A 72,089-nucleotide genomic window follows, 5' to 3' on the forward strand; every position below is an offset into this window, starting at 1 on the left:
CGCTATCATTGTTTACTCTAACTCCTTTGGTCTCAATGTTATGTATATGCGTATCGCTATCGAGATTCAATATGAACAATCCTCTCACATTCGGTGCATGACCATAAAAGATGTTACTCATAGAAATAGAACAACCATTATTCTCAGACTTAAAAGAGTAACCGTCTCGCAATAAACAAGATCCAGATATAATGTTCATGCTCAACGCAGGCACTAAATAACAATGATTTAAGTTCATCACTAATCCCGATGGTAGTTGAAGTGACACGGTGCCGACGGCGATTGCATCAACCTTGGAACCGTTTCCTACGCGCATCGTCACTTCGTCTTTCGCCAGCCTTCGTCTATTCCGCAGTTCCTGCTTCGAGTTGCGAATGTGAGCAATAGAACCGGTATCGAATACCCAGGCACTACTACGAGAGACGGTCAAGTACACATCAATAACATGTATATCAAATATACCTGATTTTTCTTTGTCCGCCTTCTTATCTGCCAGATACTTGGGGCAATTGCGCTTCCAGTGACCCATACCCTTGCAATAGAAGCACTATGTTTCAGGCTTAGGTCCAGCCTTGGGTTTCTTCGGCGGATTGGCAACAGGCTTGCCGCTCTTCTTCGAATTGCCCTTCTTGCCTTTGCCGTTTCTCTTGAAACTAGTGGTCTTGCTCACCATCAACACTTGATGCTGTTTTCGGAGTTCAGACTCTGCGACTTTCAGCATCGCAAACAACTCGCCGGGAGACTTGTTCATCCCTTGCATGTTGTAGTTCAACACAAAGCCTTTGTAGCTTGGCGGCAGTGATTGGAGGATTCTGTCAGTGATAGCTTCTTGCGGGAGTTCAATCCCGAGTTCAGCTAGACGGTTTGAGTACCCAGACATTTTGAGCACATGTTCACTGACAGACGAGTTTTCCTCCATCTTGCAAGCATAGAATTTATCGGAGGTCTCATACCTCTCGATCCGGGCGTTCTTCTGAAAGACAAACTTCAACTCCTGGAACATCTCGAATGCTCCATGACGCTCAAAGCGACGTTGAAGTCCCGGCTCTAAGCCATACAAGACTGCACATTGAACTATTGAGTAGTCCTCCTTACGTGCTAACCAAGCGTTCTTAACATCCTGATCAGCCGTAGCGGGTGGTTCATCTCCTAGCTCAGCATTAAGGACATAATCCTTCTTTCCAGCTTGTAAGATTAGCTTCAGATTACGAGCCCAGTCTACAAAGTTGCTTCCATCATCTTTCAACTTAGCTTTCTCTAGGAACGTATTAAAATTCAGGATGACACTTGCGTGAGCCATGATCTACAACACAAATATATTCAAAGTGGACTTAGACTATGTTCAAGATAATTAGAGTTCAACTTAATCAAATTATATGCTAAACTCCCACTCAAAAAGTACATCTCTCTAGTCATTTGAGTGGTTCATGATCCACTTACACTATCCCAAGTCCGATCATTACGTGAGTCGAGAGTAGTTTCAGTGGTAAGCATCCCTATGCTAATCATATCAGCTATATGATTCATGATCGACCTTTCGGTCTCATGTGTTCCGAGGCCATGTCTGCACATGCTAGGCTCGTCAAGCTTAACCCGAGTGTTCCGCGTGCGCAACTGTTTTGCACCCGTTGTATGTGAACGTTGAGTCTATCACACCCGATCATCACGTGGTGTCTCGAAACGACGAACTGTAGCAACGGTGCACAGTCGGGGAGAACACAATTTCGTCTTGAAATTTTAGTGAGAGATCACCTCATAATGCTACCGTCGTTCTAAGCAAAATAAGGTGCATAAAAGGATTAACATCACATGCAATTCATAAGTGACATGATATGGCCATCATCTCGTGCTTCTTGATCTCCATCGCCAAAGCACCGGCACGATCTACTTGTCACCGGCGCCACACCATGATCATCCATCAACGTGTTGCCATCGGGGCTGTCGTGCTACTTATGCTATTACTACTAAAGCTACATCCTAGCAAAATAGTAAACGCATCTGCAAGCACAAATATGTTAGTATAAAGACAACCATATGGCTCCTGCCGGTTGCCGTACCATCGACGTGCAAGTCGATATTTCTATTACAACATGATCATCTCATACATCCAATATATCACATCACATCATTGGCCATATCACATCACAGTCATACCCTGCAAAAACAAGTTAGACGTCCTCTAATTTTGTTGTTGCAAGTTTTACGTGGTGACCATGGGTATCTAGTAGGACCGCATCTTACTTACGCAAACACCGCAACGGAGATATATGAATTGCTATTTAACCTCATCCAAGGACCTCCTCGGTCAAATCCGATTCAACTAAAGTTGGAGAAACCGTCACTTGCCAGTCATCTTTGAGCAAAGGGGGTTACTCGTAACGATGAAACCAGTCTCTCGTAAGCGTACGAGTAATGTCGGTCCAAGCCGCTTCAATCCAACAATACCGCGGAATCAAGAAAAAACTAAGGAGGGAAGCAAAACGCACATCACCGCCCACAAAACCTTTTGTGTTCTACTCGAGAAGACATCTACGCATGAACCTAGCTCATGATGCCACTGTTGGGGAACGTCGCATGGCAAACAAAAATTTTCCTACGCGCACGAAGACCTATCATGGTGATGTCCATCTACGAGAGGGGATGAGTGATCTACGTACCCTTGTAGATCGTACAGCAGAAGCGTTAGAGAACGCGGTTGATGTAGTGGAACGTCCTCACGTCCCTCGATCCGCCCCGCGAACAATCCCGCGATCAGTCCCACGATCTAGTACCGAACGGACGGCACCTCCGCGTTCAGCACACGTATAGCTCGACGATGATCTCGGCCTTCTTGATCCAACAAGAGAGACGGAGAGGTAGAAGAGTTCTCCGGCAGCGTGACGGCGCTCCGGAGGTTGGTGATGATCTTGTCTCAGCAGGGCTCCGCCGGAGCTCCGCAGAAACACGATCTAGAGGAAAAACTATGGAGGTATGTGGTCGGGCAGCCGTGAGAAAGTCGTCCCAAATCTGCCCTAAAAGCCCCATATATATAGGAGGAGGGAGGGGGACCTTGCCTTGGGGTCCAAGGGATCCCCAAGGGGTCGGCCGAGCCAGGGGGGAGGACTCTCCCCCCCCAAACCGAGTTGGACTTGGTTTGGTGGGAGGAGTCCCCCTCCCTTCCCACTTCTTCCCTCTTTTTTTTTCTTTTCCTTTGATTTTCTTATCTTGGCGCATAGGCTCCCTTGGGGCTGTCCCACCAGCCCACTAAGGGCTGGTGTGTCCCCCAAAAGCCTATGGGCTTCCCCGGAGTGGGTTGCCCCCCTCCGGTGAACTCCCGGAACCCATTCGTCATTCCCGGTACATTCCCGGTAACTCCGAAAACCTTCCGGTAATCAAATGAGGTCATCCTATATATCAATCTTCGTTTCCGGACCATTCCGGAAACCCTCGTGACGTCCGTGATCTCATCCGGGACTCCGAACAACATTCGGTAACCAACCATATAACTCAAATACGCATAAAACAACGTCGAACCTTAAGTGTGCAGACCCTGCGGGTTCGAGAACTATGTAGACATGACCCGAGAGACTGTTGGAATTATGCCCTAGAGGCAATAATAAATGTATAGTTATTATTATAATTCCTGTATCAAGATAATAGTTTATTATCCATGCTATAATTGTATTGAATGAAGACTCATTTACATGTGTGGATACATAGACAAAACACCGTCCCTAGCATGCCTCTAGTTGGCTAGCCAGTTGATCGATGATAGTCAGTGTCTTCTGATTATGAACAAAGTGTTGTTGCTTGATAACTGGATCACGTCATTAGGAGAATCACGTGATGGACTAGACCCAAACTAATAGACGTAGCATGTTGATCGTGTCATTTTGTTGCTACTCTTTTCTACGTGTCAAGTATTTATTCCTATGACCATGAGATCATATAACTCACTGACACCGGAGGAATGCTTTTTGTGTATCAAACGTCGCAACGTAACTGGGTGACTATAAAGGTGCTCTACAGGTATCTCCGAAGGTGTTAGTTGAGTTAGTATGGATCAAGACTGGGATTTGTCACTCCGTGTGACGGAGAGGTATCTCGGGGCCCACTCGGTAATACAACATCACACATAAGCCTTGCAAGCAATGTAACTTAGTGTAAGTTGCGGGATCTTGTATTACGGAACGAGTAAAGAGACTTGCCGGTAAACGAGATTGAAATAGGTATGCGGATACTGACGATCGAATCTCGGGCAAGTAACATACCGAAGGACAAAGGGAATGACATACGGGATTATACGAATCCTTGGCACTGAGGTTCAAACGATAAGATCTTCGTAGAATATGTAGGATCCAATATGGGCATCCAGGTCCCGCTGTTGGATATTGACCGAGGAGTCTCTCGGGTCATGTCTACATAGTTCTCGAACCCGCAGGGTCTGCACACTTAAGGTTCGACGTTGTTTTATGCGTATTTGAGTTATATGGTTGGTTACCGAATGTTGTTCGGAGTCCCGGATGAGATCACGGACGTCACGAGGGTTTCCGGAATAGTCCGGAAACGAAGATTGATATATAGGATGACCTCATTTGATTACCGGAAGGTTTTCGGAGTTACCGGGAATGTACCGGGAATGACGAATGAGTTCCGGGAGTTCACCGGAGGGGGGCAACCCACTCCGGGGAAGCCCATAGGTATTTGGGGGGGTCACACCAGCCCTTAGTGGGCTGGTGGGACAGCCCACCAATCCCCTATGCGCCAAGGGAGAAAAAATCAAAGGAAAGAAAAAAAAGGAAAAAGTGGGAAAGGGGAAGGACTCCCTCCCACCAAACCAAGTAGGACTCGGTTTGGGGGGGGAGAGTCCTCCCCCCTGGCTCGGCCGACCCCTTGGGGATCCCTTGGACCCCAAGGCAAGGTTCCCCTCCCTCCTCCTATATATATGGGGCTTTTAGGGCAGATTTGGGACGACTTTCTCACGGCTGCCCGACCACATACCTCCATAGTTTTTCCTCTAGATCGTGTTTCTGCGGAGCTCGGGCGGAGCCCTGCTGAGACAAGATCATCACCAACCTCCGGAGCACCGTCACGCTGCCGGATAACTCTTCTACCTCTCCGTCTCTCTTGCTGGATCAAGAAGGCCGAGATCATCGTCGAGCTGTACGTGTGCTGAACGCGGAGGTGCCGTCCGTTCGGTACTAGATCGTGGGACTGATCGCGAGATTGTTCGCGGGGCGGATCGAGGGACGTGAGGACGTTCCACTACATCAACCGCGTTCTCTAACGCTTCTGCTGTACGATCTACAAGGGTACGTAGATCACTCATCCCCTCTCGTAGATGGACATCACCATGATAGGTCTTCGTGCGCGTAGGAAATTTTTTGTTTCCCATGCGACGTTCCCCAACAGTGGCATCATGAGCTAGGTTCATGCGTAGATGTCTTCTCGAGTAGAACACAAAAGGTTTTGTGGGCGGTGATGTGCGTTTTGCTGCCCTCCTTAGTCTTTTCTTGATTCCGCGGTATTGTTGGATTGAAGCGGCTTGGACCGACATTACTCGTACGCTTACGAGAGACTGGTTTCATCGTCACGAGTAACCCCCTTTGCTCAAATATGACTGGCAAGTGACGGTTTCTCCAACTTTAGTTGAATCGGATTTGACCGAGGAGGTCCTTGGATGAGGTTAAATAGCAACTCATATATCTCCGTTGTGGTGTTTGCGTAAGTAAGATGCGATCCTACTAGATACCCTTGGTCACCACGTAAAACATGCAACAACAAAATTAGAGGACGTCTAACTTGTTTTTGCAGGGTATGATTGTGATGTGATATGGCCAACGATGTGATGTGATATATTGGATGTATGAGATGATCATGTTGTAATAGAAATATCGACTTGCACGTCGATGGTACGGCAACCGGCAGGAGCCATAGGGTTGTCTTTATACTAACATATGTGCTTGCAGATGCGTTTACTATTTTGCTAGGATGTAGCTCTAGTAGTAATAGCATAAGTAGCACGACAGCCCCGATGGCAACACGTTGATGGATGATCATGGTGTGGCGCCGGTGACAAGTAGATCGTGCCGGTGCTTTGGCGATGGAGATCAAGAAGCACGAGATGATGGCCATATCATGTCACTTATGAATTGCATGTGATGTTAATCCTTTTATGCACCTTATTTTGCTTAGAACGACGGTAGCATTATGAGGTGATCTCTCACTAAAATTTCAAGACGAAATTGTGTTCTCCCCGACTGTGCACCGTTGCTACAGTTCGTCGTTTCGAGACACCACGTGATGATCGGGTGTGATAGACTCAACGTTCACATACAACGGGTGCAAAACAGTTGCGCACGCGGAACACTCGGGTTAAGCTTGACGAGCCTAGCATGTGCAGACATGGCCTCGGAACACATGAGACCGAAAGGTCGATCATGAATCATATAGTTGATATGATTAGCATAGGGATGCTTACCACTGAAACTACTCTCGACTCACATGATGATCGGACTTGGGATAGTGTAAGTGGATCATGAACCACTCAAATGACTAGAGAGATGTACTTTTTGAGTGGGAGTTTAGCATATAATTTGATTAAGTTGAACTCTAATTATCTTGAACATAGTCTAAGTCCACTTTGAATATATTTGTGTTGTAGATCATGGCTCACGCAAGTGTCATCCTGAATTTTAATACGTTCCTAGAGAAAGCTAAATTAAAAGATGATGGAAGCAACTTTGTAGACTGGGCTCGTAATCTTAAGCTAATCTTACAAGCTGGAAAAAAGGATTATGTCCTTAATGCTGCGCTAGGAGATGAACCACCCGCTACGGCTGATCAGGATGTTAAGAACGCTTGGTTAGCGCGTAAGGAGGACTACTCAATAGTTCAATGTGCAGTCTTGTATGGCTTGGAACCGGGACTTCAACGTCGCTTTGAGCGTCATGGAGCATTTGAGATGTTCCAGGAGTTGAAGTTTATCTTTCAGAAGAACGCCCGGATCGAGAGGTATGAGACCTCCGATAAATTCTATGCTTGCAAGATGGAGGAAAACTCATCTGTCAGTGAACATGTGCTCAAAATGTCTGGGTACTCAAACCGTCTAGCTGAACTGGGGATTGAACTCCCGCAAGAAGCTATCACTGACAGAATCCTTCAATCACTGCCGCCAAGCTATAAAGGCTTTGTGTTGAACTACAACATGCAAGGGATGAACAAGTCTCCCGGCGAGTTGTTTGCGATGCTGAAAGTCGCAGAGTCTGAACTCCATAAAGAGCATCAAGTGTTGATGGTGAGCAAGACCACTAGTTTCAAGAGAAACGGCAAAGGCAAGAAGGGCAATTCGCAGAAGAGCGGCAAGCCTGTTGCCAATCCGCCGAAGAAACCCAAGGCTGGACCTAAGCCTGAAACAGAGTGCTTCTATTGCAAGGGTATGGGTCACTGGAAGCGCAATTGCCCCAAGTATCTGGCAGATAAGAAGGCGGGTAAAGAAAAATCAGGTATATTTGATATACATGTTATTGATGTGTACTTAACCGGCTCTCGTAGTAGTGCCTGGGTATTTGATACCGGTTCTGTTGCTCACATTTGCAACTCGAAGCAGGAACTGCGGAATAGACGAAGGCTGGCGAAAGACGAAGTGACGATGCGCGTAGGAAACGGTTCCAAGGTTGATGCAATCGCCGTCGGCACAGTGTCACTTCAGCTACCATCGGGATTAGTGATGAACTTAAATCATTGTTATTTAGTGCCTGCGTTGAGCATGAACATTATATCTGGATCTTGTTTATTGCGAAACGGTTACTCTTTTAAGTCTGAGAATAATGGTTGTTCTATTTCTATGAGTAACATCTTTTATGGTCATGCACCGAATGTGAGAGGATTGTTCATATTGAATCTTGATAGCGATACGCATATACATAACATTCAGACCAAAAGAGTTAGAGTTAACAATGATAGCGCCATATTTTTATGGCACTGCCGTTTAGGTCATATTGGTGTAAAACGCATGAAGAAACTCCATGCTGATGGACTTTTGGAGTCACTTGACTTTGATTCACTTGACACGTGCGAACCATGCCTCATGGGCAAGATGACTAAGACTCCGTTCTCCGGAACAATGGAGCGTGCAAGTGACTTGTTGGAAATCATACATACCGATGTGTGTGGCCCAAAGAGCGTGGAGGCACGCGGCGGATATCGTTATTTCCTCACCTTCACTGACGATTTAAGTAGATATGGTTATGTCTACTTGATGAAGCACAAGTCTGAAACATTTGAAAAGTTCAAGCAATTTCAGAGTGAAGTGGAAAATCATCGTAACAAGAAGATCAAGTTCCTACGGTCTGATCGTGGGGGTGAATATCTGAGTTTCGAGTTTGGTGCTCACTTAAGACAATGTGGAATTGTTTCATAGTTAACACCGCCTGGAACACCACAGCGTAATGGTGTGTCCGAACGTCGTAATCGTACTTTATTAGAAATGGTGCGATCTATGATGTCTCTTGCTGATTTGCCTTTATTGTTTTGGGGTTATGCATTGGAAACAACTGCATTCACTTTAAATAGGGCACCATCGAAATCCGTTGAGACGACACCATACGAACTGTGGTATGGCAAAAGGCCAAAGTTGTCGTTTCTTAAAGTTTGGGGATGTGATGCTTATGTCAAAAAGCTTCAGCCTGAAAGGCTGGAACCCAAAGCGGAAAAATGCGTCTTCATAGGTTACCCAAAAGAGACAGTTGGGTACACCTTCTATCTCAAATCCGAGGGCAAAGTGTTTGTTGCTAAGAACGGAACTTTTCTCGAGAAGGAGTTTCTCTCGAGAGAATTGAGTGGGAGGAAGATAGAACTTGACGAGGTTGTCGAACCTCTCATCCCTCTGCATGGTGGTGCAGGGCAAGGGGAAACCTCTGTCGTTGCAACACCGGTTGAGGAGAAAGTTAATGATGATGATCATGAAACTCCAGTTCAAGTTTCTGTTGAACCACGCAGGTCAACGAGATCACGCGCTGCTCCAGAGTGGTACGGTAATCCCGTCTTATCAATCATGTTGTTAGACAACAATGAACCTGCAAATTATGAAGAAGCAATGGTGGGCCCAGATTCCAACAAATGGCTAGAAGCCATGAAATCCGAGATAGGATCCATGTATGAGAACAAAGTGTGGACTTTGGAGATACTGCCTGAGGGCCGCAAGGCTATTCAGAACAAATGGATCTTTAAGAAGAAGACGGACGCTGACGGTAATGTGACCGTCTATAAAGCTCGACTTGTGGCAAAGGGTTTTTTCACAAGTTCCAGGAATTGACTACGATGAGACTTTCTCTCCCGTAGCGATGCTTAAGTCCGTCAGAATCATGTTAGTAATAGCTGCATTTTTCGATTATGAAATCTGGCAGATGGATGTCAAAACGGCGTTCCTTAACGGTTTCCTTAAGGAAGAGTTGTATATGATGCAACCCGAAGGTTTTGTCGATCCTAAAAATGCTGACAAGGTGTGCAAGCTCCAGCGATCCATTTATGGACTGGTGCAAGCATCTCGGAGTTGGAACAAACGCTTTGATGAGGTGATCAAAGCATTTGGGTTTATACAAGTGGTTGGAGAATCTTGTATTTACAAGAAAGTGGGTGGGAGCTCTGTGGCGTTTCTAATATTATATGTGGATGACATATTACTGATTGGAAACAACGTAGAGCTTTTGGAGAGCATAAAAGGTTACTTGAATAAAAGTTTCTCTATGAAGGACCTAGGAGAAGCTGCTTACATTCTAGGCATTAAGATCTATAGGGATAGATCAAAACGCCTGATAGGACTTTCACAAAGCACATACCTTGATAAAGTTTTGAAGAGGTTCAAAATGGAACAGTCCAAGAAAGGGTTCTTGCCAGTGTTACAAGGTACGAGATTGAGTAAGACTCAGTGCCCAGCAACTGATGAAGATAGAGAGCATATGCGCTCCGTCCCCTATGCTTCAGCCATAGGTTCTATCATGTATGCGATGCTGTGCACTAGACCGGATGTTAGCCTGGCCATAAGTATGGCAGGCAGGTTCCAGAGTAATCCAGGAGTGGATCACTGGACGGCGGTCAAGAATATCCTGAAGTACCTGAAAAGGACTAAGGAGATGTTTCTCGTGTATGGAGGTGACGAAGAGCTCGCCGTAAAAGGTTACGTCGATGCAAGCTTTGACACAGATCCGGACGACTCTAAGTCGCAAACCGGATACGTATTTATTCTTAATGGGGGTGCAGTAAGCTAGGTGCAGTTCCAAGCAAAGCGTCGTAGCAGATTCTACATGTGAAGCGGAGTACATGGCTGCCTCGGAGGCGGCTAAGGAGGGTGTCTGGATGAAGCAGTTCATGACGGATCTTGGAGTGGTGCCAAGTGCACTGGATCCAATAACCTTGTTCTGTGACAACACTGGTGCCATTGCCTTAGCAAAGGAACCAAGGTTTCACAAGAAGACCAGACACATCAAACGACGCTTCAACCTCATCCGCGACTACGTCGAGGAGGAGGACGTAAATATATGCAAGGTGCACACGGATCTGAATGTAGCAGACCCGCTGACTAAACCTCTTCCACGGCCAAAACATGATCGACACCAAAACTGTATGGGTGTTAGATTTATTACAATGTAATTCAATGGTGATGTGAGGGCTAGATTATTGACTCTAGTGCAAGTGGGAGACTGTTGGAATTATGCCCTAGAGGCAATAATAAATGTATAGTTATTATTATAATTCCTGTATCAAGATAATAGTTTATTATCCATGCTATAATTGTATTGAATGAAGACTCATTTACATGTGTGGATACATAGACAAAACACCGTCCCTAGCATGCCTCTAGTTGGCTAGCCAGTTGATCGATGATAGTCAGTGTCTTCTGATTATGAACAAAGTGTTGTTGCTTGATAACTGGATCACGTCATTAGGAGAATCACGTGATGGACTAGACCCAAACTAATAGACGTAGCATGTTGATCGTGTCATTTTGTTGCTACTCTTTTCTGCGTGTCAAGTATTTATTCCTATGACCATGAGATCATATAACTCACTGACACCGGAGGAATGCTTTGTGTGTATCAAACGTCACAACGTAACTGGGTGACTATAAAGGTGCTCTACAGGTATCTCCGAAGGTGTTAGTTGAGTTAGTATGGATCAAGACTGGGATTTGTCACTCCGTGTGACGGAGAGGTATCTCGGGGCCCACTCGGTAATACAACATCACACATAAGCCTTGCAAGCAATGTAACTTAGTGTAAGTTGCGGGATCTTGTATTACGGAACGAGTAAAGAGACATGCCGGTAAACGAGATTGAAATAGGTATGCGGATACTGACGATCGAATCTCGGGCAAGTAACATACCGAAGGACAAAGGGAATGACATACGGGATTATACGAATCCTTGGCACTGAGGTTCAAACGATAAGATCTTCGTAGAATATGTAGGATCCAATATGGGCATCCAGGTCCCGCTGTTGGATATTGACCGAGGAGTCTCTCGGGTCATGTCTACATAGTTCTCGAACCCGCAGGGTCTGCACACTTAAGGTTCGACGTTGTTTTATGCGTATTTGAGTTATATGGTTGGTTACCGAATGTTGTTCGGAGTCCCGGATGAGATCACGGACGTCACGAGGGTTTCCGGAATAGTCCGGAAACGAAGATTGATATATAGGATGACCTCATTTGATTACCGGAAGGTTTTCGGAGTTACCGGGAATGTACCGGGAATGACGAATGGGTTCCGGGAGTTCACCGGAGGGGGGCAACCCACTCCGGGGAAGCCCATAGGTATTTGGGGGGGGGTCACACCAGCCCTTAGTGGGCTGGTGGGACAGCCCACCAATCCCCTATGCGCCAAGGGAGAAAAAATCAAAGGAAAGAAAAAAAAGGAAGAAGTGGGAAAGGGGAAGGACTCCCTCCCACCAAACCAAGTAGGACTCGGTTTGGGGGGGGAGAGTCCTCCCCCTGGCTCGGCCGACCCCTTGGGGATCCCTTGGACCCCAAGGCAAGGTTCCCCTCCCTCCTCCTATATATATGGGGCTTTTAGGGCAGATTTGGGACGACTTTCTCACGGCTGCCCGACCACATACCTCCATAGTTTTTCCTCTAGATCGTGTTTCTGCGGAGCTCGGGCGGAGCCCTGCTGAGACAAGATCATCACCAACCTCCGGAGCACCGTCACGCTGCCGGATAACTCTTCTACCTCTCCGTCTCTCTTGCTGGATCAAGAAGGCCGAGATCATCGTCGAGTTGTACGTGTGCTGAACGCGGAGGTGCCGTCCGTTCGGTACTAGATCGTGGGACTGATCGCGGGATTGTTCGCGGGGCGGATCGAGGGACGTGAGGACGTTCCACTACATCAACCGCGTTCTCTAACGCTTCTGCTGTACGATCTACAAGGGTACGTAGATCACTCATCCCCTCTCGTAGATGGAAATCACCATGATAGGTCTTCGTGCGTGTAGGAAATTTTTTGTTTCCCATGCGACGTTCCCCAACAGAGACTCCTCCGGTGTCAGTGAGTTATATGATCTCATGGTCATAGGAATAAATACTTGACACGCAGAAAACAGTAGCAACAAAATGACACGATCAACGTGCTACGTCTATTAGTTTGGGTCTAGTCCATCACGTGATTCTCCCAATGACGTGATCCAGTTATCAAGCAACAACACCTTGTTCATAATCAGAAGACACTGACTATCATTGATCAACTGGCTAGCCAACTAGAGGCATGCTAGGGACGGTGTTTTGTCTATGTATCCACACATGTAAATGAGTCTTCATTCAATACAATTATAGCATGGATAATAAACTATTATCTTGATACAGGAATTATAATAATAACTATACATTTATTATTGCCTCTAGGGCATAATTCCAACAGTTTCATCAGGAGCGGTCTCGGTGATGATTTCTTCAATAGCGGGCTCATCAGCACGGCGCTCTTGGTGTTGTTTCTCAGCTTGAGGAATTTCCTCCTCATCAGGAGATGCATCTTCTGGCTGTTCAACCAGGGGCTGAGGAGTTGGTGCTGGTGGGGGGTGACGTCTGTTGTAGTCATCAACAGCACTGGTGGCTAGCTTGATGAAATTGCGTTTGATGCTTGTGCGGTCTGACAGTTTCTCACACTTGTCAGTCAAGACTTGCAGCTCTGCCTGGGTGGACACCAATGCTTCAGGCGTCAGCTTGAGAACATTTTGCCTGAGGAATTTCTCCTTTCTGGCCTTTGCAATCTTTGCCTGCTTGGCTTCGTTTATGAAGGTAGCCACCATGTGGCTGACACCAGGAGGAAGTTTCAAATCATCAATGGGTGTGTTTGGGTCTTCATACCACACATTGATGAAGTCGAGGAGGACCTTGGGGTCCATCGACAGAGGAATAGCACTGCCTGATGCTTGTGCTACCCTTTCTTGCTTGTTCCTGATGATGGCTTCCAGAGTTTCATCATCATATTCTTCACTTCCCTCTGATGCAGACGGGACTGTGATGATTTTGCTGGGGCTGGGCAGAGGTGCAGGTTCAGTAGTTGCCAAAGTCTTCACATGGGGTGTTGAAGACTTTGTCTCCGAGCTAGTTGCAGCTGGGAGTGAGGAGCTGGAGCTGGCAGTCGTAGTCTTCACGACTTTCTTCTGTACTGGCTTTGGAGGTGGAGCTGAGGACTTTGGTGTAGATGCGATTGGTGCTGAGGGTTTTGGCGCTGATGGTTTTGGTACCGAGGGTTTTGGAGCTGAGGGTTTGGTGAGCTAAGGACACACAGTCCTCGCCCAACACTCGTGGTAAGTCTTTAGGGCAGACTTCCAAACCCTCACAAACTCGGTCACCCGGCGATCCACAATTGACTGCTGGATTGCTCTAGACCATGACGCCTAACCGTCTGGAGGATGCACAGTCCTCAAAGGTAAAAGGCTTCAGTCCCACACAGGAACAACTTCTTCAGTGATGCTTAATCACTAGGTTTGGTTTGTGGTTTCGGTGGGTGGTGTATTTCCTCACTGATGATTTACTCTCGAAAGCTCTGAGGAGTTTGGGTTGCTCTTATGACAAGTGTCAGTTTCTAACGGAGCAGCCAACCAGCTAGTGGTTGTGGGGGGCGGCTATTTATAGCCTGGGAGCATCCCGACATGATTTGACATTAATGCCCTTAAATAATATGACCGTTGGAGTGGATAAGATCAGTGACTTGGCGTGGCTTATCGAAATGGTCGGGACTCTCAACTGTGAGAGTCCTCATGTCACTCATATTCCTCACTTGAGGCTTTTGGTAGGATTTGGCTTGGGTTGAGCATCATGAGGAAATTCATTCCATAGCGTTACTTTGACCCCCTTTAACAGTACGGTGTTCCTATTCATCAAATGCGAAGAAAGTAAAACAGAAAACGTAAATCTTCACGCTTCAATTTCTTTAGAATGATTTTCTTCAGGAACCACCGATCTTCTCAATATCAATATCTTCATGAGGAATATCAATTTCATCGCAAATTCTTCGCGATTCATTTCTTCAGCTTTAGACCAATTTCTTCAACTAAAGACATATATTTTTAGGGATCGATATTCATCAAATATCTCAAACTCCTCAATGACTTATAGATCATGTGTACACTTATAAACACAATAGATACTTAACCTATAAGTCTTCAAACCGCCAAAATCACTAAGGGGCACTAGATGCACTTACAATCTCCCCCTTTTTGGTGGTTGATGACAATTAGGTTAAGTCTTCAACAGGGATCAAAAATATGAAGTATAAATACTCATTTGAGGAATTTGAAAACAAGATTCACAGAGACTCCCCCTGAAGATGTGCATACCTTGAGGATTTTGCTTTTATAGCATATGCACATTGATGATTTATATCATGGAGATCTCCCCCTGAATCTTGTAAATCATGCATATATATAACATATCATATGAAGAAAATGAAGATGCATGATGGCAAATGGTATCTGACGAATTCCAGCATGCGTGCATTAAAACTTGAGGAATAAGCATGCGAAGACAAACGTTCAAAAAGCGTCAGAGTACCATCGGGCTTAAGTTACAACTCATTACATAAAAACTTCAGAAGAGCCAAGAGTTTGTAACTTAAATATAGTTCATAAGCCCCAAAAATAAATCCCGTTTGAAGACTAACTCTCAAGTTTCTCCCCCTTTGTCATCAAGTGACAAAAAGGGACAAACTGAGGACTAACGCCCGTGAAGACTTCATTTCTTGGCGGTGGATGAAGATCCTTGGTGCTTCTTGGGTGTAGTCTTCTTCCTTGGGCCTGTTGCGGTGTCGAGCTGTTCCTCATCAGATTCGGCGGTGCGGAAGGACGAGAAGGAGCTGTCTTCAAGATATGGCACAGGAATGGGCCTGAACTTCTTCTTGGGAGGCCACGACCAGTCAAAGTCCTGCTCAAAGTTCAATTCTTCAAGCTCAGTCTGGGTCTTCAGATGTGCAAGGGTAGCCCAGGTGCGATCAAAACCTCATGCAGATAGTGATGATTAAGCTTCACACTGTTCTGTGTCTCAGTGAGGGTTTTCACAATGGCACCAAACTGGCGTTTGACCCATTTGTGGTTGTGATCCACCTTCTGATGAAGACTGAGAAGAAGCTCTCTGGTGTTTAGCACGCGAGGAGGAACTGGGCTTGGCGGACGAGTCTCAGTATCGTCCCATGAGGAATATGCATCTGGCTCTTTAAATTGACCATCAAGAGGCCTGCTTCCTTCATCAATTACAGACTTTCCTTTTCCCTCAATGGGCTCGAAAGTCTTCTTGTTGACCCGGATAGGAGGCATATAACCAACATGGTTCTGGAAATCTGCGTGAAAGTTGATGCATGTCCTTGTCCTGAGGAATCTCATGATCCATGGTGCATAAATTTTGTGATCATATGGGCACATTGCATTGTCAGCTAAAGTCCTCAAGAAGAAATCATGGATATTCATGGGGATACCGTGAATGATGTTGAAGAGGATATTCTTCATGAGGCCGACGACATCTTCGTCATCATCATGGCCTTTGATTGGCGCTAGCACACTGCAGAGAATGCGGTAGACAGACCGGGGTGTGTACTTGAGCTCATGGACGAGGAATGTGGTTCTTGAGGGTTTTCCTGCAGCTAAAGGCTTCATGAGGACTTCCATCATTCCATTTGGCAGCTCACGCTCACCATAAAGCTTCACTGCCCCTTCTGAAGGAATTGGTACGGGCAGTTCTCTGGGGAGTTCAGACGCTGGAGCCTTGTAGTGAGTATTTTGGGTCATCCAGTCGAACACCCAAGTGTTGATGTCATCAGCATTGCCCGAGATGTGCAGAGTTGAATAGAACTGAAGAATTAGCTCACTATTCCAATCTGATATGTCGGAGCACATAGGGAGCAAACCTGCATCATGTAGTACACTGAGGACTGGTTCCATGCAGGGAATCTCTTCAAGTTCATCATGAGAAATGTGCCTGTGCTGGAATATCTTGTTGCGGCCACAGAGCACAGAAGCATAGTAGTTCATCTGAGTCCTTGTCCAAAACTTCAGATGCCTCATTTGAGGCTTGTCATAAGGATTCTCTCCGATGAAATACATGCGTTCCTCAAAGAAATTCTCTTTCTGAAACTTTGGCCGCTTTGAGAATGGCAGGCGCCGAACTGGATTGAGATTGTACTGAGGAATGGGAGGGGAAACAACCATGGCAGTCGCTGGGTTGAGCACAATGAATTCATTGTCAGGGGCGGGAACATTTTCTTCAGCAGTTTCCTCAGTTTGAGGAATTTCTTGCTCTGGCTGAGCATCAGGCTGAGGAATTTCTTCTTCCTTCTCAGCTTGAGGAGTTTGGTCAGCCTGTTCAGTGAGAGGAGCCTGCTCAGACTGGACATTTTCTTCAACTTGATTTTCATCAGCTGACTTTGTGGCAGAAGCAGATTCATCAGCTGCTGCAGCTGAAGCTTCAGTAGTCTCTTTCTGAGGAATATGAGGTTGAGGACTATCATCAATTTGTATTTCCTCATCAGTATGCTCCTCAGAGGCAGCATCCTTCATTTCCTCATCTGCCCTTGTAGTGTGGTCACCAATGACGACCATTTCATATGAGGGTGCAACATTAAGAGGCACCGGGTCCAGAGGGGTAGATTCTTCAGTTTCCTTGAGGCGTTTTGCCTCAATCTTTTCTTCTGCTGAGGAAGCTTTTCTCTTCTTTGCTTCCTTCTCAGCAGCTCTTGTCTTTTTCGCGTCTGATGCAGACGGGATTAATTTCTTCACCTTTGAAGCTTTTGGTGAAGGTGTTTTCTCAACAGATTCTTCAGCTGGCTGTGAGGAACCAGCTGGAACAGAGTCATCAGCCTGCTTTGATGAAGCAGCTGGATCAGGAGCAGTTTCATCAGGAGCGGTCTCGGTGATAATTTCTTCAATAGCGGGCTCATCAGCACGGCGCTCTTGGTGTTGTTCCTCAGCTTGAGGAATTTCCTCCTCATCAGGAGATGCATCTTCTGGCTTTTCAACCAGGGGCTGAGGAGTTGGTGCTGGTGGGGGGTGACGTCTGTTGTAGTCATCAACAGCACTGGTGGCTAGCTTGATGAAATTGCGTTTGATGCTTGTGCGGTCTGACAGTTTCTCACACTTGTCAGTCAAGACTTGCAGCTCTGCCTGGGTGGACACCAATGCTTCAGGCGTCAGCTTGAGAACATTTTGCCTGAGGAATTTCTCCTTTCTGGCCTTTGCAATCTTTGCCTGCTTGGCTTCGTTTATGAAGGTAGCCACCATGTGGCTGACACCAGGAGGAAGTTTCAAATCATCAATGGGTGTGTTTGGGTCTTCATACCACACATTGATGAAGTCGAGGAGGACCTTGGGGTCCATCGACAGAGAAATAGCACTGCCTGATGCTTGTGCTACCCTTTCTTGCTTGTTCCTGATGATGGCTTCCAGAGTTTCATCATCATATTCTTCACTTCCCTCTGATGCAGACGGGACTGTGATGATTTTGCTGGGGCTGGGCAGAGGTGCAGGTTCAGTAGTTGCCAAAGTCTTCACATGGGGTGTTGAAGACTTTGTCTCCGAGCTAGTTGCAGCTGGGAGTGAGGAGCTGGAGCTGGCAGTCGTAGTCTTCACGACTTTCTTCTGTACTGGCTTTGGAGGTGGAGCTGAGGACTTTGGTGTAGATGCGATTGGTGCTGAGGGTTTTGGCGCTGATGGTTTTGGTACCGAGGGTTTTGGAGCTGAGGGTTTGGTGACAGAAGTCTGTGCAAACTTCTCTTGAGGCTTTGGAGCCTTTGGCTTTGATGGCGCAGACTTTGGTTGAGGAATCTCGGAGCCTGAGGTTTCTGCTGCTGAGGAATGAGCAGCACCGGAGGCAGCAGCTGAGGATTCATGAAATTTCTTCACTGCTGTTTCTGCTTGCTTCTTGAGCTTGGCCAGATGCCTTTCTTTTTCATCTGGGTAGCCATCAAGTGTCATAAGACTTGAGGAATGAGCTACTTGATGATCCTCAAGTGGGGCCCTTCTGCCAGGAGGCTTCAAAGCGAATTTCTTCGCATATTTGGGAGTCGCAAACCTGTACTCCTTCCATTCCTTCGCCCATCTGCGTTCAATTTTCTGCAGCCTAATCTTTCTTTTAGGCATAGTCTCAGGTTCATCATCAGGCGTGCAATAGTCCAGGTATATGTCATCAGGAATATCAACAGATGTGTTCTGCTCCAGTTTCTTTCCTCCCTTCTGTTTCCTTTCTTCCTCCATTTTCTTCAGACGAGGAACTTTCTGAGGATTTTGAACTCTTGAGGATTCTGATGAGCCTTGAAGAGTTTCTTCCAGAAACGCTGCAAATGAGTTAATGTGATGAGAACCAAGAGATTCATCAGCTGACATGTGTGTACCTGTGAACAGAGTATAGTTGCGAGGAATTTGGAGAGGTCATATGCGTTCTCAGATTTGAAGAAAATGGAAAAGTTTGACAGTTTGAGGAATATAACCAGTGGTTGAGGAATTTGCTTAAGCATTCTGTTCTTGGGTTCCAGAGTTGTACAGATCCGAAAATTCGCACAATTGAGGAATCTCGTGAAAATCTTAGATGCTTAGCTAGTTCATCAATGATTGTGGAGATGGATAGTGTTTGAGGAATCATGTGCGCATCGTATCTTGAGGAAAAACAGATTTCACATGGGAGAGGTAAAATTTCAGATCTAATCTGTTGTAAAAATGGGATATAATTACCCTGGAAGGTGCGAACGAAGAACACAGAAAGGTGGTGTTGGAGAGGTTCTTCGGTCAAGTGTCCAATGCACCCTAACTTGGCAGCAGAGGACGTCTACGGCGGCGGCGGACGTAGATGTTCCGACTCCGGCGTGATCCTGGCGGCGAGAAGGTTGAGGCAGTGAAGCTCTTCCTTGCCGGCGACAAGACTACCAGCGGTGGCCCTAGGGTTCGGTGTGCTGTGGCAGGAGAGCGATGAGGCGAAGAAGATGATACCGAGGGGGATAAGGACATATTTATAGCCCGAAAGTTACTGTTTGGCGCGAAAGTTTCGGACCGAATAGCCCTTGCCTCTACGTCTCCGCAGGACACGTGTAGCTCCCGTACGATGCGGTGGAGATAGTGGAGATCATGGCTATCCAATCGTGGGAAGTGGGTGTTCAGTTACTGTTCCTTTGAAGAAAACAATTTTTCGAAGATTTGAGGATTTTTGTTACAAAATCATCAGCTGACAAGGATGCAGTGAGGATTTTGAACAAGGTTTCAAGTAGAACGCATATGAAGAATTGAATAGACTGGATAAGTATAGCATAGAGGGAAAATAGGGTCCGATCACATTCACTTAGCAGAAACATCAACTTGAAGAAATAGCAATAAGTGAATGTTGTTGAGGACTAGAAATCACAGTCTACCTAGGCAAATGAAAGTCATCAAGTGTTTTTGAAGATTTTGCAATAGATCATCACAATGAAGAACGACTGTTTTGAAGAAAAATGCATTGTGAGGAATTTGATCATTTGAAGAAAATCAACTTGAGGAATTTCACATTGGGAGGTGGCGTTGCCCACCATATAAGAATGTTGATTACAGACGTCGCGTACAATTGTCGTAGGACCCTGAGAATCAATTTCTTCGTTAATTTCTTCACATTCAGAGTGACTTTCTTCATCGATTGAAGAAAATCGTTTCATCATGTGTTGCACATCTAAGTCATCAACTTTGCATAAGTGTTAGGATGTGTGCATGTTTTTACAAAACATTTGAAGACTCCAAGATATTTAGCTCGCACCGCAACTTGCAAAACCTTTTCTCATCCAAGGGCTTAGTGAAGATATCAGCCAGTTGATCATCAGTCTTCACATGGTCGATGAGGATATTGCCCTTGAGGACATGGTCCCGAAGAAAATGATGACGAATCTGGATGTGCTTGGTCTTCGAGTGTTGTACTGGGTTATAGGCAATCTTGATAGCACTCTCATTGTCACAGTAGAGAGGCACATTCTTCATGTTGATGCCGTAGTCCTTGAGGGTTTGCTTCATCCATAGCAATTGAGCACAGCAAGAACCAGCTGCAATGTACTCAGCTTCGGCAGTGGAGAGTGATACGCAGTTCTGCTTCTTTGAGGACCAGCAAACTAGTGATCTTTCGAGGAAATGGCATGTGCCAGATGTTGACTTATGATCCACACGGTCACCAGCATAGTCTGAATCAGAATACCCTACCAGATGAAGATTGGAGCCCTTGGGATACCATAATCCTAGTGTTGGTGTGTGAGCTAAGTATCGAAGAATGTGTTTCATAGCCTTATGGTGTGATTCCTTCGGTTTTGCTTGAAAACGTGCACACATGCAAACGCTAAGCATTATGTCTGGCCTAGATGCACATAGATACAATAAAGAGCCAATCATAGAACGGTATACCTGCTGATCGAAATCTTTACCATTTTCATCAGTGCCGAGGTGACCGTTGGTAGGCATTGGAGTCTTGGCACCTTTGCATTCATGCATGTCGAATTTCCTCAGAACATCCTTGAGGTATTTCTCTTGTGATATGAAGATTCCATTGTTTTGTTGACGAATTTGAAGACCTAAGAAGAATTTCAGCTCCCCCATCATAGACATCTGATATTCTTCACTCATCATATAGGCAAATTCATCACTGTATCTTTTGTCAGTACAGCCAAATATGATATCATCAACATATATTTGACATACAAACAGTTCATTATCATAAGATTTTGTGAAAAGAGTTGGATCGAGTGAACCAGGTTTGAAGCCTTTCTTCATGAGGAATTCCTTCAATGTATCATACCATGTCCGAGGGGCTTGCTTGAGGCCATACAGAGCCTTTTTGAGTCTGAAGACTTTGTTTGGATTCTTTGGATCCTCAAAACCTGGGGGCTGAGCAACATATACTTCTTCCTCAAGCTTACCATTGAGGAATGCACTTTTCACATCCATTTGATATAAGATGATGTTATGATGATTAGCATAAGCAAGTAGGATTCGAATAGCTTCAAGTCTAGCAACAGGTGCAAAAGTTTCATCGAAATCTATTCCTTCAACCTGGGTGTAGCCTTGGGCTACAAGTCGTGCCTTGTTCCTCACCACTTGACCGTCCTCATCTTGCTTGTTTCGGAAAATCCACTTGGTGCCGATGATGTTATGCTTGCGAGGATCTGGTCGTTTGACGAGCTCCCATACGTCATTCAGCTTGAATTGAAGAAGTTCGTCTTGCATGGCTTGGATCCACTCCGGTTCCAGAAAAGCCTCAGCTACTTTTGAGGGTTCTGTGATAGATACAAAAGAAAAATGCCCACAAAAGTTAACTAAGTGTGAAGCTTTTGAGCGAGTGAGAGGACCTGGCGCGTTGATGTCGTTGAGGATTTTGTCAAGTTCAACTTCATTTGCAATCCTCGGATGAGCTGGTTGAGGATTTTGTCTGGGCTGAGGAAGTGGTGCTGTTGCAATTTCCTCGGGAGCATCTTCTTGACTTTCATCAGCGATGGGGATTGTTTCTTCACCAATTTCCTCAGTGGGGACAATGTCTTCAGTAGGCTTAAGCTTTATTGCTTCCTCAGGAGACAGCTTATCTGGATCAGAAGGCTATTGCTCTCTTTGCGAGCCATTAGTTTCATCGAACCGCACATCTACAGTCTCAACAACTTTGTTGTGATAGTTGTTGAAGACTCTGTAGGTGTGCGAGTCCTTTCCATAACCGAGCATAAAACCTTCATGTGCCTTAGGTGCAAATTTTGAGCTATGATGAGGATCTCTAATCCAGCATTTTGCACCGAAGACTTTGAAATAACTTACATTGGGTTTCTTGTCAGTGAGGAGTTCATATGAGGTTTTCTTGAGGAATTTGTGAAGATATACCCTGTTGATGATATGACATGCAGTGTTGATTGCTTCAGGCCAGAAGCGACGAGGAGTCTGATATTCTTCAAGCATAGTTCTTGCCATTTCAACCAGAGTCCTGTTCTTTCTTTCGATGACACCATTCTGCTGAGGAGTATAAGGAGCAGACAATTCGTGAGTAATACCAAGTTCATCAAGATAATCATCAAGACCAGTGTTTTTGAACTCGGTTCCATTATCACTCCTAATATGTTCGATCTTGATGCCGAAGTTCGTCGAGGCCCTTGAAGAAAATCGTTTGAAGATTTCCTGCACTTCAGTTTTATACACTATGATATGCACCCAAGTGTATCTGGAATAATCATCAACTATGACAAAGCCATATAGAGATGCTGCATTGGTTAGTGTTTCATAGTGAGTAGGTCCAAATAAATCCATATGAAGAAATTCAAATGGACGTGTAGTGGTCATGATGGTTTTGGAGGGATGCTTGGATCTGGTCATTTTCCCAGATTCACAAGCACCGCAGAGATGATCCTTGAGGAATTTGACTGATTCGATGCCTATGACATGCTTCCTCTTTGCAAGTGTGTGCAAATTCCTCATGCCTGCATGACCTAGTCTTCTGTGCCACAGCCATCCTTCTGAGGTTTTTGCTAGTAAGCAAGTGGCTGGTTGAGGACCTGTAGAGAAGTCAACAATGTACAAATCCCCTCTTCTTACACCTTCGAAGACTTTGGATCTGTCAGATTCCATGATGACTACACATCTATATCTACCAAAGATAACAATCATATCAAGATCACAAAGCATCGAGACTGACATGAGGTTAAAACCAAGGGATTCAACAAGCATCACTTTGTCCATATGCCTATCCTTGGAAATAGCTACTTTGCCAAGTCCCAATACCTTGCTTTTACCTTTATCAGCATATGTGATTTGCTTCAGAGGTGATGGAGTTAGTGGCATATTCATCAGTAGGCTTTTATCACCAGTCATGTGATGTGTGCAGCCACTATCGAGAACCCACTCAGTATTTTTGGGTTTGTCATCCTGCAGATGAATTAGTACAGCTTACCATCTCATATGCTTCAAATTTGAAGAATATGATACTAATTTCATCATAACAGAAATGTAAGGACGTGTGAAATATTTCTATTTCATCAATCATTAGCTTGCGTCCTATCAAGCATTTCCTCAGGTCTCCAGCAAATTTTTCAGATGATGATATTCGTCTGGAGACCTGACCTGCAGAAGTGATTAGTTTGATTTCTTCACCACCCACATCTGAAGGGGTGGCAAAGCGTTCATCATCCCGCGAGCACCATATGAGAAAGGTGGCATTGAAGCTAATGCACTTCTCTTAACAGTAGGGGGGTTAAAGTACTCATATGAGTATGCAGAGAACTGGTTTGAGGATTTATGATCATAATGATTTGAAGAATAGCGCTCATAATCATATTCCTTGTAGTTTCCCTGCATGTTAGACGCATAAGCACGGGTATGAGCATAGTTTTGACCAGTTGAGGATTTTGATCCTCTTGAAGACTTTGGTCCTCCTGAGGAATTTGATCTGGGGTTCAGATTCTTCGAAGGTGATGTCATGAGGACATTTACTTGAAGATTTTCAAGACAACTTTTGGGAACCCAGATTTTCCTCACAGGAGGGCCATTCCTGCAGTTAGTTCCAACATATCGAGCAAATACTTCACCAGATTGATTTTTGAACAGTTTATAGTTGGAATCAAATGACTCATCCGAGGAATAGGATAATTCACATGAGAAGCCAGTTAGATTAGATGGATCAAAAGGAGGCCCAGTAGCAGCAACCCATGAGGTTTTGGGATACTGGTCAGGTTTCCAATAAGATCCATCAGCATTCAATTTCCTCTCAAAGGCAATTCCTTCTTTCCTCGGGTTCCTGTTCAAGATCTTCTTTTTGAGCACATCACAAAGGATTTGATGTCCTTTGAGGCTTTTGTACATGCCTGTCAAGTACAATTCCTTCAACCCTGCATTTTCATCAGTGACTTTTGTGTTTTCCTCAAGTGAGGAAATAGACACAACAGGTGGAGTTGAAGTATTTGTAGCAGTGGTAGCATTTGAAGATTCTGGTGAAGAATTAGCAGTTTCACGATCAATGCATTTAAGACATGGTGGAATAAATTCAACTTGACTAGCGCTGATCTGTTGAGCTAGTAATGAATCATTTTCCATACGAAGATCATCATAAGACATCCTCAGCTTCTCAAGATCAAGCTTCCTTTGAAGAAATTCGTAGGAAAGCTTCTCATGATCAGTGAGGAGTGTATCATAACGATCCTGAAGAATATCAAATCTAGACTGAAGATTTTTCATGTCATCAACGAGGATTTGATTAAGATTCATTTCATCATTCAACAGATCATCACTTTTGTGTAGCAGTTTTTGAAGCTTTTCCAGAGCAGTTTGTTGTTTAGTGGCAATGATAGCAAGTTTACTGTAACTGGGTTTTTTGTAATCATCATGTTCACAGTCACTTGAATCAGATGAGGAGGCATTATGTGATACCTTTGAACCTTTTGCCATGAAGCAATAGGTTGGAGCGAAGTCATCAGCATAGTCATCAGTATGGATGGTGCACTCATTTTCTTCAAGATTGAAGATTGACTTGCTGACGAAATTGGTTGCTAGTGCAAGACTAGCCTGTCCGGATTCTGAATCTTCTCCAGAGCCTTCTTCATCATCACATTCTTCTGATTCTGCCTCGGAATCCATTTCCTTGCCAATAAGTGCCCGAGCCTTTCTGAAACTAGTCTTCTTGTGTGAGGAGGACTTTGAAGATGAGGATTTTGAAGATTTCTTCTTCTTCTTTGAGTCATCGGAACTGTCATCCTTGTATTTCTTCTTCTTTGATTCCTTTCCCCAGCGAGGACAATCAGCAATGTAATGACCTGATTTCTTGCACTTGTGACAGGTCCGTTTCTTGTAGTCCTCAGATGCAGATTCTGATTTCCTCATGTCTCTTCTTGATGATTTACCGAACTGGCCTCGTCGTGTAAATCTCTGGAATTTCCTCACAAGCATTGCAAGTTCCTGACCAAATTCTTCAGGGTCACAACTGCTGTCATCTGTGTCTTCTTCTTCAGATGAGGAAATTGCTCTTGCCTTCAGTGCACGTGGTCTGGAATAACTTTGTCCATATAGATCTCTCTTTTCTTCTAGCTGGAATTCATGAGTATTTAGCATTTCAAGGATATCAGCAGGATCTAGCATCTTGTAGTCTGGTCTTTCTTGGATCATCGGAACTAAAGTGCCAAATGAAGAATCCAAAGATCTCAGCAGTTTCTTCACAACTTCGTGATCAGTGATGTCTCGAGCTCCCAGTGCTTGCAGTTCATTTGATATGTCAGTGAGGCGATCAAAGGTGTCTTGGCAGCTTTCATTGTCATGTCTCTTGAAGCGATTGAAGAGATTGCGAAGAATATCAACACGAGAGTCGCGTTGGGTTGATACTCCTTCATTTACCTTGCACAGTCTATCCCAGATCAGTGTTGCAGAGCCTAAGGCACTTACTCTTCCAAACTGGCCAGGGCTCAGATGACCACAGATGATGTTCTTCGCTTGAGAATCGAGTTGCTTGAATTTCTTCACATCAGCTGCAGTGACACTAGCAGAAATGATGGGGACACCATTTTCCACAATATACCAGAGATCATTGTCTATAGCTTGTAGATGCATTTGCATTTTGTTCTTCCAGAAGGGAAAATTCTTTCCTTCGTAGGTAGGACATGCTGCAGTCACTTTAAACATGTCTGCAGTCGACATAACTAAAACTCCAGGTGGTTAAACCAAAATCATACAGAACAAGGGAGTACCTTGCTCTGATACCAATTGAAAGTGCGTTATATCGACTAGAGGGGGGTGAATAGGAGATTTTTAGAATTTCATCACTGAGGAAATTCCTTTTGAGGAAATTCCTCACTGATGACTAACTTACAGCGGAAACAGTTAAGGATCAGTCGTGCAATCGTTCACAACAGCAGTATTACAGAGTGAAGATTATGAAAACAGATTGCACAGTAAGCAGGCACGCAGAATACAGATGATGATTAACTCAAGTGAATAATTTGGGGTTGAGGAAATTCAGAGAAAGTCTTCAGGAAATTCTTCAAACAGTCACAGTGAAAGTCATCAACACATAATAAAGAGAAAGTAAAGAGTTGAGGAATTAGAACCCGATTCTTGGTGAAGACTGTTGTTGATGACCCAGTTCCAACTACTGTGACAGTTGTACATCTGGTTTGGAGCGGCTTGGTATTGAAACCAAAGGACACCCAGTCCCGGGACACACAGTCCCTACCGTATTCTCCTTGAGCTAAGGACACACAGTCCTCGCCCAACACTCGTGGTAAGTCTTTAGGGCAGACTTCCAAACCCTCGCAAACTCGGTCACCCGGCGATCCACAATTGACTGCTGGATTGCTCTAGACCATGACGCCTAACCGTCTGGAGGATGCACAGTCCTCAAAGGTAAAAGGCTTCAGTCCCACACAGGAACAACTTCTTCAGTGATGCTCAATCACTAGGTTTGGTTTGTGGTTTCGGTGGGTGGTGTATTTCCTCACTGATGATCTACTCTCGAAAGCTCTGAGGAGTTTGGGTTGCTCTTATGACAAGTGTCATTTTCTAACGGAGCAGCCAACCAGCTAGTGGTTGTGGGGGGCGGCTATTTATAGCCTGGGAGCATCCCGACATGATTTGACATTAATGCCCCTAAATAATATGACCGTTGGAGTGGATAAGATCAGTGACTTGGCGTGGCTTATCGAAACGGTCGGGACTCTCAACTGTGAGAGTCCTCATGTCACTCATATTCCTCACTTGAGGCTTTTGGTAGGATTTGGCTTGGGTTGAGCATCATGAGGAAATTCATTCCATAGCGTTACTTTGACCCCCTTTAACAGTACGGTGTTCCTATTCATCAAATGCGAAGAAAGTAAAACAGAAAACGTAAATCTTCACGCTTCAATTTCTTCAGAATGATTTTCTTCAGGAACCACCGATCTTCTCAATATCAATATCTTCATGAGGAATATCAATTTCATCGCAAATTCTTCGCGATTCATTTCTTCAGCTTCAGACCAATTTCTTCAACTGAAGACATATATTTTTAGGGATCGATATTCATCAAATATCTCAAACTCCTCAATGACTTATAGATCCTGTGTACACTTATAAACACATTAGATACTTAACCTATAAGTCTTCAAACCACCAAAATCACTAAGGGGCACTAGATGCACTTACAAAACTCGACAGAGTAGTAGAATGCAAAATCACAGTTGTGGTACAGATATCTCAAACCTTACGTGCCACCGTCCAACTGCAATCGGACGATCCAAATCGAACACGTAAGCTCACACACCCCCTTATATTACCTTTCGCCTGAGACCTTCCTTCGTCCACACACCCAACTTGTGCTCGCCACGACCGCACTACCCCCTCAATTCCTCTATTGACCTCAAGGTGTTCGACCGCGCGTGCCACCATGACTAATGTTTTCAAGGAAAAGCTTAATTCATGACAAAGCTTGGTGTCAAAATCCCAAGCACGAGCCCAGCCCGAAGCACGTGAGCAGTGTTGCTTTTTTTTTAAAAGGTCATATTCAGGGTATTAAATTAATATATTATACCCATATTTCTAATAAAATGTGTTTTTTCTATATCTAAATACTTGTAGTTGAAAAGAATTAGGTCATGTTTGGAACCACTCAGATTATATAATTCAGTTTTTATAATCTATCATGTCTCCAAACAAGACAGATTACGATGTAGATTATAAAAACTAGATGGACGGATTATTAAAAACTCACAATCTACTCTACACCAGCTAAAATCAGATTATGGATTGCTAATGACCTATTACCCTTGTAAAGTTGGAGATAATTACATTTCTACTACCGCAACCCTCCTCTTTAAAAAAACAGAGGACAAACAGATCATTATGCAATGTAAAATATGTATTACAGTTTATATAATCCGGCCTCCAAACATGTCCACCTAGATTATTTTTATAAATCAAATTACATAATCTATCTTCATAATCCAGATTATCACAATCTATTATGGTTTCAAACAAGGCATTAGTCTAATTTTTTTTTTAATTACAAGTATTTAGATACAATGAGAGTATTTGTGACCATTTGGGCTTTATTCCAGGCTTTCAACCTCGGGCCATCGGGCTGGGCTGTCCATGAACACTTGCACGGTCTTCCCCCAAACGAGCCAAAACATTCATGTCTTATTCTCATAGAAGAACACGGTGCTGAGGAGCTCATGAACCTTAGATATGGTAATGTTTGACAAAGTTAGTCTGAAATCAAACAGACATCTTTTTCTGTCTGAAGAACAGGAAAATGCTGAGGACCTCATGAACCTTAGATATGATAATGTTTGACAAAGTTAGTCTGAAACCAAACAGTCATCCTTTTCTGTCAGAAGAACAGGGAAATGGTGAGGAGCTCATGCCTCGTGGGGTAGCCCCCCTCACATCCATCTGAACCGTTGGACAAGCTAGGACGTGATCCGTGCGCTCACGACCTGCCCCAGCTCCCACGCCGGTGTGTGTGGATATGCACGTGGGCGTACGCGTGGCCAGCCAGTGGCGCACTGACACGAGTGAGACGGCAGTGTAATTAAGGTTCAGACAGACCCAGTGGGAAGCCTTAAGAAGTCGTAGGGGTCAAGAAATCTGCGAACGTAGGGGCCAAGGGAGCCCATTTCTTCAATAAAAAACGCTCCAAATGGAGCTTAGCTCACCACGTATGAATCTTTGGCTCTTTGCTACTGACTTCTGTGTGTGGCGCTGGGAAATTCCAAAGCTGAAAAAAGTTTGTTGCTTTTAAAACAAGACGAAAGTTGAAAAATACATATATACCGTTCTCTTTCGTCAGAAGAATCTCTCTCTAATAATAAAGCAAATAGAGTTTCGTTTGTTGTGGCATTTTTACAAAAAAGTCCCTTCATTTTTAGTTAATCAACCCGCAATCCTTTCTTAAGTGGATAAAAACGTTTCGTCTGTCGTACATCTTTGCGGAAACACACTTTCAAGCCCGCAGTCCTTTGCAGCCCTCCCTCCCCTCCCCCTCCCGGCCGCCCCTCCTCCCCCTCCTCTTCCTCCCGGCCACCCCTCCTCCTCCTCCTCATCCCGGCCGCCCGTCCTCCTCCTCCTCCCTCCCTCCCTCCCCCTCCTCCTCCTCCCGGCCGCCCGTCCTCCTCCTCCCCCCCCTCGATGGTGGGTGTGGAGATCCGACGCTCGCTCGAGGGCGCGGAGGAAGGCGTCCGTGGGGTGTCGCCCGTGCTGGCACTCAAGCGGCGGCACTCCATGCGGAGCCGAAAGGCCGCAGCGTTGTCGGCGACGTGCCGCAAGGCCCGTGGCCGGCCGGAGGGCGTGGTGATGGAGCTGGAGGACCTTGGCGCTGGGTATACCTGGAGCTGGTCGTAGAGTATGGCGTCGGCGAGGGCGCGGTAGGACTAACAGAGTGAGCGCAAGGGTGTCCGCCCACTCTGGGCATGATGCACTCAGCACTCGCGAGCGCGCCGGCTGGCACCGGCGAGGTATCTTCTGGAGGGCGGGGGTGAGTCATGGGGATACGTTGGCGAGGTGTGTGTATATATGCATGCACGGCCGAGTAGTAGATAGATTATGTAGTACGTAAAATACAGTACATATGGTAATTAACTAACTGGTCGCCGTGCATGCATGTACGAACGAACGCATGCAGACACGTTCAAGCTGAAGTAGGAGCCCGGGAAGACGTACCTGCTGCGCCTCATCAACGCCGCGCTCAAGGACGAGCTCTTCTTCTCCGTGGCCAACCACACGCTCACCGTTGTCGAGGTCGACGCCGTGTACGTCAAGCCGTTCACCGTCAAGACCCTGGTCATCTCCCCGGGCCAGACCACCAACGTCCTGCTCGCCACCAAGCCGGTCTACCCCGGCGCCAACTTCTACATGTTGGCCCGGCCCTATTCCACCATCACGCCCGGCACCTTCGACAACTCCACCGTGGTCGGCATCCTCGAGTACCGCAACCCCGGCTCGCCCTCTTCGTCAAGCTTCGACAAGGCCTTGCCCATCTTCAAGCCGATGATGCCCTACTACAACGACACCAACTTGGTCACCAACTTCACGACCAAGCTCCGCAGCCTCGCCACAAAACAGTACCCGGCGGCCGTGCCGCAGTCGGTGGACAGGCGCTTCTTCTTCACGATCGGGCTGGGCACGCTCCCGTGCCCCAAGAACATGACGTGCCAGGGGCCCAACGGCACGCAGTTCGCGGCGGCCGTACGTGAACAACGTCTCCCTCGTGCTCCCGTCCACGGCGCTGCTGCAGTCGCACTTCACCGGCCTCACCAGCGGCGTCTACGCAGCCAACTTCCCGGTCATGCCCCTGTCGCCCTTCAACTACACGGGGACGCCGCCGAACAACACCAACGTGGCCACCGGGACCAAGCTCCTCGCGGTGTCCTTCAACACGTCGGTGGAGCTGGTGATGCAGGACACGAGCATCCTCGGCATCGAGAGCCACCCGCTTCACCTCCACGGATTCAACTTCTTCGTGGTCGGGCAAGGCTTCGGCACGCTGTGAACGACCCGGCCAAGTTCAACCTCGTCGACCCCGTCGAGCGCAACACCGTTGGCGTGCCGGCCGGCGGGTGGGTGGCCATTCGTTTCCTCGCTGACAACCCAGGTATACGTGAAACACAATGCACTGATAAGAACCTTAATTAACTTGTGAGATACTCATGCATGTACGCAACTGTTGTTGTTGTTGTGTGTATGCATATGCAGGTGTATGGTTCATGCATTGCCATTTGGAGGTGCACACGACGTGGGGGTCTGAGAATGGCGTGGCTGGTGCAGGACGGCAGCAAAGCCGAGCCAGAAGCTGCTGCCCCCGCCGTCTGACATGCCCAAATGCCGAATGGATCACTTCACCACACCTGATGCTTAATTTGGTCCCCCTCATTTTGATTTACTCGCCAATTTGCGATTGTTTTCTCCCGCGGGAGATTTTAGTGTGTTTAGCCCGTTCATAGCTGACTTTCTTACAATTCTTTTTTATTTTCACCACTTTCTGATGGACATGTTTTGATACTTCTTGAATAAACAACAATGTGAAGAAATGCACGAGAAAAAAATCGAAATGTTTATTTTTGTGAGCATGCATTTATTCTAGCCACGGGCCTTGTGATAAATACAGCCCAACTGACAACCGTTCCTCAAAAAAAAAGGGCCTATGATGGATGTTTGAACGGTCCAAGTCGGGTGCAAACCCATGAACCAGGAAAGGTGGGCCTGGCCTGGAACATTACAGCCTTCATTCCAAAATCTATATACCTACTAATAAAAAAAATTAGATATTCTTAGTTCGTCGTGCTATTTTATAAAAAGCCCCGATATTTATAACAATAAATCCACAATACATATCAAATATTTTTAAAAATATTCATATCTTCTAAACCGTAATTTCAAATTTAACATGTTATATATGGGCTTTGATTAGAAAAATATGTAGAATCTAAATATGATGTTATTTTACGTGTTAACAATTTTAAAAATACTATCTAAGATGCAATCTTAATCAATAATGCATTACCCGTCTTTCTTTCATAGCGGTACCAATTCGGATTGTGGATGAACATGCCAGCAAAATCAGGATTAGAGACGAAATTGAAGATCATTTGACCGTTTCTTTGTATGTATTAAATCTACATGCAAACCATATTTAAATAGAAGACATGTAAAATCTTGAACCGCGTTTTTTAGCTAAGATCATCTTTGTTTGGGTCGTAGCTATAAATACTTAAATTATAGACCACTTTTTGTAAATTAAGAGTATGTGGAATTCTTTTCTCCCGTTGCAACGCACGGGCCCTTTTGCTAGTAAAATATAATCCGTGTTTGCTATTAATTCTCATAATCTCTCTATTTGCTAGATTTAGTCTAAAGTACAACTGGGTTATACTACAAAATGAATCCTCATCCAAGCAAGCCCTTCTCCTTCAAGGCCGTGGAATTTGTGGAGTTTTTTCCCCAATAAGACGGTGTGAAAATTTTGATAGCATTTGACTGTTTGAAGAATATGATAGCATTTCTATGTCTAGTTATGCGGTTATATCTACAATATACATCTAGGATTTTCATGTGAAAATATAATGAAAAAAGAAGGGTGTGTGCCTATAACTTATTCTAAAAAACTGCTTAAAATTATTATTAAAACTTAATAATTACCATTTTTTTGCCAAACTTGCTTAAGATAAGTTTAATAAAATGATAGTCACGAGCTGACAAGCCTAAGAAAATCTTGCCAGCCTTTTTTATGTGTATATGTAATGTGGGGCTTTAGTGTGGTTTGTCGAAGGACATCTTCAACACGAGTCGTTTATATGGGCACTTAGAAAAATTAAAATATGTGATAAAACTAAAGAAATATCAAGTGATGGTTTGCTTCAGCGTTGGACGCTAATTTGCAGGCCCTAGCAAGAACGGGCAGTTGCACGCCTGCCCCGTTACTTTAGAGCATCTCTAGCAGACCCCGTATAATGCGGACCCGCAAAAGCCATTTACAGTTCACGAAAAACGGGTTTTACGGGCAGGCACGGGTGTGGACAGAGAGAGACCCCCCAAAACGGATTCGTATAAAAGCATATTCGCAGAAGATGCTACTATAGGGGTCTTCAATGCGGGGTCTGCTCGGGCGCTATCCTGTCGACCGGCAAACCGAATACCCCATAAATCAGAATTACTCATCATGTGCAAAATAAGTAGAATGCCAATATTACAAATACAGTAATTATCCAAATTACAATACTTATTCAAATCACCATAGCAAACTAAATGAATGTCACACAGGAACACAAAACTTGTCCCCGTACACAAATCACACATGAATGAAATGAAAATGAACGGATAAATGGATGGAAAAATGGAATGGTACTATTCCCTAGTCCTTTGCCAGTGGTGCTCAATGAGATCGTTGTGAAGTTGACAGTGTGTGTTTGCATTTTCAATCTCCCTGTAGGTCTGAAGAAAAGCTCTGATTCGGTTAGGGTCTCTAGCTGGTTTGACACGGCTGCCCACATTGTCATAGAAGAACTCCAAGTGCATGCCTCTCTTATCTTCAAGAATCATATTGTGAATAATACAGAGCATGTCATGATATTTTTGAAGGATCACTTGTCCCAAAACCGAGCAGGACCATGAACAATGGCAAACCTAGATTGCAAAACCCCAAATGCTCTTTCAATGTCTTTTCGGGCTGCCTCTTGTGCCCTTGCGAATTTAGACTCTTTCCTTCTTTGGGGGTCTTTGATGCTCTTCACAAATGTGCACCAAGAAGGGTATATACCATCTGCAAGATAGTATCATTTTGTGTATTCATGCCCATTGATAGTGTACTTGCAAGCGAAAGCATCACCACTAGCAAGTCTAGCAAGCAAATGAGACCGTTGCAACACATTGATATCATTTAGAGTACCTGGCATACCAAAAAAGCAATGCCAAATCCATAAATTATGTGAAGCTACATGAAAAGACGTGGATGTCGCCTAGAGGGGGGTGAATAGGCGCTTTAAAATAATTACGGTTTAGGCTTGAACAAATGCGGAATAAAACTAACGTTTAATTTATCAAGCACAAAACCTACAACAACTAGGCTCACCTATGTGCACCAACAACTTATGCTAAGCAAGATAAACAACTAAGTGATAGCAAGATATATGACACTAAATAATATGGCTATCACAAAGTAAAGTGCATAAGTAAAGGGTTCGGGTAAGAGATAACCGAGGCACGCGGAGACGATGATGTATCCCGAAGTTCACACCCTTGCGGATGCTAATCTCCGTTGGAGCGGTGTGGAGGCACAATGCTCCCCAAGATGCCACTAAGGCCAGCGTAATCTCCTCACACTATCGCACAATGCAAGATGCAATGATTCCACTAAGGGACCCTTGAGGGCGGTCACTGAACCCGTACAAATGGCAAACCTTGGGGGCGGGCACCGATACCCGTACAAATTGCTCGGGGCAATCTCCACAACCTAATTGGAGACCCCGATGCTTGCCCAGAGCTTTACACCACAATGATTGAGCTCCGAGACACCACCAAGCTTCTAGGACGCCAAAGCATCCACGAAGAACAATATCTAGGGTACTAAGTACCAAAGGTAATAAGCTTCTCAAACTTCACTTCCACGTATCACCGTGGAGAACTCAAACGATGCAACTAATGCAATGACAAGGGCACACGGAGTTCCCAAGTCCTTCTCTCCCAAATCCCACCAAAGCAACTAATGCTAGGGAGGAAAATGAGAGGAAGAACGAAGAATAACACGAAGAACTCCAAGATCTAGACCCAAGGGGTTCCCCTCACTTAGAGGAGAAAGTGATTGGTGGAAATGTGGATCTAGATCTCCTCTCTCTTTTCCCTCAAGAACTAGCAAGAATCATTGGAGGGACTGAGAGTTAGCAAGCTCGAAGAAGATCAACAATGGGGGAAGAACACGAGCTTAAGAGATAAGGTTCAATGGGGAAGAAGACCCCCTTTTATAGGTGAGGAAAAATCCAACCGTTAAGCCTCACAGCCCGCACAGAGCGATACTACCGCTCATGGGAGCGGTACTACCGCTCGGTAGGTTCACCAACCATGCTGAGGCCACAAAAAACAGTCCGACGGAGCGGTAGTACCGCTCCTGGAGCGGTAGTAAAAAATTACTACCACTCCGAGGGCGGTACTACCTCTCCGGGGACGGTACTACCGCTACACAAGCGGTACTACCGCTCGCAGCAGGAGCGGTACTACCGCTGGATAGTGAAACTGTTGTAACTTTCGCATACGGACTCCGAATTCAACGAAACCAAGTTTGTTGGAAAGCTAACGACATGGGATAACACAATCTTGATAAAATATAAATAAGAATCAAGTGAGAAAATTCCCATAATAAAATGGTGAGAACCCTTCTTCGAATAAGACCGGTAAAAACTCCCAACATCGAAAACATCATAGAAGATGCATATGGACTCCGTTTTCGATGAACTCGAGCGTGTCATGAAGATGACCATAAGCTCTAAAACTCACAAAGAGAAATACCAAACAAGAACCAAGAAGTACGATGCAAGGATGCAAATGGTTTGAGCTCTCAACGAACGATACGATCAAGCTACTCACTTGAGATCCCCCCTTGACAGTACGATAGTCTATCCTAAAACAGAAAACCTATCAAGGGCAAACCTATACTGTACACCTCGTCCTCTTGAGCTAGATGACGATGATCTTGGCTTCCTCAAGATGGACCACCTTTCTTGCTTGTGTTGGCTTGATGAGGACTAGTTGATTGCCCCCCCCATACACACTATGGGTGAGCCGCTCTTCAGCATATCTTCACAAGTCCATTGCCACCATCCTCCACCACTTGACGTCATCCTCAATGGGTTGTATGAGATCTTCCTCTTGACGCAAGCCCATGGAAACACACCTAATCCCACATAGAACTCTCAAGAAGACCATAGGTTAGCACACAAATACGTACTGGACAATGCTTACCATACCATGGGATCACTTGATCCCTCTCGATACATCTTGTACGCTTTGTGTGTTGATCATCTTGATTTACTCTTTGTATGACGATCTTGATCAACCTTGTGTCTCTATGACCATTCTTTGGATAATACCTTGAATACCACATTGGTCATCATATAAACTCCTTGAACCCAACAGATGGACTTCAAGAAGTGTCTATGGACAAATCCTATAAATATAACTTAAGGCAACCATTAGTCCATAGGAATTGTCATCAATTCCAAAACCACATATGGAGATATATGCTCTAACAACCATTAGCTGTAAGATGGAGGAGAACAGTTCTGTCAGTGAGCACATACTCAAAATGTCTGGGTTACACGGTCGTCTGACTTCGCTTGGAGTCGAACTTCCGGATGATGCTATAATTGACAGAATCCTCCAATCTCTCCCACCAAGCTACAAAGGCTTTGTGCTTAACTACAACATGCAAGGGATGGAGAAGACCATTTCCGAGTTGTACTCGATGCTCAAGTCTGCAGAAGTAGAAATCAAGAAAGAGCATCAAGTGTTGATGGTCAACAAGACCACTAGTTTCAAGAAAGGCAAGGGTAAGAAGAACTTCAAGAAAGACGGCAAAGTTGTTGCCGCGCCCGGTAAGCCAGATGCCGGGAAGAAGAAAAAGAACGGACCCAAGCCTGAGACTGAGTGCTTCTATTGCAAGGGAAAGGGTCACTGGAAGCGGAACTGCCCCAAATACTTAGCGGACAAGAAGGCCGGCAACGTTAAAGGTATATGTGATATACATGTTATTGATGTGTACCTTACCAGTGCTCGTAGTAGCTCCTGGGTAGTTGATACCGGTGTTGTTGCTCACATTTGCAACTCAAAGCAGGAACTGCGGAATAAGCGGAGATTGGCCAAGGACGAGGTGACGATGCGCGTCGGGAATGGTTCAAAGGTCGATGTGATCGCCGTCGGCACGCTACCTCTACGTCTACCATCGGGATTAGTTTTAAACCTTAATAATTGTTATTTAGTACCAGCTTTAAGCATGAACATTGTATCAGGGTCTTGCTTAATGCGAGACGGCTACTCATTTAAGTCAGAGAATAATAGTTGTTCTATTTATATGAGTGATATGTTTTATGGTCATGCTCCGCTGGTGAATGCTTTATTCTTGATGAATCTCGATCGTGATGTTACACATATTCATAGTGTGAGTACCAAAAGATGTAAAGTTGATAATGATAGTCCCACATACTTGTGGCACTGCCGCCTTGGTCATATCGGTGTTAAGCGCATGAAGAAGCTCCATACTGATGGACTATTAGAGTCTCTTGACTTTGAATCAGTTGACACATGCGAACCGTGCCTCATGGGCAAGGTGACTAAGACTCCATTCTCTGGAATAATGGAGAGAGCAACCGACTTATTGGAAATAATACATAATGATGTGTGTGGTCCAATGAACATTGAAGCTCGCGGTGGTTATCGTTATGTTCTCACCCTCACCGATGATTTGAGTAGGTATGGGTATATCTACTTGATGAAGCACAAATCTTAGACGTTTGAAAAGTTCAAGGAATTTCAGAGTGAGGTTGAGAATCAACGTGACAGAAAAATTAAATGTCTACGATCTGATCGTGGAGGAGAATATTTGAGTCACGAGTTTGGCACACACCTAAGGAAGTGTGGAATCGTTTCACAACTAACGCCGCCTGGCACACCGCAATGCAACGGAGTGTCTGAACGTCGTAATTGCACTTTAATAGATATGGTACGATCTATGATGTCTCTTACCGACTTACCGCTATCATTTTGGGGATACGCATTAGAAACTGCAGCATTCACTTTAAATAGGGCACCGTCTAAATCCGTTGAGACGGCACCGTATGAACTATGGTTTGGCAAGAAACCTAAGTTGTCGTTTCTTAAAGTTTGGGGCTGCGATGCTTATGTGAAGAAACTTCAACTAGAAAAGCTCGAACCCAAATCGGAGAAATGCGTATTCATAGGATACCCTAAGGAAACTATTGGGTATACCTTCTATCTTAGATCCGAAGGTAAAACCTTTGTTGCCAAGAACAGATCCTTTCTAGAGAAAGAGTTTCTCTCGAAAGAAGTAAGTGGGAGGAAAGTAGAACTTGATGAGGTAATTACACCCCCTCTAAAACAGGATAGTAGCGCAGCGCGGGAAGTTGTTCCTGTGGCGCCTACACCAACTGTAGAGGAAGTTAATGATGATGATCATGAAGCTTCGGATCAAGTTACTACTGAACCACGAAGGTCCATAAGGGCACGCTCCGCACCAGAGTGGTACGGCAACCCTGTGATGGAAATCATGTTGTTAGACAATGGTGAACCTTCGAACTATGAAGAAGCGATGGCGGGCCCGGATTCCAACAAATGGCTTGAGGCTATGAAATCCGAGATAGGATCCATGTATGAGAACAAAGTATGGACTTTGGTGGACTTGCCCGATGACCGGCGAGCCATAGAAAATAAATGGATCTTCAAGAAGAAGACTGATGCAAACGGCAATGTAACCGTTTACAAAGCTCGACTTGTCGCAAAGGGTTTTCGACAAATTCAAGGAGTTGACTATGAAGAGACTTTATCTCCCGTAGCGAAGCTGAAATCAGTCCGAATCATGTTAGCAATTGCCGCCTTTTATGATTATGAAATTTGGCAAATGGACGTCAAAACAGCGTTCCTTAACGGGAACCTTAAGGAAGAGTTGTATATGATGCAACCAGAAGGTTTTGTCGACCCTAAGGGTGCTAACAAAGTGTGCAAGCTCCAGCGCTCCATCTATGGGCTGGTGCAAGCATCTCGGAGTTGGAACATTCGCTTTAATGAGGTGATTAAAGCGTTTGGGTTCATACAGGTTTACGGAGAAGCCTGTCTGTACAAGAAAGTGAGTGGGAGCTCTGTAGCTTTCCTCATACTGTATGTGGATGACATATTATTGATGGGGAATGATATAGAGATGTTGGAGAGCATAAAGGCCTATTTGAACAAGAGTTTTTCAATGAAGGACCTTGGAGAAGCTGCATACATATAGGCATCAAGATCTATAGAGATAGATCAAGACGCCTCATAGGTCTTTCGCAAAGTACGTACCTTGACAAGATATTGAAGAAGTTCAATATGGAAAACTCAAAGAAAGGGTTTTTGCCAGTTTTGCAAGGTATGAGATTGAGTAAGACTCAGTCGCCGACCACGGCAGCAGATAGAGAGAAGATGAGTTCTGTCCCCTATGCTTCAGCCGTGGGCTCTCTAATGTATGCCATGCTGTGTACCAGACCTGATATAAACCTTGCCATAAGTTTGGTAGGGAGGTACCAAAGTGATCCAGGTATGGAACACTGGACAGCGGTCAAGAATATCCTTAAGTACCTGAAAAGGACTAAGGAAATGTTTCTCGTTTATGGAGGTGACGAAAAGCTCGTCGTAAAGGGTTACGTCGACGCTAGCTTCGACACAGATCCGGATGACTCCAAGTCACAGACCGGATACGTATATGTGTTGAATGGTGGGGCAGTGAGCTGGTGCAGCAGCAAGCAAGAAGTCGTGGCAGCATCTACATGTGAAGCAGAGTACATAGCTGCTTCAGAAGCGGCTCATGAAGGAATTTGGATGAAGGAGCTCATCACCGACCTTGGAGTGGTTCCAAGCGCGTCGGGTCCTATGACACTCTTCTGTGACAACACTGGAGCCATTGCCATGGCCAAGGAGCCCAGGTTTCACCGGAAGACGAAGCACATCAAACGCCGCTACAACTCCATCCAGGACCATGTCCAGAGTGGAGTGATAGATATTTGTAAAGTACACACGGATCTGAATATTGCAGACCCGTTGACTAAACCTCTTCCACGAGCAAAACATGATCAACACCATAATGCTATGGGTGTTCGATACATCACAATGTAACTAGATTATTGACTCTAGTGCAAGTGGGAGACTGTTGGAAATATGCCCTAGAGGCAATAATAAAATGGTTATTATCATATTTCCTTGTTCATGATAATCGTCTATTGTTCATGCTATAATTGTATTAACAGGAAACAATGATACATGTGTGAATAAATAGATCACAATGTGTCCCTAGCAAGCCTCTAGTTGGCTAGCTCATTAGTCAATAGATGATCATGGTTTCCTGATCATGGGCATTAGATGTCATTGATAACGGGATCACATCATTAGGAGAATGATGTGATGGACAAGACCCAATCCTAAGCATAGCACTAGATCGTATTGTTCGTATGCTAAAGCTTTTCTAATGTCAAGTATCTTTTCCTTCGACCGTGAGATTGTGCAACTCCCGGATACCGTAGGAGTGCTTTGGGTGTATCAAACGTCACAACGTAACTGGGTGACTATAAAGGTGCACTACGGGTACCTCCGAAAGTGTCTGTTGGGTTGGTACGAATCGAGATCGGGATTTGTCACTCCGTGTGACGGAGAGGTATCTCTGGGCCCACTCAGTAGAACATCATCATGAGCTCAATGTGACTAAGGAGTTAGTCACACGATGACGTGCTACGGAACGAGTAAAGAGACTTACCGGTAACGAGATTGAAGAAGGTATAGGTATACCGACGATCGAATCTCGGGCAAGTTCTATACCGACAGACAAAGGGAATCGTATACGGGATTGTTTGAATCCTTGACATCGTGGTTCATCCGATGAGATCATCGTGGAGCAAGTGGGAGCCACCATGGGTATCCAGACCCTGCTGATGGTTATTGGCCAGAGAGGTGTCTCGGTCATGGCTGCCTGTCTCCCGAACCCGTAGGGTCTACACACTTAAGGTTCGATGACACTAGGGTTATAGGGAATTGTTATACGAGGTTACTGAAAGTTGTTCGGAGTCCCGGATGAGATCCCGGACGTCACGAGGAGTTCCGGAATAGTCCGGAGGTAAATATTGATATATAGGACGGATGGTTTCGGACACCGGAAGTGTTTCGGGCGTCACCGGTAATGTACCGGGACCACCGGGACCACCGGAGGTGGCCACGGGGGACCACCGAAGGGGGGCAACGACCCCGGGAGATAAGGTGGGCCAAGTGGGGGTGGGAACCAGCCCCTAGATGGGCTGGTGCGCCTCCCCACTCAGCCCAATGCTCAGGGGAGAGAAAAGGGGGGGGAACCCTAAGCCAGGTGGGCCTAAGGCCCACCAGTTGGTGCGCCACCCCCTCCTCCCCCTCTGGCCGCCGCACCTCCCATCTGGGGGGCTGCCGCACCCCCTAGGGTGGGAACCCTAGGGGTGGCACCCCCTCTCCCCTCCCCCTATATATATCAGGCACTTTTGGCCATTGAGACACACTGTTTTCTCTCTCTCTCGGCGCAGCCCTGCCCCTCTTCCTCCTCCTCTGTGCCGGTGCTTGGCGAAGCCCTGCCGGGAGACCTCGTCTCTCCATCGACACCACGCCGTCGTGCTGCTGGAGTTCTTCCCCAACCTCTCCCTCCTCCTTGCTGGATCAAGGTGCGGGAGACGTCACCGGGCTGCACGTGTGTTGAACGCGGAGGTGCCGTAGTTCGGCACTAGATCGGAATCGCAGCGAGTACGACTGCATCAACCGCGTTCTAGCAACGCTTCCGCTTAGCGATCTTCAAAGGTATGAAGATGCTCTTACCCCTCTCTCGTTGCTGGTCTCTCCATAGGAAGACCTGAATAAGCGTAGGAAAATTTTGAATTTATGCTACGTTACCCAACAGATGCCAATAAGGCCACCGTAATCTCCTCACGCTATCGCACAATGCAAGATGTCGTGATTCCACTAAGGGACCCTTGAGGGCGGTCACCGAACCCGTACAAATGGCAAACCTTGGGGGCGGTCACCGATACCCGTACAAATTGCTTGGGGCAATCTCCACAACCTAATTGGAGACCCCGACGCTTGCCCAGAGCTTTACACCACAATGATTGAGCCCCGAGACACCACCAAGCTTCTAGGACGCCAAAGCATCCATGAAGAACAATATCTAGGGTACTCAGTACCAAAGGTAATAAGCTTCTCAAACTTCACTTCCACGTATAACCGTGGAGAACTCAAACGATGCAACTAATGCAATGGCAAGGGCACACGGAGTGCCCAAGTCCTTCTCTCCCAAATCCCACCAAAGCAACTAATGCTAGGGAGGAAAATGAGAGGAAGAACAAATAATAACATGAAGAACTCCAAGATCTAGACCCAAGGGGTTCCCCTCACTTAGAGGAGAAAGTGATTGGTGGAAATGTGGATCTAGATCTCCTCTCTCTTTTCCCTCAAGAACTAGCAAGAATCATTGAAGGGATTGAGAGTTAGCAAGCTCGAAGAAGATCAACAATGGGGGAAGAACACGAGCTTAAGAGATAAGGTTCAATGGGGAAGAAGACCCCCTTTTATAGGTGGGGAAAAAAATCCAACCGTTAAGCCTCACAGCCCGCACAAAGCGATGCTACCGCTCATGGGAGCGGTACTACCGCTCGGTAGGTTCACCAATCATGTTGAGGCCACGAAAAATAGTCCGACGGAGCGGTACTACCGCTAGGGAGCGGTAGTAAAAAATTACTACCGCTCCGGGGGCGGTACTACCGCGGGTACCACGAGCGGTAATACCGCTGGATAGTGAAACTACTGTAACTTTCGCATACAGACTTCGAATTCAACGAAACCAAGTTTGTTGGAAAGCTAACGACATGGGCTAACACAATCTTGATAGAAATATCAATAAGAAGCAAGTGAGAAAAGTCCCATAAGAAAATGGTGAGAACCCTTCTTCGAATAAGACCGGTAAAAACTCCCAACATCGAAAACATCATAGAAGATGCATATGGACTCCGTTTTCGATGAATTCGAGCATGTCATGAAGATGACCATAAGATCTAAAACTCACAAAGAGAAATACCAAACAAGAACCAAGAAGTACGATGCAAGGATGCAAATGGTTTGAGCTCTCAACGAACGATACAATCAAGCTACTCATTTGAGAGCCCCCCTTGACAGTACGACAGTCTATCCTAAAACAGAAAACCCATCAAGGGCAGACCTACACCTTGCACCTCGTCCTCTTGAGCTAGATGACGATGATCTTGGCTTCCTCAAGATGGACCACCTTTCTTTCTTGCGTTGACTTGATGAAGACTAGTTGATTGCTCCCCCATACACACTATGGGTGAGCCGCTCTTCAGCATATCTTCACAAGTCCATTGCCACCATCCTCCACCACTTGACGTCATCCTCCATGGATTGTATGAGATCTTCCTCTTGATGCAAGCCCATGGAAACACACCTAACCCCATATAGAACTCTCAAGAAGACCATGGGTTAGTACACAAATACGTACTGGACAATGCTTACCATATCATGGGTCACTTGATCCCTGTTGGTACATCTTGTACGCTTTGTGTGTTGATCATCTTAATTTACTCTTTGTCTGACGATCTTGATCAACCTTGTGTCTCTATGACCATTCTTTGGATAATACCTTGAATACCACATTCGTCATCATATAAACTCCTTGAACCCAATAGATGGACTTCAAGAAGTGCCTATGGACAAATCCTATAAATATAACTTAAGGAAACCGTTAGTTCATATGAATTGTCATCAATTACCAAAATCAAATATGGAGATATATGCTCTAACACTACGACCTCCAGCACAATTGTTGCATCACGAGAGTTGCCACAATACATTCCCTGCCATGCTTTTGGGTAAATTTTCCAAGTCCAATGCATACAATCTATACTTCCTAGCATGCCAGGCCAACCTCTTCTTTCGTTAAATGCCATCAAATTTTTTGTGTCATCCTCGTTTGGTGCCCAAAGATATTGAGGACCAAAGGCACGGACAATCACTTTCGCAAACCTACACACTAACTCAATTGTACTATCTTCCCCAATGCAAAGGTACTCATCGGTATAGTCAGCCGGAACGCCGTATGAAATTACCTGCATAGCTGCTGAGATTTTCTAATATGCACTAAATTCCTTCAACCCGCGACATTCCTTCTTTGAGTAAAATATCGACAATTGGCCTTGCGAGCTTGAACAATTTTAACAAAGGAGGGATGTGCGCATATTGTACCTTCTCTAGAAGAGGTGCGGCGGGTATGTTGGATTGGCGGCGAAGTCGTCTCGCATCAGCATCTCGTTGCCGAGATGGCGATTTCGAGGAATGCAAAGACGGCCGACAGTCGATCCACGCCACCTCTTTTGGTTCTCGTATTCGTGCTCCTTCACGGCAAGGGCCATCACCAAGCTCTGCTGGCAAAATGTGAGAAGCATCCTCTCAACATCCGAGTCATCCAAAGAGGATGAATCCTCGAGTAGAAACTTCTACATAGGCTCAAGTCCATCTCCGGCGGTAGCTCTCCCACCGCCGTGTATAGGCGGCTCCGAGGGAGCCGATGCAGCGACTCGGCTGAAGAGGGAAGCGGCGAACCAGCGGTGCGATTCGCCCCGAAGATTCGGCTGATAGCGGCGCCCCAGAGCCAGCGGTGGACGGGGGGAACCAATGGCGGCACGGAGGCGGAAGGGGTGGGGAAAGGGCGCGGGCTGAAGCGTCCGTCCCGCCAACCATTTCCCTGCGACACAGGGCACCGTATAGGCGAGGCAGAAACGTGCGTTTTCGCGGGTCGAGGAGGGGATTTTACCGCATCCCTAAAAAAATTACGAATCGAACAAGTTTATGGGGTCTGGTCTGGTAGCATTTCCCGCCCCGACCCTTATTTTGATGGTTATTTTACGGGTCAGGGCATTATACGGGGTGTGCTAGAGATGCTCTTAGCGCCCGCTTCCACTTCCTGCGTCGAAGCTTCATGTGACGCCAGGAATTGAGGGTCCAACCATCCTTCAATCAGGAATTAGTTTCTAGCGTCCCCATTGGACATGTCCTAAGATATGACTTGAACTAAACACTCATCTAAATTGATTAATTTTTCAAACCTTGGGAGTGACAACTTTTGACAAACTTAGCCACAAATCAGAATGCCCCGTAATTACCGTAGCTATATTTATTCAACTTCTCTCCAAAGAAACAGAATAAAACCTACATATGCACAATACTCAACCAGTTAAACCACAAATAGCTACATGTAGTAGGAGAAAACCTAATCACGTTCTTATTTCAATTCTCGATGCATTTACATGGAGTTCCTCTCGTCTTCCTCCCTAACCCTAGACGAATAGAGCAAGCTCTTCCTCCAAGCTTCACCGTCGAGCTCGTGGATTCGCCTCCTCTCTACCTACTGCTCCGTCGAGCCCATGGATTCGCCTCCCCTCTGCCTGGTAGACGATGGTTGGAAGGGGAATCCCCGTGCCTCCACTTCAGTTAGTAGTTTAGGTTAGGGGTTTTAGTCCTCGCAGGTGTGATGCTTGGGCGGATGACGGCGCTTCTTCTTTGATTTTGTCTTCTGGGCTCCAATCTTTTTAGAGTACTTCCGTCTGCCGTCTCCTTGAGGTAGTGATGTTAGCATTTCTCGTCATGTGGCGAGATTTGATGCCAAACGCTTCAAACCAATTCAAGGGTTTAACGACGACGACTGCGGTTCCAGAGCACTAGTCATTAGAGACACGTGCATGAAGACTTTTCGGCTATCACCTCAAAGGTCAAGCCTGCTCCGGTAGGAGCATGTTCGCTCGTTGGTCTCGAAATTTCGATGTATTCGTATTTTATTATGTTTGAGATGTTTTGTATCTATAATTACGGTGACTTTTTATAATAGCTCCGATTCTTTGCAAATTAATAATTCTCGACACATTTCTCAAAGGATATGGAGGGGCGCAATTTCACCTTAGGCGAGTGGATTTTCGGTGCCAACTCAAAATAAGAGAAAAAGATAGTACCGGTGAAAAAAAAGGCTAAAATTCTTAACTGGAACCACCCTAAAATCAGGTAAAAACTCGTTTACAAGTAAACCCAACGCTGATAGTATTTGTAATGTAATCCGAACAAACCACTAAACGTTGATTCGATTTCTCATCTTGCCTTTTTGCGACACTCGACAGAGTAGAATGCAAAAAATCCCCGTTGTGTTACAGACACCTCAAACCCCACGCGCCACCGTCCATTCCCAATCGGACGGTCCAAATCGCACACGTAACCACACACACCCCCTTATATTACCTTCCGCCTGTGACCCCCCTTCGCCCACACGCCCGACTCGTGCTCGCCACGGCCGCACTACCCCCCCCAATCCCTCTATTGACCTCAAGGTGTTCGACCGCTCGCCGCCGCCGCCATGGCCTCCATCTCCGCCGCCGCCAAGGCCACCTCCGCCGCCTTCGCCCACAAGGTCCCCTCCCCTCCCCTCCCCTCTCCTCTCCCCCCTCAAGCTTCTCACCCGTGCTCTCCCCGCCGCAGAAGGAGCTCGCCGCGGCGGCGCCGCAGCAGCAGCAGCGCGCGAGCGCCAGCAGCCGGCGCGCGCGGTCCGGGCGCGGGCGCGTGCGCGCGGTGGCGACGCCCACCCGCGCGCCGCGCTCCCCCGCGTCCACCGGGTCGGTGAAGAGCCCGATGACGACGACGGAGAAGATCCTGGCGCGGGCGTCGGAGCGCGCGAGCCTCGAGCCCGGGGAGAACGTGTGGGTGGACGTGGACGTGCTCATGACGCACGACGTCTGCGGCCCCGGCACCATCGGGATCTTCAAGCAGGAGTTCGGGGAGGACGCCAAGGTGTGGGACCGCGAGAAGGTCGTCATCATCCCCGACCACTACATCTTCACCGCCGACGAGCGGGCCAACCGGAACGTCGACATCCTCAGGGACTTCTGCCAGGAGCAGAAGATCAAGTACTTTTACGACATCAAGGACCTCAGCGACTTCAGAGTATATCTATCCCTTGCCGATTCATCTCCATTTATAAGCTTAAAAAGGCAAGATTTATGTCATGTGCTTAAAAAAGCTTTGGACGCTTTGGCTGTAGGCAAATCCGGACTACAAAGGTGTTTGCCACATTGCGCTCGCACAAGAAGGTCACTGCCGACCAGGCGAGGTATTTTTACTGACTACACTAAGTGCTGGAAGCTTGTGGTTTTGCTGTACATGCTTAACCTGGTTCATGGTAATGTTGTGTAGGTTCTCCTTGGTACTGATTCGCATACCTGCAATGCTGGAGCCTTCGGTCAGTTTGCAACTGGAATCGGAAACACTGATGCTGGTTTTGTCATGGGAACTGGAAAGGCTCTTCTCAAGGTATGCAAGCATGTTAAATTGCTTCCGGATAGAATTTGAAAATAGTCTTATCATGAAAAAGGTTGGGACATATCTTTCTCTGTCTGAGCAATCTTTGGTTCTGTATCTCAGTCATGTGTCAGGGTTTCTTCATTTGTTTCTCACATTCTGTACATTATTATATCATATTGTATCACACTAAACTACAGTTTATTGCGCAAATATGGAAACTTAAGATGTGCATTTGCTAGAAGCAACTATAAGTTTCTTTTTGTTTATACTTATATGTTGGACCATCCAAACATACTTCATCCAATGCAGAGATATTAGGTGTAGTATCCGATTATGGCACCATTCAAACAGCTGTTATCGATCTCTTTTCCATTTTTGCATCCTGTATGCTTCTCACATTCTGTTTATTTTTAGTGTGATAAAATATTGGTTTTTGAAAATGCTATCTCTTTTCATATTGTGGAGAACTTCTCTCTATTTTTTTCCTGCATACAGGGTGCTCCCTATGGAAAAATGGTGTTTTGATCTGTTTAATCTTATTTCAGGTGCCCCCAACCATCAGGTTCGTATTAGATGGAGAAATGCCACCTTATTTACTTGCTAAGGATCTGATTTTACAAGTAAGCCAACAAAATAGTCTCAGTTATGCTACAATTTATTTATTTTGTTAGGTGTTTCTCATTGTAACCGAAATGTCTCATCCTTGGTCATATCTGTTTACAGATTATTGGCGAGATATCTGTATCTGGTGCTACATACAGATCGATGGAGTTTGTTGGATCAACAATAGAAAGTCTAACTGTATGTTCCATGTTCATAACTGGGTTAATCAGTTGTCATTTAATGTAAAACTGAGCTTAATGTTTTCACACTTGCTAGATGGAAGAACGAATGACACTGTGCAACATGGTTATTGAAGCTGGTGGAAAGAATGGTGTTGTGCCTGCTGATGAAACTACATTTAAGTACCTTGAGGTATTGAACTACCTTCTGAATGTTAATAGTAGTACCGAGGCAGTGTGCTTTTTTCTCCCTCAAAGTTTGAGATAACCACTGGGGGAAACAATTTACAGTTACTAGCTAACAATATTTTTATATCATGGTAATTGTGACATCATCTGCTATCCTCTACACTGCAGGGTAAGACATCGGTCGAATATGAGCCTGTCTATAGTGATGCTCAGGCCAGGTGACTACAGTTTCTCCTTGCTCTTCTTGTTCTTGAGATATGTACATAAATCTAGACAATATAATTAAAACTGTATTTCTCATACAAACCATCACTAGTTGACTTCGAACTAATCAATAGGTGGTCATCTCTTTTGCATTTTATGGACATAAAGGTTGGTCCAAGTCAAGATGAACAAAGTCTCCAGTAAACAATGCCGTTGATTGCAATCAAAGTTTGCATGTTGATTAATTATACAGAGAGTAGGGGTCTTGAAGTACTTTGTGCAGGGTACTTACAATAAATTTAAATAACTGGTTCTCACTACTTTCTTCAGCTGATCACAATAATGTGGAACTCGTTAGACTTGGACATAATTGCCTAACTGTAGTGCTTCTCAGTAGGCATCATCCTTTGGGAAATTTAGAATGTCCTTGTGCTGTTACAAGATATCCTTCCTGTGTGGCACATAAGCATACGAGCTTTCACAATATATTGCCCATATTTTCTGATGTCTTGCGTCCGAGAATGTGAATGCTGTTATCGTGTTTGTGTTTTTTTCCTTCTAGATTCGTCATTAAATGGTCTTTGTGTCATTTTATGAATGGTGTTATGACATATTGGCATATGTGCAAGTTTTTATGTCTGTTGCTCTAATATTTGATGACTTTTTTGATTTCAGATTTTACAGTGACTACCGGTTTGATGTATCTAAATTAGAGCCAGTAGTTGCGAAGGTTTGTTAACTGTTCTACTGTTTTGCATTCTCTGTTTTTTTTTTGTTAGTTCTCTTGTATAATGATGTAATCTCCATGACTGTGCAGCCACATTCCCCTGACAACCGTGCTCTAGCAAGAGAATGCAAAGATGTCAAGATTGACCGAGTCTATATTGGTTCTTGCACTGGTGGTAAGACTGAGGACTTTATTGCTGCTGCAAAGGTGTTCTTAGCTTCGGTAAGAAGCTTAAAACCATCTTCTTTGTAGCTTGGTGATGTATAGTCAGGATTATGTTTTATTTTTATGCATTTTGGCATACAGAGGTATCGGCTATGTATTGTGAGACTTGCAGAGTATGATTATTCCAATGGTTTGACTTGTTTGTTTCTTATAAGTTTTGTATGTTGTCTTCCCTCTGTATACTGTGAAAAGTGTTGTAGGTTTTCTGTAATTAGGCCTGGCAGTGGGCTACATAAGCTTATCCTGCAGTGCTAATGAATAAGCTAGTATTATTATCAGGACAGGTTCAGTATCCACTTCGAATTTATTGGATCTAGTTTTAGGACTAACTGGTATTTTTTGGGTTAAGGGACACACATATTGTTAAGCTAAAAAAAAGGGACAGACATATTGTTCTTCTTTTACTGAAAGTGCCTAATGTGGGCCAGGTTTGGGTTCAGCTAATTGGTCCCGCATACATGGACAACCATCAATGCACAAAGGGCAGTAGTGGTTTCATATAGTTATGTTTAGATTATGGGGAACGTTGAAGGCCGAATGGGTTGGCATGTTCTGGGGTCAATGTACAAGGATCAAATTAAGTTGTGCTTTGGTTGAACTTTAGTATGATTGAGTTGTGACCAAGGACCACTTATAGAGAAAACTAATGTCATTGTTTGGATCATTATTAGAATTTATGCATCTGCCTCACTGTAAGAGTTCCAACTTGACTGACCGTATGGCTGAGCGACATAAAGTATTATCATTACTAACTTATTTATCAGTATGCAAATCTTGGGCAATCCTTTTCCTGTAGTTCTTTGTGCTCAATCCTAAATATGCATCTGTGATATATTGCAGTAATTAAATCATACAAATCCATGATTACTTGACTTGCTACGAATTGTTTCCTTAATACAGGGCAAGAAGGTTAAGGTTCCCACTTTTCTCGTCCCTGCGACGCAAAAGGTGACAATTTGTGATAAAATATATGGATACAATCGTCTTCCAGTTTGTGTTACTAAGGAATGTGAAATATTGCAGGTGTGGATGGACGTGTATAGCCTCCCCGTACCGGGATCTGGTGGCAAAACATGTTCCCAGATATTTGAAGAGGCTGGTTGTGATACACCAGCTAGTCCTAATTGTGGTGCTTGTTTGGGTGGTCCTCGTGATACATATGCACGGATGAATGAACCTACGGCAAGTATCTTCTAATATTTCCAAATATATTTCTGTACAATAGACACGCCGCTTGATATAAATGTAGAAAGGGGACTTCTGTAGTTCTGAAGTGTTAGGGCCTGTTTGGGACCGCTCTGCTCCATCAAAATCAGTTCCGCTTGAGCAAATCCACTTTAGAGCAGTTTCATATAGGAGTTGCAACCATTTCAAGAGAATGTTTGGCTCTCATTTAGCTCCAGCTTCACGAATGAAAAATTTGGTGGAAAGGATCTATTTGATTGGATGAGAGGTAAGAAACGAAGGGGTATCCACTTACTGGTGGCAGTGGTGGGTAATTTTCTTCCAACTTAGCTTCTATAATTTTATGAAGCACCTCGTAGAGAGCTTTACAAAAAACAAGGAGTTGGACCCCAGATTCTAGTTTTTTTCCGGAGCGGTATATCGTGGAGCTACACCGTTTGGCTTACGTTTTCTAGAGCGAAGCTGAATTTTCTGGAGTAGAGCAGTCCCAAACAGGCTCTTAAGGTCTGTTATTTCTCTAGGTAAGACATTTGACCTCGAATACTAATAAATATCTGCTGTGCTAAAAAACAACATTCCTGAACTGCCATATCCTCACATTGTTGGCTACCTGGTTGCTATCTCACGATTTAAGTTACAGTATGAAATTGCTAGTCGAAGCCACCAGTTTGCTCTGTTCTCAAGCCTAGTGAACGAAACATACTCCCTCCAATCCATATTATTTGTTGCTGCTTAACAGGGAGTACTTAGCAGGCCTTACTACCACATCCTTCTGATTGGGGACACACTTGCATGAGATATCACATGTTTAGATGTTCATGAAACCTAGAACTGCAAAAGCTGTAGAACACCCTTTTGGTGTGTCAAGAGAAATGTCAAGCGCGGTGCCATCCGGTTTTGTTGACAGATTGTTTTGGTGATCTCAAAGTCATCTGTTTGGGTGCAGGTTTGTGTATCAACGACGAACAGGAACTTCCCGGGCAGGATGGGCCACAAGGAAGGGCAGATCTACCTGGCTTCTCCCTTCACTGCGGCGGCCTCGGCGTTGACGGGATATGTCACAGACCCCAGAGACTTCCTGTCGTAGAGATCTTGAAAACAACGTATTTGTGTCGCGGACCGTCCTGTACTGGTACTTTTTGTTCGTGTTCGGAACTGTAGTTTAGATTTCTGTGTGTGTGTCGTGATGAGAAATAAGTTACTCAACGAGTAGCAGCTGTAACTGAGAAAGGTTTTGTTGTATGCTTTTTCATTGGTATTACTGAGTGTGCGTAACTGTTACATCTTCCCACAAAGAACATTGTTACAGAATGATATTGTATCTACTCCCTCCGTTCACTATTATTAGATGATGTTTTATTTTTATTTTCTGAATTGGATGTGTAACTTGTACTCCCTCTGTATCGAAACATTTGTAGTTCTAATAGGCTACGTTAGCCTACTAAAACTACAAATATTTCGATACATAGGAAGTAATATTGAACGGATGAAGTGGTGCATTGTCTGGTAGCTGTTGATGTCGAACGGCAAATACATCAGAGTACCCATTTGATACGCTTGGACCTGTGCTTCGCCATCTCGATCTATCCATTGTTGTTGCTACCATGGTGATGACATGCCCCGGTTCCTAGAAATGTTTGTAGTGTTGGTGCTGAAGAAACCTGAAGATGCAACCTTGCTGCTGGCGATGGTGGTGAACCAGGGAGGTGGTGGCGGTGAGGTCAACAGACCGTTGCCGCCGCACCGGGGCGTTGTCGGCTTTCATGATGAATGGCAGCGGCCATTCGCCTTTCTTGCTCGAGAACTTGCGACTTCTGTTCGAAACCAATCCCATCTTATAACTGGAACTGGTATAACTGCAACAGGTACAAGGAGTGAGTGGGAGCTCTAATTATCGACAGAAAGGTGCCAAATTAACGGAGAATAGTCACTCACCAACTATGCCTCAAGCCTGACTCTTTGGGAGCTTTGCTTAACACAGGCGGTGGAGCTTCCGGAAATTGCTTTTGAAGCTCGACCTTCATGAAGGCCTTTAAATTTGAAATTCAAATTTCATGACAAATTTATATTTTTACATTTCAAAAAAAATTATGTAAACAGATATAGAGATAAGTGTGGACGTAACACACATGTGTAAATTTTTAGAAAAAAATACGTTGAAACGAGGACTGTATAAAAAAGATAAATTTAAGGCTTTTTAACACATGATCTTATTCATCGTTTCAGGCTATGAATTTGCTTTTTTTTGTGCAGACCGTATTTCAAGGAATTTCATCCTAAAATTTTACACACATACACATAATATCCTTCTTTACTTGCATACATTTTTTTTTAGATTTTTATGAAACCGAAAGTTTGAAATTTGTTTTTTTTTTAAGTTTTGGCTTCCATGGAGCTCGGCCTCAAAACGTCCCTTCTCGTGGAGCTACACACAAGTAAAATAGTGTCATGTTTATACTTATTAATAGCTACACACATCCACAAAAGGGGAGATATATGGTGCACCGAACTACGGTAGCACATTTTAGAATGTTTGGAAAATTCTGAAAACAAAATAGGACATTCATACAATATTAATGTATTTTTTTAAATAATAATTCATTCTGATTTTTTTTGTAATATAGCATAACCAATTTTTTAAAATACAATGAACTTTTGTAATATATGGTGAACAAATTTTAAATACACCTTGATTTTTTTTTTGTAATATATAATGAGCAATTTTTGATACATTATGAACGTTTTTATAAAGCATGATGAACTCTTTCGTAGTTTGCGGTGAACATATTTTTAATAATGTCATTGTGCGGCAAACTTTTTATGTAATATTACTATAAAGGGAACGAAAAATAAAAAAGGAAGCAGAAAAAAAAGAAACAGAAAAAGAATCAAAACAGAAAAAAAACTAATCCACAGAAAACCGGAAGCAACAGGGCAGTGGTGTGCGCCGGTAGTCCGGCACAGCCTCTCCCGTCGGTCCTGTATACACCGCCCGATTGGGCAAAGACGCACCCGTCAGATTTAACTCTTTTCTCCTCACGGGTTAACTCTCTTCTTCCCCAGATCGCATCACCTCGTCCCCGCAGAACAAGACCTCCAACACGAGCGGATGCCGACCTCCGGGCCGCCCGTCATCGCCCGCTCGCAGGGGCGGAGCGTCATGGATGCAGCTCCGCAGCCCGCGCTCGCCATGGATGGATCCCGCGCCCGTCGCCCGCGCACGTCATGGATGCAGCTCCGCCTCGCCGACGCATAATGGATGTAGCAAAAAAATCTATCGATAGTAGCAAAATAGAAGAACAGTTGCAGTAAAATCAGCTCACCGTCGCTGCCGGTCTCAGCTTCGGCGTGATTAATGTAGCAAAATAAAATCTGCCGGTAGTAGCAAAATCATAGGAAGGTTGCAGCAAAACATCTCGCCATGGTCGTCGGTCTCAGCTCTGCCATGATGGATTTAGCAAAATTCCTCATCGATGGTAGCAAAATGCAACAACGGTTGCAACAACGATTTGAATGTCGATTGTACCAAAAAAAATGGTTGTAGGAAAACAGTGGTTGTAGCAAAACTGTTCGCCGGATGTAGCTTTTTTCATTGCCGGTTGTAGCAAAAATCAGAATGTCATGTATGATGTAGCAAAATGCAACATCGGTGGTAGTAGAATGTGATGCTGGTTGTAGCAAATAGTGACGCCGGTTGAAGTTTTTTATCTAGGCTTGCAACTTTTTCTTCAATGGTTGCAACCTTTCTATGGGGCGGTTCTAAGGCCCTGTTTGATATCAATAAGTCAGGTGACTTAAAACCAGTGACTTATAAGTCACGCCTGTTTGGTTGTCATCTGATTTATAAGTCACCTTCCCATGCAAAAGCAAGTGACTTATAAGTTTTAAGTTGGCGTGGAGCAACTTATGACTTATAAGTTGGGGTGACTTATAAGTTGGGTTTGTTTGACAAAATAAGTCACTTTTTGCACTTTTCAACTTATAAGTTGATGACTTATCTAGAACCAAACATGGTCTAATATCGCCTTGTCGGTCGCGTGCCAATGCTCGCCGGTGGTTTCTTCACAAAGGAGCATGTATCCTGGCACGTTGCTCATCCGTTTCCAGCACGCGAGCATGCAACGTTGCATCATTGAAGCAGCTCGTGTGCGTCGTAGGTGAGATTTCCTTGAGAAATGGAGAGAGAAAGGAGGAGACGCTCGTTGTGATCAATTATCCGTCCATGGCGGCTCGTCCTACAGAAGCCGCCGGTGGTTAGCCTGCAGTGACAACATCGTCACGGTTCATCCCTCGACGGATTCCTGGGAACAAAACAACTCAGGCATGGATAAGAAACGAAGGGAATAGAAAGAAGATAAGGCAGGGAAAAAAAGGAAAAGAAAAAGGAACCATGCGATTAAGTGGGATCCGACGTCGCTGACGGGTCCGACAGGAACATTTCGGCCGACGCTCCGGCTGAAAACGTTTACCAAGCAAGAAAAACACATAAGGGAAACGAAAAAGAAAAACAAAACGCAAGAAAGAGCAGGGAAGGAAAATCGCGTAAGTGGGCCGGCCCGTTTCAGCAAATAGGATCGGCCCGTGTGAAATGAGGAAGAAACAATAAATTCGAATCCCCCTCCCCGCACCAAAGTTTCTCGCTTTCTTCCCTCCCCCGCCTCGAATCCCGATTTGCTCCAAACATTTGGCGGAAATTTTTCAAGATTCGCAGGCTGTTGGAGCCTTCCGGCCAAAAATGGAAGGAAACGCAGATCCCCCCAAAATTTTCCCCCGAACTCAAATATTTTCGTCCCCCTCCCTCCTACCTACCTCCGCTACAAGTACAAGTAGCCATGGCAGATCTTCCCAGTCCCATCCCAAGCTCCAACCCAGCCACCTCGCCGGCCGCCCAGGCCTAGCAGAGCACCAGCACCAGCACCGAGCCGGCCGGATCCCGGGAGCGGCAGGCAGCTCTTCTCTTCTCCGAGATGGCAGTTGACCGCGCCGACAAGGAGAACCTGCCGCCTGCTACCGCCGCCGCCGCCGCCCGTCCTCATGGCGTCAGGAGCTGCAAGCTGAAGCGGCTCGGGAGGGCGCGGAGGCGGGTGCCGCTCAGGGACATCACCAACGTCTTCGTTGCCGAGTCCGCGGTCGCCGAGTTGCAGCAGGCCCTTCCCCAGCAGCCGCAGGAGGGGTCGGCGGCGGCGGAGCTGGCCGTGAAGAACGGGCCTGCTGGTGGCGCGGTGCTGAAGCCTGGCAGATACTTGCTCCGGAAGGAGTTTAGATAGCTACAAATTGTATATGGGTTATATACTGTCTACTTCTCATCTCATTGTCCAATGATTCGCTGGGCAATATTTGGTTGGATTGGTTACAGGAAATGAGCTTGCCGAAAGAATTTTTTTATAGGGAATATGCCAAATTGGATTCTTATATCGATTAAACGTGTATTGTTCTAAACCGGAATCTGCAACTCTTAAGTAACATGTTTTGAGAAATTATATTTCGACTTGAGATCTGCTTCTACCCCGGCCTTCTCTAGCTGGCATTCACAAAATATTGTCCATATACTTTTCCAGCAGCCTTTTGCTTCTAGATTTGTCATCATGTTTTCTTCAGGATTATGTTTCAGTTTTTTGCATTATGGCAACACTGAGGTGTCAGCTATGTATTTTGAAACTTGCAGGGTATGAATATTCCAATGGTTTTGTACTTGCTTCGTTTTTGTAACTTTTTTTTTATGTTGCCTCCGCTCTGCATACTGGAGTGTGAACTTAACAGAGCAGTTGTTAAAACAGGAAATGTTGTAGGTTTTCTGTAATTTGGCCGGTCAGTGGGCTATGTAGGTTTCTCCTGCAGCGCTAAAGAAAGGGCTAGTATTATTATCACGACAAGTTCAGTATGCACTTTGAATTGGATTGGAATATAGTTTTAGGACTAATTGGCAGTTGGTTGGATTAAGACCATAAGGGACATGTAGATTGTTTTTGTTCTTACTGCAAGTGCAAGGGCCTAAGGGCCAGTTCTTTTCCAGCTTATTTCAGGTTATTGTCAAAATAAACCAGAAACCTAAAAAAATTCGATTTGTATAAGCTAGCTTAACTTATTTTCACCGGAGTCCCCTTTGCAATGAAAATTGCCCATGGTTTTCGCACTTATGACAAGGAGTTTGCCCCCAAGTCCAACTCCTCGTCCCGCCGCTGAAAACCGAATCGAGCCGCTCTCGGTCGACGCTCTCGATTCCCTCTGCCGTCGCCGCTCCCGATTCCCTCCGCCGTCGCCGCTCTCGATTCCCTCCGCTGCCGCCGCTCCCGGTCCTTCCCTCCACTGTCGCGGCCCTTCCCTCCGCCGCCGCCGCTCCCGGTCCTTCCCTCCCGCCGCTGCTCCTTTCCTCCCTCGGGCGCAACCCCTCCCTCCCTCTGGTTTCTCCGCCCTTCTCCGCGACCTAGCAACAACAGCGCCACTCCGGCGGATGGCGTCCAACTCCGGTCGACGACCCACTCCAGCGAAGGACCCCGTCCCCTACCCTACTCCGGCCGATGACCCACTCCAACTCCACTTCAAGGGTATTATAGACTTTTCACTACTCATATCATATATAAGCTGGAAAAACATGCACCAAAAAGAACTCAAAGCACTATTAGAATTCAGAAACTTACATATCTATTACATCGTCACACAAAGGATATTCTTCCAGGATGATATATTTGTCTACATGGTCTACGAAGATGAGAGTACTCATGTTACTTGTCCATTGTGCTTGGTAAACTTCATGCAACTGGACATGTGCTTCACCTTCTTGCTCTCTCTGTTGTTGTCATTGTTATCGCTGGGCCTTTGCGTCTGACGTGTCTGGAAGATGTCGAATCTGGAGTTTTTGCTCCGTTTAGTTAGGCCAGTCCATCTAGTTGAACGTGTTTTGGTTTGGGGTTTTAATCAATGTCTTTGTAATGTCCCTAAAATGCAAAATAATGTAAAGAATTTGCCAATGTAGGGGTTTTCGGACTCCCTCCACTCCGCGACTATCGACAGCGACAGTGACAGAGGAGAAATGAACATTCAGATGACAGTGACAGTTACATCGATGATCTGGATGCGAAATTCAGTGATATTGTGACTATTCCAGATCCACACATCAGACTCAGAGTACCCATGTTATGTGTCCATTGGACCTGTCAAACATGATACGCTTGGACCTGTGCTTCACCATCTTGATCTCTGTGCCGTCATCGCCGCCGGGACCTACCTCGACGGCGGTGATGACGACGAAACGGTCCGGCTTCTTCCCAGAAGGGTCCATGGGGGGACTAGGGATAGTGCCGAAGAACCTGAAGATGCACATCTTGCCGGACCCGAGGTGCACCAGGTTGGAGGTGCCCCCCCGCCAGTCCCCGGGCAGCCTGAATTCCTCCCAGACCCCGCGCACCTCCGGCGGGCTCTCGGCTGTCGCGGTGGCGAGGTTGACGGCGAAGAGTGGGCCGCTGATGGACGCGAAGCCGAAGCACAGCCCTTCGCTGCCGCACACCGCCGGGACGTGCTCCGCTTTTCCGACGAACGGCAGCGCCCAGTCGCCTTCCTTCCTCCAGGAGCTGCGCCTGGTGTCCAACGAGTAGGTGCCGGCGTCCTGCGTGTACGTCCAGATCCTGCCGCCGTGTGCGCCTTGACGGAGGAGCGGGTGTAGCCGGGGTCGCGCACGTAGGGCGGCAGCGGGAGGCTGTGCCAGAACCAGTCCTCCCGGAGCTGGTCGTACCGGAGGGCCTCGAAGAGGCGACCTGCGTGTCGGGCACGCTCTCGAGGACGAAGAGGCCGTCCCCGACGGAGTGGGAGATCGGGCTGCTCTTGCGGGCGCGCATCACGGCCCCGCCGCGGACGGCGCGGCGGCCGACGTCGTAGATGGCGGTGCGGCGCTCGGCGTCGGTGGACACGACCTTGACGTCGTCGTCGCCGTCGCCGCGGATGACGCCTTCCCTGCCGTCGCACGGATCTTGACGCATGACCAACGCCATGTCAGCTCTATGAAGTCGTTCGCTCTGAACATATCTGCGGCGAATGTTCCCTTTCTAAGAAAAATAAAGAAAACACGAAGAATGTGCAACCGTGGGATTCGAAATACTCCCTCTGTACCCTAATATAGGTCGCTGGAGTAGCTAGTTTAGCTACTCCAACGACCTATATTACGGTACAAAGGGAGTAGTTGAAAAGCCCGGATCAACCATGGCCGGAGGTAATACCCGGAACCGTTCCACCATGGCGGTTCTTTAAGCGTTGTGGGCCGGTCGAGCTGGCCGGTTTTGAAAAGACCAGTGAACTAGGTAGTTTTTGCAAAACCAGACGGTTCAATGCCCTCAGTCAACTACTTTTTCTGCGAACAAGTCATGGGTAGAAATAAAAAAGATGAAAATACCTCCTTTGTAGGGTTTCAGACTTTCAGCCAACCACTGTGCATCCTGTATATGAATTAGGCATCCCAGGCCTTGCTGATTGCTATTATATTAGTATGATTGAGTTAGAGACTATCATGTACCTGATTTAGATATTACTATCATGTAGTTGTTGGTTACTTTGGCATTTGATTAGAATTTTTTATATATTATTTTATGGCTTAAAACCTCAATAATCGAACAGGTGAACCGGTGGTCTGACCGGTAAAAACATAAACCGTCAGCCTCACCGATTCGATTACCGGCCTGGTTTTTTAAACTGTTTAAACTCGAGGCCGGCTACATTAGTAGAAGGTTCACCACTTCAGTGAAGGTGTGTTTTTTTAATAGATGTCCTCTAACGTATTTTTGTAGCCGGCCTCGAGTTTGAACATACTAATTTTTTGTATGCAAAAATAGATGTGCTCAAACGTCTTTATGTTTTGCGAATTCATTTTCCAAAAATTCTGATTTTTCCATTTTTGAAAGGACAAGAATCCTTATTTTTTTAGAGGTTTTTTTTTCAAAACTTCTCGTGTGCATTTTTATTATAGGTCGCATGGAAATTCATATGACTTTTTCTATTATAGTTTAAATATTTTTATGAGCATGGCATTTTATTATCAATAACATGCCAATTTTTATTTATTAAGAGCAAGGCACTTTAATAGTCAAAGAACATGGCATCTTTTTAGAGGACGATAGTTTACAAATCAATAAAATGTCATTTTTATTAATCAGAGGATGGCCATTCTATTACTAAAATCATGACATTTTAATAGTCAATAAAGTGCATTTTTATTATTTTAATAGTTAATGACATGCCATTTTTATTTTTAAGAGGATGAAAGTTTAGTAATCAACAACATGACATTTTTGTTATTAAAAGGATGGTAGTTCTATTAAGGGTATGAAATTTTATTTATCATTAACATGTCATTTTAATAGTCAATAACATGATATTATTATTATTATTATTATTAAGAGATCGACATTTTTTTGTTACTGAGAGTACGATTTGTTTATTATTATTTAGTGGATGGCATTTTTAATTTTTAATGGCATGTATTTTTCCCCTCTTTTGACAATGGCAATTCCCATGTGTGAATTTTTTTGATGATTTTGAAAAAAAGAATCTTTACTTGGGCTTATCCAGATATAAAAATATTAGAGGATGGGAGTTTTAAAGTTTAGCTCGACAGTTTTTCGTTATTCAGACCATGGCTTTTAGGGTCCTCTTTTTGTTGTTGGCATTTTTTCTAAATAAAATAAAATGAACTAGGCTATGGACAGAGCGAACGAATTTTGTGAGGGTCAACTGGTTGTCGTACATAAAAAAATACTCCCTCCGTCCAATAATATAAAAAGCGTTTTTGACGCTAGTGTAGTCTCAAAAACACTCTTATATTATGGGACACATGGGGTAGTTTGCTCGATCTCCCACCACGCTAGCATGTCAAACCCCTAGAGCACGATACGTATGCACTATCATTTTTTACATGGCCAATTTATTGATGACAATTTTATGAAAATAAAGAAAATTGGGCCTCACCGTTTTTACTAAATGGCCTCCGGAAGATATTATGTCCTCCACTGACCCAAGCATCCTCTTCGACCATCAAAATCCGCTGCCCTAGTGTCAGGACCGGTTTCCAATTAAAATAAGTTATTGAAAATCAGCCATGAACGTCACTAGTGTAGAAAAATATTTCTCACTGATAGACCCATCTTTATATAGAAACCAATCGTACTTAATATTAAACATAGTAAAGCGGAGGTCGCTCCATAAATTATTACAACATGTCAATAGTCTCACAAGGATGGATATGTTAGGGTGGTCATGGGATAACTCTACTGCTCGTAATAAAGTGGGCATGTCACATCAGAGTGAAGTGACATGACATAAGTACTACTACGCCCCAAGCGTCAGAGTGAGGCTTGACGATTTATTCGTGGTGGCTGAAGCGGTAAAATAATACAACAACGGACTCCATGGTCACAAGACAGAGTGGGGCTCCTCTAGACGTTAGACTCGCTATAGAACTCTTCATCCATGAGGTCTCCTTCATCCATATCTCGCCACATCAACAAGCCAATGAGTACTTTGAAAGGTACTCACAAATAGTTTGCACAAAAGATGAGGTGCACATGGTTAAATGGCATGGTTATCATGATAAGGATATTAATATCAGTTAAGTTAGAGCAGATAAGTCAGGCGGTAATCCTCCTGAAATATCCAAGCAGGTCAACCAGCCGGTACAGGTGACCCAGGGCTAAACCCGAGTTGACCCGCCCCTAATTAGGGTTTGACCACGCGTGGGGCCCTCTAGTCAGTGGCTCTGGGGAGGGGATTAGGCCCTAATGGTCGGCCACGTCGACCCCCACCGGAGGGTGGTCGCCGGCGACCAAAACCACAACGGAGGCTCGCCGGAGTTGGCCGGAATCACGCTACAGGGCTCCATTTTGCGCGCGGTTTGCGGCTGCGTGAAGCTGGCGAAGCGGCTCGTCTTCCAGGGGTAGCAGGAGGGGCTGGAGTGGCCGGAGCTGGCGCCGGCGACGAGGCGCGCGGCGGCCGGATCTCGGGCTCGACGGGGCATGGCTAGGGGGCACGGGAGAGAAGGGGAAGAAGGGGGGAAATGCTCTGCAGCTCACCGTCCAGCTGATGGGAGCAACAACGATGGAAGGGGAGCTCGGGGTAGGCTGAATCGACGGCGTCGGTCTTCGGCGGTCGGAGGAGGAAACGGCGACGACGGCGACGCTACAGGGGCTTCGGCTCAATTCCTTCTGCGGAGAGGAGCGACTCGTGGATGCGGAGCCGAGGAGCAGGTCGGGGAGGTGCTGCTGCGGTCGGAGGGACGCCGGTGACCTCGAGCCCTAGCTCGGTAATGGCGGCGAGAAGGAGGAGAGAAAACAGGGAAATGGAGAGAGGAGGAGGGGATAAGGAAGAAAGGGGGTCTTGGCAAGGGGAGGCTGCCAGCGCGAAGCAGGAGCTGGCTCGGCCAGCCACCGTGCTCATCTTCCCCTCTGCCTATTGGCAAGAGGAGGAAGACGACACAGGAGGTGGCCTGGTGGGCTGGGCCTGCCCCTTGGCGCCAGGTAAGCTTCTGTTTTTTTATTTTGTTTTTTATTTTTATTTTTCTGACATTTGTTTGGATTTGAAAATAAATTCAAATCATTTTATAAAATCCTGATAATATTTTTAGGTGGCATAATATAAATATCTAATGCCACACATTTATTTTTAGGAGTTATGGAACTATATTTTATATATAGCAAAAATAATTCCATTGCAAATAATTGTTTGATTAAATCAAAAGTTCAAAATAAAATATTTCTGTGATCCAAAAATATTGGTTGATATTTTTATATCGTGCCAATAATTTATTGAAAAGCCAGGGACATTTTCTTGGATCATTTTAAAACTATTTTTATATTGCTTATTTCACAAAATTTTGGTTCGTGAGGCTTGATCAGTTCCCCATTTCAAATTCAAAAGAATTTAAATATGCATGCATGAATGCTTGGCAAGCAAAGTAAAACTAGGGCTGTGACACCCCGAGCCTTGGCGGTGAACCGTTTCCAAGCCCTGCCAAGAAAAGGAAATGAATAAAGGAGTTTTATATTAATTCCTTGCTATCAGGAAATGAACGAGCAGTCGCCGATATAGTGCCATAATGATTGAAATTACCTTTCGCAAACATAGTATCCACATAAATGTAAGCTCTGACTTCCAAACACCCCGAGGCTAATGGTCTTTTGTGCTCCGACCGAAAGATCCATTTTCTACTAGTGTATGTTTGAATCTAGTGACCCACATGGATATGTGATCGCGACATCTATTAGTTGGATTGATTGCTTTGTACTGCCATTAAGATATTGTATCAGAAAGAGAATGTGCTATTTTTGTACAGAAATAAAAGTTTTCGGAATCAAACGAATATTTGCGGACATTTTTTATTAAATAAAAAAAAACTGGAACAAAGATCAACGAGAGAGGGGAAACTTGCTTCCGAGAAGTGCACGACCACCCCCCTAGTCGCGCCCTGATGTTGTGGGGCCCACAGGAGGCCGTCTAATCTAATTCTAGGCCTATAAATTCCATTTCCCCGAGAAAAAAAGATGAGAGAATATTTCATTACGTTTTAGGCCTTGTTCGGTTCCTTTAAATTTGAATAGGTTTGGAGGGGATTGAGAGGGATTAAATCCCCTACAAGTCAAATTCCACCTAAATCCCCTCCAATCCCCTTCTGGAAGGGATTAACCGAACAAGGCCTTATTGGAAGGGCTGATTTGGAGTCTGTTTGGGTCTTTAGAGAGGAGTATTTGTCGCCATCATCATCATCAATCCTTCTTTGTCGACAATTCCATGATGCTCACCATCGGGAGCGAGTAATTCATTCGTAGGCTTGCTGGACGGTGATGAAATTGGATGATATTTATCATGTAACCGAGTCAATTTGTTAGGACTTGATCCATAGTATCCACTATGTTTTGAGACTCATGTTGTTATGACTTTGCTATGCTTAATGCTTGTCACTAGGGCATAAGTGCCATGATTTCAAATCTTAACCTATCATGATTTCATGAAAATAAGAGTGTTTTGGATCCTATTTTGCAAGTTGTATGCACCTATTATGCGTTACAATCTATAGCCCCAAAGTGATAATAGTTGGGGCCACCTTCGATGATGACCGTAGTATAACGAGTTCATGTATTTACCATGTGTTCGCTTTATTTTGGTTCTCTATTAAAAGGAGGCCTTAATATACGTAGTTTTCTTTATGAACCCCGCTGCCACGAGGAGGCGGGACAAAAGATGTCACCCAAATTCTTATTATAAACACATATGACCATATACTGAATACATAATTATATTATATTGATAAATAGAAACTAGTTATGTGTCGCTTAAGGTTATGAGTATTACATGATGAATGTCATCCAAATATCCGTAGCTTATGCAATGCTTATGTGTCTCGCCTGAACCACACTACTAAAGAGCCAGCCCAAGTAGCTTCGCACGCTAATTTATTTTTCTCTATTTATTGTTTTTTACTTTTGCTCATATTCTTGAAAATATTCCAAATGCATACATTTCAAAACTTCAATTTAGTTCAGAAAATTAAAAACAGGAATTTCCAAAATGTTAATGCAGTTTAACAAAATGCTAGAGTAATTTTAGGAAAATGTTGCTACCATTGAAAAAGAATGTTTTGAACGTGACATATAAACAATGTTTCCGCATTTCAAAAAAATGTCAGCGAAATTAAAATATTTATAGAGTGTACAATATGTTTGTATAATTCGAAAATATATTTCATACCATTCAAACAAATAAATGGTACATTTTTAGAACAATGTTCACACATTTGAGGAACATGTTCACAATTTTTTTTAAATTGTCAATACAATTTACAAAAGCATTCATGTAGTTTAGAATAGAATCTTTGTTATTATTCAAAAAATTGTTTCAATGTGTCTCTGTTAAGTGTTAACACATATTCATAGAAATGTTCAAAAACATTAATTTTTAAAAAATATGTATTATTTGTTTTAAACATATATAAAAATTAAAATTCCAGATTTATAAAAAAATGTACAATGTATCTGCGAGAAAGTTGATAGAAAACATATTATTAGAAAAATGTTATAATGTATATAAAAATGTTAAAGTTTATAAAACTATTTTAACATATATATAAAAAGAGCAATATGTATTACTAGTTTTAATTCAACTTAAATTTTTAAAAAATGTAAGTCATTCATTGGAAAAAGTTAAACGCGTATAAAAATGTTTTACATATAATATATATATAACACATATATATACATAGACATATGTCCGACAAAAAAAAAGAAATAGAAAGGGAACACAAAGAAAACCTAAGAAAATCACAGAATACCAAAATAAATGGATGGAAACAGTGAAAATCTTAAAAGAAAACGAGATGTTAAAACATCGTGCAGTGACCGGTACAGGAGCTACGTCTTGCCAGCAAGCGGGACATAGCTCCGGAAAATGCCATTCTTATCCGGAACTAAATTAATCCTGATTTAAACAGTACAATGTAAAAAAAATAAATTTTAAGAAATTCTAGTTTTCTAATAAACATTGCTTAGTTTTCTACCTACGTGCAAATTTTTGTGACAGAATAACATTCGTGGAGGTCTATGCAAACAAAAAGTACTCCAAACTGTTTCTAAAAATAGTCTTTTTCGAGCATCAATTTTTTTCCAAGATCATTATGATTGTGTTTTCTTTATCTCATAGAGCAGTTTTTGGGTCACGGTGACCGTTTTTGTGGATAAATAAACCACTATAGCTAGTCTCTTGCAAATGCTCTAAGTAGCTACTACCAATGCTCCCTTGAGAACGTAAAATAGCATTGATTGTTTTAAAAAATATACGTGTAATCTGTCGTGTGATGAAATATACCTATAACTGTAAAACTGTATTGATTTATATTTTTCGGAAATAGATATTTTATACTATGATGTCACGTATGTCAATGGAAATATTGAAGGTTTTCTCTATTCCATATATTAAGAAGAATATGTTGGACAATAATTATTTTGATACTATTATTAGTTACTTTACATAATATTGCTCAAAATAGTCACTCATGGTTATGTCTGTTTTCTTAGAACTTCACTAATGCAGTTTTTTTTCTTTGCTATTTTTCAGCGTGTATCATCTTTTTTCAAGATTTGAAACTTGTTGCTAAAGGCATGCCTATATCATGTATCATTTTTTTACGATAATTATATGATGTATCTTTGTGAACCTTGCTAAACAAAGTTAGCATTATTGACATGCTCGAAGTTTGGTGCTTATCCATTCCCACATAATTCTAGGGGTTATATCTGTTTTTAGCAGAACAAAAATAGTGTTATATATGTACCATATAATACTTTTCTTTTACTACTGAGCGTGTAGTTCCTAGTTTTGGACTCATGTGGGGACTTTGGGACTACATGACCGGTGGCTCTCGTCTGATTGGCAACTAATTTTTAGCAACAAATCAAAGATGCCTATTGTGTTACGAGTTCACATGTGCATGGGCCATTTTACTATAAACTTATCTTCAAGCACAAGCCAGTACACAAGATACATTCCAACCCTTTCAGTTTATAAGGCCCGCTTGTATTTGTAGATCACCAATATGACCAACGAGTTATATGTCATGAATAATCATGTACATTTAAAAACTTCTTTTGTATACAAACTCAGTGGCATATTACTACAACATATAGCATATATATAACACGTGTCTCGTTGGTCAAACCGATGATCTTAAATAGGAGGGAGTTGGCTGTAGTGCATGTACATGTTATATATGTTACCGCCAAAGTAATAAAATACATTTTGTTAAAAAAAAAAGTAATAAAAGACACGCTCGTTCAGAGAGGAGTAAATCTGAGTATTCTTAATTTGATGTTTCTGCAGGACGACCTATTACTTGTGTTTATTACAACACATGTACATGTTTTTCTTTTTGCCAATATTACTACTGTATGTGTTATTTGTTCGCTTCAAACTTTTTTGTTTGTGATTAAGGTAAGCTTTGTTATCACCGCTGGCCGACCATCCCGAGCAACTCATGACAATACATGTCCTCCCCAATTCCCACTAGCTAGCTCGATGAGTGTGTATCATTTGTTATTTTATCCTAATGTTTTGAATCAGAAAGAATAATAGAGAGTGTATCCCCTGCAGATTCACCTTCCCCCATACTAAGAGCCGCTAATTTCTTTGCATCAGTCCTAGCAGCTTGAGATTCCCTTGCATCGCTAGTCATTGTTGCTCGCAGTATCTTGGGGAAATTAGTCCTTATGGAATATGTTGACCATGCTGTTTGAGATCACTGGAAAAACTAAAAATAAAACAGTCTTATGGAGCGGACAAAATTGCAGAGTGATATAAGTACTAGCCTACTAGGAGAGTAGGTTTATGTCCTTGCGTCTCTTGCCTTTTTGACGTACTTAACAAAAGAGAAAGAAAGAAGAAACTGTTTTTGGCGCTGAATGTACCAAAAATGTAGCCACCCACCCTTGTCGTTTATTTGTGCATGCCCCTGCGATGCTCCCTCGGTCAACTAGTACAAACAAGGCCATTATGTAATGCTTCACCTGTCCATATAGCTTGCTAGAGATGCTTAATTTAGTTAAGCTCGCCACCTCGTTAGTTACTCAGACTGCTTGATCCAATCTTAATTTAGTGGCTGTGCTATTTGCTCTGAGCTATATATGTATTGTACATCTAATGTAAGTTTCCTCATTGTGTCTTCTCTCGACATGTGTTCGGGTCAAATACGAATGATAAATCCGACAATAGGAAATGATATGATCTGTTCCCTCCAGATTCGCCTCGTCAGCTTGTATCGATGGATATGGTACCATGGACGGTACTCTGTGCGGTTGTCGTCGTCGTCCAATTAATCTATTTCATGTGCTAGCCACTGTCTGCTTCAGCTAGTGCAAGTGGCTCCAAGCTTTCTGTATTGATTACTTTTGTTTTGTGTGCTTCGCTGCTGAGCCATTTTTTCCAAAGAGAAGAATCTTCTACATTGTAGTTGTACTTCATATACCGTGTTGCAATTGGTTTTACCAGTGCAAATTCCGTTCGTTCAGTTATAAAACGGCGTCCACATGCAAGTGTCTCCTTCATGCAACAAAAATGGGAGACAAAACACTCACTGTGGGCCCTAGATGCTCGAAACAGAAGCGACCATCATGCACGATAGTGTCATGCATGGGCTTTGCTTCACATAGAGCATACTCCTTTCTTTCCGGTTTATAGGACTCATCTCAAAAATTTCAGTTTTCCATTATATTAGGCTCATTTTGAGTCTAAGTGAGTTAAAGTGCTTTCAGTCCCATCCATATTTAATACATAGAGTTTAGAGAAAAAAAATGAGTGGTTATGCATGCATCATTTTCTACATCCACTATGCAAGTCCATTGAGAAGGAGGATGCTACATTTATTGCCTCGGAAATTGAATATGTGAGAAATACTTCATTGGCTAGTTAAAAGTAGTGTCATCCACTCACAATTCACCTTGGTTGATGAGATTTCAGATTTGAGCCATATAAACCGGAAAGGAGGGAGTAGCTAAGGGGTGTTTATTTATAAAGACATTTTGCTGTATGGATTTAAAAATGTTCCTTTTAGTCCCATCTAAACCAAACATGAGGGATTTGTTGGGACTATAAGTGAGCATTTGAGACTAAAGAAAGAAGTCCCTAACGGAGAGTCTTTTTAGGACTTTTTAAGACTTTTCAACAATGCTCCTACTTTTATCATGTCATTTAATAACCTCTAGTCTATTAGTAGGGATAACATGGTCTTTTAGCATGTTATTTAATAACCTCTAGTCCATGTTTAGTCCCTGTAACCAAACAGATAGAGACTAGGGACTTTTTAGTTGTGACTACAAACAGTCCTAGGACTTTTTAAACAAACATGGCCTAATAACCCGCATACGTCTAACAAACCCCAATTGTCTGACTTTGATTAAATATCTTACTACACACACCTAAAGAAGGGAATATGCGTCGTCATCTTCACCTGCCTCACCCGTTGTCGGTCATCGATCGTGAATGAATCAAACGGAAGCACATTCACCTTTAGACCTGAAAGAAAGTAGAATCTCTTTTCACGGAGAGTCGGGGACATGCCCGCTTGACTTGAGTCCCGCGCGATCCAACTCGGCTCGATCTGCGTCGTCCGTAGATTACTGCCTAGAATTATTCTATCTTGATTCTCGAGGAACGTGTTTGCTCTAACTGTAACGTAAAGTTGTTTAAGCCTGTATGAAGCTCAGCTAGCTGTACACATGCAGCTATCCATTGAGCTGTAAGAGTACATAATCAAGCAGAGAGGAATAACGGCAGATGGAGTATCCGACACACAGTCACGCATGTATACAGTGATCAAATTGTGTATCATCTAGCTAGCGTTCGGCATTTTAGTTTTCCGGATGATCCTGAATCTTACCTGCTTGGAAATTATACATATGCGCCCGCCACTTGACCGCCTTTTCCCATGGATTCCCTGATCAAACAAAAGTCAGGGTGCACCGATATAAAACCTCTCATTATCATGTTTTCATGGTCTATCACCAGGACGTAACATGCATGGCACCCTCGGAAAGAAAAGCAACTGGCCGGATCGGCAACTAGCTGGGCGAGTGATAGGCATATGCACTAGGTCAAGGCCACCAAGCTGTTTTGTCTAGTACCGGCTCGTCGCCTTTCACTTGCGCCTTTGTGCTGTTACATACGCGTGCATGTAGCTCTCCAATATAGTTCTCCCTAGCTAGCTAGTGTTCTGCATTACCCTTGCGCCACGCAGGGCCTTCGTTAAATTAATTCGATCAGGTGTCGATCTGGGACGAGAGGTATAGTGTTTCTATCTCACAGTTTCAGTAGCTAGGTCAGTCAAGTGCGGGTACCCGGTTTCTCAGGCGGCCGAGTACATCCAAGTCTTCCCGGCGGAAAGAAAAGAGCATGTATAGCATTTCTGTGTGTGCGTCGTGGTGGATGAGGTGGATGTCACGCAGCGTCTGCACGCGTAATGCGCATAACCCGGGAACCTGGAGGTGCCCAGGTCCCTGGGAAGGAGCCAGGAAACCACCAGTGCATCATCAACACACTCCCAAGCTTTCGAACACATGTGTCAGCCGATCGTAGCTAAGCTCGCCCAAGATAACACGGCATGCATGGAACATGGTGAATACGTTGCTCAAAAGCCTTAGTCCCAAAATGTAAATAGAGCAAACGAACCGAAAAGATGCCAAATTTTGTCACGGAACATGCGATGGTGTATGTTGAGTGTATAAAAAATTTCAAGGTCAGCCGACGAAGCAGCTTCGCTTTCAAACGTGATTCGTTCCATCTTGAAACCTAGATTCTTCTGTGTGAAGATGTTCCGCTTTCTAACTAGTGTAAATCACGATTTTTGTGAAACCTTCCCGAGTTTTTATCACATCCTCTCTAGGGATAATATTACCACACCATTCTAGACGTGCATTTTTAAGAATTAAAAAAAACAAGTAAGCTCCATGTTTGAGGTCGAGTCTCAGCACCCTGTTGTTTGGAATTCATTTTCTTTTCTTGTATAAGGCCTAAATATAGACCCAAGACACTTATAGGATTTGAACCCAATTTTTCCATTCACTTGCAACTCACATTTTTTTATATACCCGTTAGTTGTCTAGAAATACACTAAAAAACTTAAATATAGCAACAATTTTTCTTTTATTCTGAGATGTCATGTTTTTCTTCCAAAAAATGCATTATCTACAAGGAACGATGTAATCCCTTTGTCCCAAAATACAAATCATATTCTTATTGTCTCTAAGTTGAACCTTTTGAAAAACATCAACATGTATAATCTCCAATAATCATGTGCTCTAATTGGATTGTCCTATTTGGACGTTCAAGTAGTTTGACGATCTGCCGCCGAGCCGACCAGACAAAAAAGCAGAGATTTTTTTTTTTTGACGAGTTTGCCTCACTAAAGTAAAATAATTGCATAAATCCATTAGTGTTATCTTTTCAACAATATGTTAATTATCATGCCCGATGTTCGTTTCAGAATTTATTTTATCATGACCAATGCAATACTTTTTTTTAATTAATTAATTTTTCTTTGTTACTTTTTCTGTTGATGTATCAATAGAACATTGGTACTATACCTGGGCCTACGTCGGGCCAGGTCGGGCTTTGGTCTGGGGAAATCCTGATGATGAAAACCCAAGCTTGGGCCCAGACCGGTATGACCGTCAGGCCTAACAAATCGGGCCCGAGCCCAACACAGCCTCCCAGGGCCAGCCCGGACCGGAATTTTTTTCCGACTCGGGCTGCCCATGCCCAGGTATACTTGATATATCTACACTTGCCAATTGGCAAAAAAGTTGCAGTTACATATTCTATAAAATATTAAACAAATCATGCATGCATTGGATACGAATTTGCCCTTCCAATTTTTCATTGAACATATGATAAGTTTTGTCATGTGACAAAAAGGGAAACAAGTTACCAGAAAAGTTACATTAAAAATTGTGTAACTGTTTTTACACACACTTATTTGTGACTTTTTATGCATGTGAGACTCATTTATTACAAAAGTTTGTAAGATAAAAATAGACCAAATACTTTAATGCGCGAGTTTATAGGATGTGGAGTTTCTACACCCAGGAGCAAATGCTACTGGAGTGAACAGTAAAATAATAATAATAAATACTTAGTAAACATTCAAAAGATTCTGAATTTTTTTCTGGCATATTTTCACAATTTTTTGTTATGCATGCAAAATTTCATCGCAAAATCGCATTGTTGGAAGGCGTAGTAAAAAATAAAATCAGTGCTCTGAAATGTTACTTACAAAAGCATTTTGGAGCTCTGATTTTGTTTTTTTGGCATGACTTCCACCAATGTGATTTCGTGATGAAATTTTACATGCACAACAACCATTCGTGAAAGTATGTCACACAACAAATTCAGAATTATTTGAATTTAATTTCTATTTTTTATTTTACTTTTCATACCAGGAGCATTTGCTCATTGGTGTAGAAAGGTACTTTCGGAGTTTATATCTGTATTCTCTCAAATCTAAAATGTCATCCTTGCTATGTTTCAAACAACGACATGATCTATGATTGCATTTCCCTTTGACTACCCATTTGCTCTACGGAAAACAACCTTATTTGCTGAGTGTCCAGTTGTTTGTCAAGTGCATTTCATCGTGCACTCCACAAGCAAGGCATCTTCCGAGTGTCCCACACAATTTACTCGGCAAAAGAATGTAACTCAGAGAACATGTGTTTTGCCAAGTGTTACACTCGGCAAAGCGGTGTATTTGCCAAGTGTTTTTTTATAAGATACTCGAAAAACATAATATAATATATTCCATGTAGAAAAAATAGGGATGTTTTAGATAAAAATATACTGCTATAATTAAGTTATTTAGTGCATTTCTTGACAATTGACGGGTTTGTAATGTGAATTGCAAAAAAATGGGTTATAATCCTATTTGTGATTTTAGTCTATATTTAGACCTTATGAAAGAAACCAAAAAGAAATTTAAAACATCAGGGTGCTGATACTCGACCCTAAACATGGGGCTTGTTGTTTTTTAATTCTTGAAAATGAAAACCTAGCATGGTGTTGATATAATCCATATACACCATTACACGTTGTCTGCCAAAGTTTGGCATGTTTCGGGTCTGGTTGCTATATTGAAGTCATTTAGTATATTTTTAGGCATTTAACAAAAAAAAATTGAACTACAACTGTGTGAAAAAGTTGAAAATTTAGGTTGA

At 44.1% G+C, this 72,089-nt stretch overlaps 1 protein-coding gene and 2 pseudogenes across 1 annotated transcript; 2 read left to right on the plus strand and 1 right to left on the minus strand.

The window, feature by feature from the left end:
• Positions 1-30,051: 30,051 nt before the first annotated feature.
• On the plus strand, positions 30,052-31,306 carry LOC123404991 (annotated as a pseudogene).
• Positions 31,307-46,018: 14,712 nt separating this feature from the next.
• On the plus strand, positions 46,019-51,729 carry LOC123401438 (3-isopropylmalate dehydratase large subunit, chloroplastic). Its single transcript, XM_045095254.1, has 13 exons — positions 46,019-46,165; positions 46,234-46,695; positions 46,793-46,861; positions 46,945-47,061; positions 47,598-47,672; positions 47,776-47,853; positions 47,932-48,027; positions 48,192-48,241; positions 48,903-48,957; positions 49,045-49,176; positions 50,080-50,127; positions 50,203-50,361; positions 51,311-51,729. The coding sequence occupies exons 1-13, from the start codon at positions 46,112-46,114 to the stop codon at positions 51,449-51,451; spliced, it is 1,536 nt and encodes a 511-aa protein (XP_044951189.1). The 5' UTR covers positions 46,019-46,111; the 3' UTR covers positions 51,452-51,729.
• A 5,705-nt stretch (positions 51,730-57,434) lies between these two features.
• Positions 57,435-58,349, minus strand: LOC123404992 (annotated as a pseudogene).
• Positions 58,350-72,089: the final 13,740 nt, after the last annotated feature.

The sequence above is a fragment of the Hordeum vulgare genome, chromosome 6H (genome assembly GCF_904849725.1).
Source record: "Hordeum vulgare subsp. vulgare chromosome 6H, MorexV3_pseudomolecules_assembly, whole genome shotgun sequence".
In the NCBI taxonomy this organism is placed as follows: Eukaryota; Viridiplantae; Streptophyta; class Magnoliopsida; order Poales; family Poaceae; genus Hordeum; species Hordeum vulgare.

What these genes read in the sequence shown, in the direction of transcription:
- LOC123401438 (XM_045095254.1), top strand. Translation starts at nt 46,112, where the DNA reads ATGGCCTCCATCTCCGCCGCCGCCAAGGCCACCTCCGCCGCCTTCGCC. An exon ending in CTGGAAAGGCTCTTCTCAAG is followed by an intron (nt 47,062 to 47,597) that starts GTATGCAAGCAT and finishes ATCTTATTTCAG; the next exon opens with GTGCCCCCAACCATCAGGTT. An exon ending in CACGGATGAATGAACCTACG is followed by an intron (nt 50,362 to 51,310) that starts GCAAGTATCTTC and finishes GTTTGGGTGCAG; the next exon opens with GTTTGTGTATCAACGACGAA.